This window comes from Ptychodera flava, chromosome 3, assembly GCF_041260155.1.
Source record: "Ptychodera flava strain L36383 chromosome 3, AS_Pfla_20210202, whole genome shotgun sequence".
Classification (NCBI taxonomy): domain Eukaryota; kingdom Metazoa; phylum Hemichordata; class Enteropneusta; family Ptychoderidae; genus Ptychodera; species Ptychodera flava.
This window is the reverse complement of record NC_091930.1, coordinates 29,291,058-29,352,005: the sequence shown is the minus strand read 5'-3', so window position 1 is coordinate 29,352,005 and position 60,948 is coordinate 29,291,058. Positions and strand designations below refer to the sequence as shown.

Here is a 60,948-nt window from a genome sequence, read left to right as displayed (position 1 = left end):
ATTTTGATATCAAATCTCAGAACTCCTCGAATCTATGGAATGGGCTTTTCAATATCACTTTTCTTTCAAGTTGCTCAAATACAGCAATGTTCTAAGCCTCGCTATAGTCATAACAGGAGCCACGAGAAATTCCCTGCAGTTCTGGTAACAGAGACTAGTCGTTCTATGTTCCCCAATACGGTCCTTAAACGTAGCTGGGCGTCACAAGACGATAACGTCACACTTGTGGAAAATTCTAGACTAAACGTCATGGTTAATTGCAAACGACGATCAGCTTCTCTGCCAACTCTATCAAATCATTGATAGCCACCAAAAAGCATATTTTACGTTCTGCGACAGTCATTGGACTTCTTCTCGCACTCTGTCAAACTGCAATATCGCTGTGCTTTCTTTTAGTTAATTGCTTTCACACATAACGTTTAGTGCTTATCATGTAAACATTTACCTTTTCATATCGAGTACAGCCAAAAAACGATGTTCTTTTCGTTCAGGACACGTTGCAAAGATACGGCTAAGATAAATAATATGAGGTCATATATGCAAAATAGATTCAATAGCTAGTTTTTCCTTTGACATGATAATTCAAAATGCGCATTGTTTACACCGTTTGTTCTGAAAAGGTATTTTTTATATCATATATTTTTAAATATAAACAAGGACGATTTAGATCAAATATCAAATATGTAAATATGCATGTAAATATATAATGACATAACAATATATAACAACATATGTAAATATTTAATTGGTCAAATTGAACCAAGTGACTGACAAAAAACACACGGTAAAGGTTTGTTTACATAGCGTGTATATGAATAACAATAGTGACAGCTCGCAGGATCGTATATCGTAACTTTACAGCTAAAACGTAAATTGTGATTTATACAAAGATCATAATCAATCACAAAATAAAATGGAGCACGTTTTGGCCCAAGTTTGGACACTTACTCCGGAAAGAAATCCCGATATGAACATTTTCTACAGCGCCAGCACAGCAGGTCACTCAGTAAATACAATAATCACCGTTGACTTTCGCTTGGGGAATTTCCGTTAATTTTGACGGTTTTTCCGAGCGAGGTTTGTTGATAATATAATGGGAAAAAAAGTCCGCCCTAACTATTAACGTTTTTTGTGGGCAAGGGCGAGAGGGAAGTCAAAAATTAACGGGCGAGGCTTGCCGAGACTTTTAAATTTTGCTTTCATTTTGCCGTCGTTTTCCCCTCGTCAGAGCGTCGCGCATTGTTTATATAATAGCCCTTAAAAAACTCATGGAGTTAAAAGCAGTGAATATCTGGATTTTCCAACAATTGCAATGTAGTGTTTCAAATTGCTCTTTCCTGATGCGTGGATGCTACTTTGTTAGCCTTCCTAATGGTGGCACATTGAAACAGAGACAAACTTTTTCCTGAAAAAGAACACCTTGTTCACCACTGACAGAATAGGCATTTGGTTTTCTATCACATTTGAATATGACAGAAGGTTTTTGGAACTGTTTACATGTAAAGTGTACCTGCGCAATATTACGGTCGTCTTTGCTCTGTAAGCTTGTATTGGTTGAGTGTAAGAGGGTCGCGTATGTTGGGTTATTACTGTCATTTGCAATCCATGGCTGCGCACGCCCGTTCAGATGCCTGACAATACTGTCCTACTCCCTCGGCGGTGTCCACATTTCCGAGGAAAAGTTGTAAACACTTTGCCAGTTTCTCGTGCTGGTGCAAAGAGGAAAAAATAAACCTGAAGTGACGTAGTATATACCCGATGTTTTGAAGATAGTCCTGGAAGAGTTGCATTGACTACAACCGACTTAATCGGATTCGGGCTGTATTGAACTAATTGGTCATAGACAGTAAAGGTGTTGTCTTGTGCCACCTTGGTAACCTCCGTTCCACTTCGCCGTTAAGATTAAAACCAAAAACAAAACCGAAAACAAAACAAAACAAAACAAAAAAACTGCAGGCATAAGCCTTGGCATTTATCTAGAACATCCTTGAAATCGACGTACAAGACATTGGCTGGGCTGTCGTGTTGTCGTTTATTTTCGACTTCCAGGTCCCTTCTAATATAATACTATTTATCGACATCATTATGACCATGTCTTCGCGCACAAAGTGATTTCAGCGAACTTGGTGTTAACAACCTTATGGTGATTATCATATTTCACTTTATGCATGCACTTGTTTCACGAGCTTTGGCATCAGACAGTACTATGGCTAAGGCCCTGGTGGTCGTGAAGAAAATGTTACGTAATGCTGACCCCATAGCTTGATTTCAGGAACTTCTTTCGTTCCAGAGCTAACATGTTCCACACGTGACACGTCTCCGGTGCCGGTATCACTGGTGCTATTAAACTTGTCACCCTGACGGGTATTTTGGATATTTCCCCATGTCGAGTGCATTCGGGTACTGATTTTGACAAAACGATCTTGCACTGAAGAATAATAAGGTAATGTAAGTCTTAGCTTTACCCCTATCATCAGCTGTAATATGTCTTTGATGACTTGAACTCAAAGTATAGACAAAGGATGTAGGCATAAACGACAAACTTTTGACCGATGACCTCAGAACGCGTGTGTACGACAAAGCAGCCGCTTGCTGAGAATACTCCCCCTTGCATACATCATACCTCACTCAAGTACAAGAAACACAACCCGACGTGAAGTCGGTTTAATCATTTGCATTATTGGTAATATTCTTTTCATGCGCGAGGAACACCTGGTGGCGTCAAGTGTTTTCACCTCATACGGTAAAGTTCACCTTGCGACATATTATAAGGCAATGCGTTGTAACGGCAAGGTAGGCTGAAGACAGAAAGATTTACGTTAATGTATATAACAATCAGATACAGCGGGAGTGTATGTCCACGGATTGTGTCTTCATGGGAGGGTATGAACCGTGACCAACCTAAAACCTTCCTTAGACTTGATTCTGTATATGCAGAGCATAACAGTGTAATTTTCACTCTTTATCCACTTGTTCCAAACTTCATGAGAACACGCTTTTGATTTCACACAGAGACCAGCGTATTAACGTTCGTGTGACTCAACCAAACACTCGGATTTAAATGATTTTTTAAAATAAATTTTGCTGGTCAAATACAAGATTTTTTTTGCAAGTGTGCTCAGTTAAAAGTGTGCAAAGTTAAGATTACAAACAGTATGTAAATTGATATGCCATAAATCTATGCTAAATTTGATGGATATATTTGCAATAGTAGTTCTACTCTTCTTCAGCACAAAAACAATGAGCAGAATAGCTTGCATATGCCTGAAGATGGTAACAAGGCCAAATAAGGTAGTATGCACCTCGAAAATGATAGACTTAAAGTTTTTCTTAAGTGTACCTTGACGTAACTTTCAACTATCTTCTTTCAAAATCACGAATAAATATTAGAGGTCACCGTGCAAATTTTGAAACTAGAGAAACAGATTACCAAAGATTTGCCGATATCTGAAAATGGCCGTCACTTCCGTGTCAACTCTATAAAGGAAAAAATAGTTTTCGATTTTGAAAAGTAAGACAACGACAAGTTTGTTTTTTTCCAGATCAAAAGATGAAAAATCAGCCTCCACATGTGATAAATAAGAAAATAGTTGAAAAGATTTGGGAGTCCGAATGTCTGACGCGAAGCGCATTCTACCTTGACAAGAAATGTTGGTAAATTCTTGACCGGATTCGAACACACTATGTACGGCACTCAGACAAGACAATCACTACCGTGGAGGAAAACGACAATTCTCCGCACTGTTTAAAATTTCTCTCTACTGTTTGGAATTTTTCTCTTATGTTTAAAATTCTCCGCACTGTTGGAAATTTCTCTCTACCCTTTAAAATTTCTCTCTACTGTTTAAAATTCTCCTCGCTGTTGGAAATGTCTCTCTACTGTTTGAAATTTCTCTCAACTGTTTAAAATTAATCTACTGTTTGAAATTGTTCTCTGACTTTTGAAGACCACAAGGTCAATGTATTGGATTTGTCGATATAGTGTTCAAATGTGAATTTGAATGTGGGGTGTTTGAAATTCACGTTTTGTTCTTGTGTAAACCATGCAAATGTCATCCCTGAAACGCGAATATACGGAATGAAGCTAGATGGAATTATTTATCACAGTGGAGATTAAAAATATGTTTCTCCTTTGCATGACTTTTATGTCAGCTATTTCTGGTATGGCTGACAAGCCTATGCTGCATCCATTAATTTTTTTGTCGTATTCTCCTTCGAATTCAAATATGTTGGGTTTCAGACTAAGCTGCAGAAGGGTTTTCATGTACCTTGTTGTTGGTTTTTGGATATCGCATGTGTTGCCTGGTACAATTTCAGAGTCAAGGCCAAGGATATTCCTTTTACGTTTTCATTTTGTGGCATGTTTGTGTACAAAAATACCACGTCTAGTGTTACTAGAATAGAGTTTTCTGGTATTTCTATTGATTCTAGCTTGTTATTGAAGCCTCTTGTGTCCTTGACGTATGTTGGTTGCCTTTGGACGATTGGATCATAACATAGTCTAGACTCCAAGATTTAGTTTGTAGGGCCGGAGCTACCAGCAATGATCGGGCGTCCGACAAACAATATTCCTTCTGGTGGGATTGTGTGTAATTTGGTAGGAGATACCATCGTGATGTGTGTTTATGTTTGATTTTAGGATTGCGGAAGCTGAAAGTCACCTCGTTAATGATTTCGTAAACTAAATTCGCAAACGGTTATGTCGCCTTTTGTTTTTTTACAGTAATAGTACGCCTTTAGTAGCCGTCGATTACTTTCTTTAATGTAATGTGTCGCATTCACAATATCGCTATGCCTTATCGAAGAACTTTATTGTGATTTGTTTGTTTTTGGACATTGTTCATAGCGGGGTTTTCAGCTCAAGTCATTTTGTTTCTGAAGTTGATTTCAAACGGCATTTCTGCTCTATCTTAGAGCGAAATTTCAAACGGTAGAGATAGAACATTTTTAACAGTAGAGAGAAATTTCCAATAGTGCGGAGAATTTTAAACAATTGAGAGAAATTTTAAACAGGAGATAGAAATTTTAAACAGTGCAGAGAATTTTCGTCCACGATACATCACAGTCAAAACTGCTCTGCTAAATCCCCATCCACATCAACAGTGTTTTAATAACCGGACTAATTTGTTACAATGTTTTCCGACTGCCGACCGTCCCCACACTGTAAAGTGCTTAAAGCACGTTCGTACTGTCTATCACAGTTTAAATCAGTTAAATTACCAAATTTACTAAAAATAGAAGCAAACGGTTTCTGTTAATATCACGGTTTTGATGACGATCATTTTACAATGTCCCGGACCTTTGACGAAATGGTGTCATTGGAGAAATCAGTGAGGATACAACAAAGGCTCATGATCAGGCAACCACAATACGAGATTTATGTTTTCGGGCCTCTAGGTATGTGTCTGTGCAGGAAAATATACTTACAAAACCACATTTGTTTGCATCGATACTTTTACTAAGACTATCGCTGCAGCATATTCAATGGGCTATAACATTGAAAAACCAACTATGCTGTAGGCTACTCAAATGAACTTTCTGGTAAATAACATGATCATTGCAATCATGAAAATGGAATATACTCGGAATGTGAATGTGATATTTTTGTATGTAACACGATTTGAACTAATTTGGGATAATAAGATTTTCATATTTTGCAAATTTCTCAAAAGTGTTAGGCGATATAGCTGAATGTTGCAATATCGCAAATTACTCATTAAAACAAGTGTGTAATACAAAAGAAAAGCACATGAGAAAAATTTGTTGATTAAATAGACGTTATGTAACCATCCAATTATCCCACATTAGTTCCAATCGTGTTATGTAAATAGTAATACTGCCGCCAGCGTAAATAAATTAATGCACATTCGTTTAGTATTGACTTTTTAAGGAAGTTGAACAAAGGTCAGGGAACAAGTAAACTCTGTCAACCAACATATGGGGCCAATGGAGGGTAATACCTGCTGACGATTAATAAGCTTTGGTGTTACTCTTTCATTTTACATTCATTAAAAGAATAAATTCATACGGAGAAATGGATCAGTGTCACAGAAATGTCTCGATTGAATGTTGATATTTTTAAATATCCAACGCGATTAGTTTCTTTTTATTTATATGGTTAATATCTTCAATTTTTGGAGCCCGAGAAAGGAGAGAGTTTTCGTTTTTACATCGTAGAGATTTGCTGTGAAATTTTGAACACAAATTACGTCATTTCTCAAAATACCATCTAATTCCGCATACATGTTATGTTAACCTGTTGTGTGAACAAAAGAGCACAGGATTATCTTGCAACTTTACGTAATTGTTATACTTTCAGTAAAAGTCTCATACTGTTTTGTCTATCTTTTTACGTTTATGAGAAACTATGGTCATTGAACTCGAATATATTGGTGAAGTTTGGAAAATAATGTCGTTAATGCAAGACATTTGTAAATTCGATTTTATTTTTAAAAGAGTGTTAAAGTGTACGCCCACTTCCTTCGAGAATTGATGAGCAAGTTTCACGGCTTTTTATACCTTTTCCGCGTTCCTTTCACGCTCAGACAGCGAACCGTACAATTATACTGGAGGGCAATATATTAATGTGTCGTACTCTCGTTGACCCTACCTTGAAGCTTGTACAAAAGCATTAAGCTAAAGGAGTCGTTCATAATTTGCGAGGGCGTCTTTTATGTCACTCATGCTCGGGAAAGCAAATAACTAATTTTTCAACAAGGCCTTATCAAATATTTGTCCTAAATCGAGGATTTACACCTTTCACATCGTGACATTAGAATGGGATGAATGCCAAAACACTGACACATAGACATATTGCCCGATGGTTAATATTTAAAGGTGTCCAGGGCTTGTGTTGTTTTTTCCTTCTTTTATTTTTTTGCTTTGTTTGTTTGCTTGTTTTTCGATAATAGGCACCAGATAGAACTTTAAAAAATTAAAAAAAATAAATATGTGTTATGTTAGCCCAAGCAACAGATGTTGCAAATCAAAGGGAGCTGCAAGGTGCACCCTGACCCAAAATGTAAGTTTATTTCATCTTTCAAAAACAGGCGTCGCATTTATCACTAACTGTTATCACAAAGATAAAATCAACCTGATATCGCAGCTTGCAATAGCTGGTGTCCAGACTTCTAAAGGCAGGTGCACATAAGTCGGTAAAGGCTCCTCTGAGCCAGTTAAAGGTGCCAGACTAGGTAAATTTAGCCAGTTAAACAGTAAATCAATGTTTTGCTTCAATGTACAGTCACTGAAGAAACACTGGAGGGCATCAAATGTATTTGTGCGCAATGAAATATATTGTAGAATATTGTTGTATTTTATAATTATAACATCTTAAAATAAATACCTACGCACGTTTCAACCACGAAGTTGTTAAAGTGATATATGAACTTTAAATCTAGCATGAATTTGGTAGTTTGTACGTCATATGTATTTACTGAAAACAGTTTCAATCAAAAGTAACATCACATTATGATATTATGATATTATCAGTTATCTGTCTTTGAACAGCTTATATATTTTATGTTACATCAAGACTAACACGGGCATGCAATTCAACTTGTCTGAAACGAGATAATTCGCTATGTCGCATCTAATATGTACGTGTCGTTATAGATTTTCAAAATTGAGTTTCTTTCTGTTTTTAGCAACTAGTAATGTCGCTTCTTCATCCTTGGTCAAGTAAGCACAATATGACTCATTTTATTTGCAAATATTTCATTATTTGGGGAAAATGTGTTATCTTTGCTTTGAGAAGTTCGGTCACATGGTTTTATAAAGGTGCAGTTCCATGTCATTCAAAGGATTGGAAAACACACATATTATCACAAAAACAGATCGCCTATTAAAAGAGAGTCATTTAGGAGTGAGTCATGGCTTATTTTTTGAACTATTTGTGGTGCTCCGGATACACACCTTGAAAAACATATTATTTGAGAGACAAATGCAAGAATTGCCGTGGAGTTGATTGAAATTGCCCTGTGTTAATAAATGCTTATCATGAAAAACGCATGTAATGTATGGCGGCGAAGAAAACCACGGAATTCTAGTAAAAATCATGAAATCATTAAATTAATAATCTTGTATGCAACTGTCGGAAAAATACAAGCTTATAATAACAAACTTACTAAAATAAGTTGTGCAAATCTTTCATTTAATTTAGCCACAGCAGGAGTTTTGATTACACCGCACGTCCTGTTGACCTACTTGCCAAGGGAAATTTTGATACTGATACATGTTACTCTGTTGTTGCTCATTGCATGGGTAGGAGTCTGTGGCCTTTTGATGACAGTGAATGACACTCAACGTAGCTGCATGCGGCAGGTAAATGTACTGGAGTGTAAACAGGTGTAAGCGACGCCTGAACGTACTAACGTTCCTTATAACGTGTTTGAAGTGATTTGAATTTTACTGACGGTGCACACCTTGTGTCCCAGTTTGCCAATAAACATTGTATTGTGATCGACATCCTGCCATCTTAGTAGAAAGCTGACGTTAACGCAGGATGTAAAATTACTATCGCTCACAATAGCTTGCCATCAGATAAATGCGAGGTACTATTCATGTATTGAATTCTGCCAAGAAGAACTACACACTTTACACTATAAGCAGACGGCGTTCAACACAGTAAAGTATCGAATGCCTGGTTTTGTAAGGCCTTGTTTACAAGACTCATTAATTTTAACAGAAACACATTGACCTAAAGGCGAAGATGTACACTAAAGTTTATATAGTATCCAAAGTCGAACGCATTCCAGCAAACACAATTTCAGCTTTTATCGATTTTTATACAACTCAACTCCGTGGGGAGCAAACAACAGCTCACAAGTGCTGCCAATCGAAATGAATTTCATTTTCAAGAATGAAAATGATTCTAACTTCAAAGCGAAAATCAAAATGTAAAGGAAATCAAAAGTCAAAATCGCAGTTGAAATAAAACTATCAAAAGTGATTTCTTGAGCCTCCTCGGTTGCCGTTCATAAGTCACTTTGCTTTGCAATGCCTTAATCTGCGGCATTCCGATTACTTCTCTTTTTAAAATAGAAAGAACACCGGTACTTATGCCTTTCGCAAACTTAAAAGACCTACACTAATAATGACATGAGTAAAATTTCAGTTCAAACGTGGCATTGGTTTATGAGGAGAAGTATTTTGAGCATTATTCCATGGTTAACAGTGATTTTTCGCAAAAAGCAATATGGTTGCCAAACGAAGTCTCGATTCACGTGCCTTTCATAAACTTAAAAGTCTTTACACTGATAATGATTTGAGTAGAAATTTCAGTTCAAATTGTGTGTTTGTTTTGGACGAATAGATGACTTCTAAAAAGTCAAACGTCAAACCATGCTCGATTGAACCAGTTAAAGGGGCCAGACTAGGGAACTCTAGTCAGTTGAACACTACCTGTTGTTATTTACCTTTCACAGTAATTACAGAAATACTGGAATTAAGCAGAAATAATGAAATATTATTATGCTAAAATGATCTTCTTATCTATCACAATATTGCCTGAAATAAACACGACGTAAGTTCAAACCTCAAAGCTGTTAATAACATCGTCGTGTTAAGTATGTCAGTATGTAAGGATTGGTGCTTTAATGTATTTCCTGAATGAATTTCAAGCAATAATGATATGTTTAAATGCATTGCGTAGCAAACAGTTCGTTACCTCTTAACAACTATTTTATATAAGCATAAGAAAGGGGATGCCCACTGTAAATTGAGAAATTCTTGCGTTGTATATACTCCATCAAATACGTACTTATTTGTTTTTATTACTTGCGAATATCCATGATTATGATGTTAATGTACATCTCAATCTTGTTTACTTTCTTTGTGACCTTGAACCAAATGGAGACTTGTGTTTTCTGTCTTTTCACAAAACATATATTGTAAAAAACACTTGCCTCCCAGTTCGAAATCAGCTGTTATGACAATGTTTGAAATGTCGGTTTTTTTAATTAATAAACTCTTATATTGGGCCTTTTTCCGGGTTCATGGAAAATACAGACGCCAATCGATGAACACGTGTTACTTAAATGTGCGCATATGAATAAAAGCAAAGGAAGGTGCAGGCAGCATTTAAATTTGTTGAGCTCTCTTGAATTTATTCCTTTATAGCCAGTTAGTGTGTATGACTCTCCTCGTCGGAATCTCTACGGAATTCGGACCTTCGTTACTTAACCGGGGCATCATTGATTAGAAAGAGTGATAGTTGACAAAATTATCAGTTTATGTAAGCACAAATTAGCCTTCAGCAATAGTTCAAAGCATTCATTCAAATCTTGAAGAGTCATCAAAATCGTGTATATGTTCGAACATTTGTATATAGTAGCCACATCAGTCTGTGAGACCGGACGCTCAAGGCCAAGGTTAGGATATTTAAGCCGTAATGGAGAACAGATAATATCAATCTGAGGATAACTTGATGTTAAGTTACAAGGGCAAACATTCAGCCTTCTTATATTGTTGGTGAGAGGGCATTTTTTCACCATTCAACTTAAAATTAGAGCGAATTTTGTCAAAGCTTATTTTTACTCCATTGACATCAGAGGCAATGTTGACATAATCTTTAGAGTCATTATGATCCTCACCGTCGCTTTCAGCCATCACTTTTCTGTGGCAATTTCTAGCCGACCTATTCCATCAGTAGTTGGGAACTGTAAGAAAAGTTCTGTCTCATAGCATACTTTGTCATTCCTTATAGACTTCGAAAGGTAGCCATACTGTTACATAGGTCAGAGTAAAGTCCAGTGAAGCAGTTCAAGGGGCCAGTAATGGGTAATTCAGGCGAATGAATTGTTAAACTTTACAGTCGATCGTTACAGAAATATTGACGCAGAAAGAAAAAAAACAACTTGATTGGAATAAAAGATGTACTTTTTATGTTATTTTGATAACTATAATAGCGTAATAAATAAACAGTCTAACTGGACTGTCCCATTTACATTGGTTGGTAACTTTGTCGAGTTAAAGTCATTGAAAACGGACAGACACGACGTTTTTCTCACTGGTATAAATTTCACACAAAAAGCATACACCCGAACGCCGCGTTGAAAATAGTTTTTCCTTACGCTATCTCACTGTTCCCTGAGCTAAAGTACGTCGAAATGCTTTCAAGGAAATATACGTCATAGGGCCAACAAGTGACGAGTACTCATTTTTACGTATTGAGAAAATTATTATATACGTTCAATCGTGAAAATTAATTATTGCAATTTTGTAATCTATAATTAACTTAGCACAATTGGTGTTTTTATGTTGCTTAATAACTTGACAACTATTTCTACTCATTTGCGAGATTACGTGAGTATCTGTCTAGAAGATCGTTACCAAACATTAACTAATTTTTTGGTCTGGTCTTTGTTAGATGAGGCTGCAAAGTTTTGTTTGAAAATCATATTTGTTTCGATTTTTTGCCAGTTTTCCGCGTTCCTCTCACTCGTACACAAACGGATAGCGATAAAAATGGGGAACAAACGCAAATGTTGACTTAAATTATATTTAAACATGTCATACTTTCCTTGACCCGTTTCTTTAAAGTGGGCGCAAAGGTTATCTTTACCTTGAGAGGTCCGATCAGGTGATTTTTAGGCGCTGTTTCATGTCATCCATAATCTCTCAAACAACAGCTCACATATTAAAACACAGCCGTTTTAGTGTGTATGATTCCTATTTTCAACTACTTAAAGCATAAAATGATATTGTTTCGTGGCATGCTATTCAGTTGGATAAATAATTTCATCATACGCCACGAAATGAATATCCGTGCGCTCAGTCTAAAGGTCATAGTTCTCGCATGTTTGTGTGTTTGAGTGATCTGAAATGAGTTGTGTATTCAGTATGTTTAAGTTAAGATCACCTGTTATCCAGGATTGCATAAATGTGCAATACCAGTCAGAATAAATGTCTCGGTCGTTATGAAACTGCCACATAGATATTTCAGACTGGAAAGCGATCACCATTATTTACTATTTCAATCTTCGACACGTACTTTTGCCCTGATGAAAACAGATATTTATCGACTAGAATGCAGTTGGTGTGACATCCTTAGACCGACATCAGTGAATATCTCTATTTTCAGAGAAATCGATCACTTGTATATGCATCAGATGCATCAGATGCTCTCAGCCGCTGTTACCAATTATTATATGCAAAAACATTCAATACATTAAACAAGAGAACATCAGGCCTATTTACTTCGACTTTCCTGACTTGTTTAAAGTTGAATTGAATTTGGCAAGGTCTTGTACAATATTGAAACTTTAAAATCTACCATACTCAAATATGACCCTGTTGACATAATATGGCTATGATCAAATACTATGTTTTCAGGTAGAATGTGACTAGAGGACAGAAATAGGACTATCAAACCTTTTCAATTTTTTTCTGATATATCACTTGTGGAGGTTATATTTAAAGATTGTGGTGTAAAACTTGCCGTCTTACTTTTTTTTTTTCGAAAACCGAACATGCTATTTTCTTCATAGAGTTAACACTGGGATGTAGGCCATTCCGATTTAAAAAATCGGAGAATCTTAGTAATTTGTTTTTTTAATACTAAAATTTGCACGGTGACCTCCAATTTTTATTCTTCATTATGAAAAAGAATGATCGACAGATTCCTTGAGGAAAGTTCGAGGAAAAACTTTGAGTTTTTTTTTTGTTTTGTGTTTTTTTTGTTTGTTGAATCAGTTCAGACAGGTCACGAAAGCTACAACAAATAATGTTGTTTATCAGTTTCATGTTCGACAATAATTTGACATTGTAAAAAGATTGTGTTCTCACTATGTTTTCGTGGTCATTGTCCATCATTATAATGTTGCGACCTGTGATTTCGAGCACCGTTACATTTCCATGTTAACATTTCATGGAATATGTTCCCATTATACGGCGGAGTTGGTTTAATTCATTTTAAGATGTAAATATTGACGCATGGATAGGTTTTGACTATATCATAAAAACGGCAGTTAAAATATATTATTTTTAGAAAAATATTGTGCTGATGAACTTGGTGAACTTTAATATAGATAGCAAGTTATGCACCTTTCTTTTATTTAATAAAATGATGAAATTTTGCTAATCGTCTCTTAATCAATGTAAAAAGTAACATGGAGAACATAGGGCCAACTCAGGAGATGTTTTCTGTGATGAGTCTGCATTTTGAAACTTTATGGCGTTAAATTCAGCAGCACCCAAGAACAACTAAAATTGGTAGAAACTGCACTCAAATTCGATCAAGCTGGAAAATTCAATTGGCCAAGGTGTTGTCGACGTGTATCGGCAATTTTTACAACATTAACACAGCAGGGCTTGAAGTGATCTTGTTTGCATCTTTAATCAGCTAATGTTTCAGTTACAAAACACATCAGGGCCATTCCACGCACGTCAGAGAAACATAATAAATCACTAAACTTTGCAATGTCGTGTATGTTTCTTCTTTATTCCCGATAAACAAGTAAGCGTGAAAGTTCCGGAAGGTTTTGAAATGTTCGCTTGTTCAGTCTCAAAAAACCTATAGATTACAATTTTGGGACTTCCTGATTGATAAATGATATATTTTCTGTTACCAACAAGAGTGTCATCATAGGAATCCTAGTTCGTACAAATGAAAAGAATGATTGGATACGGTGTAATAGGGAACATTCTTATCACAGTATACCCCAAACAAGAACGAAAGAAAAAGTGCTGTTACAACTTTAAAATTACCTTAAATCTACAAATAGAAACCATAGTAAATACATACTTACTTTATAAATACATGCAGAAACAATGTATCTAGACAGTATAAAGGAAATAAGCTAGAAATAATAGAACAAAACATAATTACATCATGGCTTCTGATCATTCATTCAAAGACGACCAAATTCATCGAAAATGGGGAAAAAATCCTAAGGAAGCAATCGTATTTGAAGTCTCATGAGATTAGACAACATACCTATCAATGACAGACTGACAGAAAAAAAAAGTGCCTAAAGAGTAAACAAGACTACCTTTAAATGTAAAAATTAAAATAGTAAACGTAAAATTTTACAAATGCACATAGATAAGTGCATAATTCAAACATTTGCGAGGGACAAGCTGGTATACATGTAGTGATACAGTAACTCTCGTTGGTCACACTAAGACGGCTGAAAGCACTGGCCGCTGAAAAGAAACCCAGCCATCCATCCCTCATTTCAAATTCTAAGATGTGTTTTCAAATGATACTTGGGAAAACTCTGCTGCAACTTGTCATTTACATTTACTGCAGCATTAGTCATTGTCAAGTTTTGAGAGGATTTAAGTCACTGTTTCATTCGAACAATTCATCACACGTTAGTACAAGATTTAACTGATAGAGTAGAAATAACTACGACTTGTCATAGTTCTCTAATACTTATAGGGCTTCTTGAGTGGTAAGTAAACAAAGATGTAGAAAACTACAGCATTCTGTTCACGTTTTCCCTGTATTTTTTGTTGTATTATACTTCAACAATAACTACTACGTGTCATAGTTCTTTAAAACTTTGATATAGGGCCTCGAGTTGTAAGTAAACAAAAGAGTAGAAAATTACTCCATTCTCTTCACGTTTGTTCTATTATACTTGAAACAATAAAATTTGAACTCAGTTAGTTAAATTGTTTACTGTTATATCTATATACATGAAATTTTTACAATTTCCTGTATCGTTGTTCCATTATGTTTGCGAGTGTAAAGGATACCTTGTAACAAATTATATTTTACTTTTTTAACGTTTATTAAATTAGGATTGCTGTGTTGAAAAGGTTATTGCAAAAAAAAAAAAACTTATACCGTTGAGTCAAATCAGGAACTTCACAAATATTTGAACATGTAAGGTTTATATGATACTGGTCTAGCAGGTCAATGCCCAAAGATACCTGAACTTTCACACTCACTTGCTCATCATGAATAAAGTACAAACATAAATAACATTGCAAAGAGTAGTGATTTGTTTATATTACTCTGTCTGACTTGTGTGGAGTGGCCCTGGTATGTTGTGTAACTGAGAGCAAGTAGCTGATTAAAGATGTAAACAAGACCACACCAATCCCTGCTTTGTTAATGTTTTAAAATCGCCGGCACAAGTCGATTAAAACAACACCTTGGTCAATTGAGTTGTGCAGCTTGATTGAATTTGAGTGTATATCTCATTTCGTCGATAGGGCTTTATGTCAACGTTTGCTGTGAGACTCACCTAGAGAAGCCTTCAGTATAAATTATAAAAGTGGCAATTAAGGAGTTTGAATGTAAATAAAGAGTAAAATCATTGTACCTCTGCTGACTGTCAAAACCAGATCGATTTTGTTTTATATTATTTCCTTGCATCAGTCGCAAACTGGCAGAAAAAAAAATACGCAGGTAGTAATTGCTAACGTCGATAGTTATCCTGCGGCTGTGAACATAAGCTAAAAAAGTAGTACCTAAACGTAAGCGATGAGAAATGTTAGATATTATTAATGTAATTGACGTCAAAAGACCGCGCTGTCTTACGAATTGACCGACTAGTCAGCTTATCACGAAAAACCTTACGTGATTTATGGCGTCGACAAAAATCACGTCATATCTGTAAAAATTCCGTAATATACTTGAAGTGATGTTCAGTTTACAGAAGTACAGAAGTACACCTGCAAACCAGTTACTTGTTCCGAAATAGATATACCATTCCATAACCTATTTTTTTCCTCAGTTCCATGAACCATCCCGATAATTTTGATTGCAATACATATCTTGTTTACCTTCTCACTTCGGGTAATTTTAATATTGACGCTCGTTACAGATAATTTGGCAAGATTTGGTTACCCGTATGTGATACAGTGGCCATAAATTACCTTTTATTTCTATATCGCAGCTTATTACATTGTTAGAGTTTAGTGCCCTTTCGATAACTCCTAATTGCACTCCGGATGTTTGTTGCAGGTAGATCTTAAGGACTGCAGCCAGTTTACAGTGGTTTGTATTGACCATTGGCAATAGGCAAACTAAACATACTGTCTAAATCGAGGTGTTGCAAACACTGTCAGGTAGCGGTTACATGAGTCGATCATAAAGGAATCAACTATGTAATCAAGATTGTCTAGCAGGAGTTCAGATGTTGTCAAAACAACACCACAACGTATGTCTGCGCACTGTAAAAGTCATATCACTTGCTTTCAGGTGTAGTTGTTTTGACTAAATCTGACCTCGTGCAGGAAAATGAATCAACTTTGGCATAGCTGATTTCTCCGTAATCGGCTGGAATTGCTGCTCAGCTGATAATTACCCAAGCAGTGTTGGCAACATCTCAAATTTAAACAATATGTCTAGTTCGGGTATGCCAATGCGTCAAAGCAAACCACTGTCAGTAATAACGCCGAAATTAACATAGTGATATGTTCAGATGAAAGCAACACAAGACACGCTAACTCGTTTTATCATGACTGAAAATCCGACAAAATGAATACAAACAAATTCTAAGATGTATACGTTCTCTCCCGAAGAATGAAGTTGTTGTCAATCTTAGTAAAGAATGAATGCTAACGCCGAACGAAGAATCACTATCTAATAGCAAGGCTCGCCATCAGGAAAACGAGAGGTACTGTACAAGCAATGAGTTCTGTCAAGAAGAACGGTAGACTCTATACTTCAAGCACTCGGCGAGCAACCAGTATGGCACCGTATACTTGGTACTGTAAGGCTGAGGTCCTTGAACGCGCTAATTTTGACTCAGATAACTAAATAAATTTGCATTTGGCGAAGACGAACACTTAATATAGTGATAAAAAACGAAACATTACACACCATTTTGTCGAAAGCTGCTCGATAACAATAAAAATAGTTTATCTTTTTTCATAATATAGACATCGGTTTATTATACATACTCTCAATCCTAAACAGAGTGCTATGGCTAAAATTGCAAACGTCATAACATGTAAACAACACCAATTAAGAAAAAGGGACGCCTGTACCAAAGCTTTTATTTAGTATCATTCAGTATCCAGTTGTTGTATCATCTGCGTATTTGTCACTCTGCTATCAAACCAAAAAGTTGCCGACTGAACTAGTACTTTTGATGGAGTGCAGCATGATTGCACAGCATCCTGAGAGTCAGTTAATAAATACCAACGTGCAAAATGAATCTTAATTGATTGTGCAACGTTGATTGGGGAAATATCACGTAACACATGAATCTATATAGTAAACACAGCTAAAAGGAAGCAAAACCAGTATTTGGTTAGTATCCTGTCAAAAATAACTCTCAGACACTTTTCGTTTAAAGGTGAGGTACTCTGACGTCATTCATCATTTGTAAAGTGTAATGAATAAAAATTAATGATTAAAATAAGCAAAGAAATATATGGTGTTTTATTCAAAATGTTCCGTGGTTGTGTTTGGTCGAAAATGATTACCTCGATCAACAATGAACCATGGTTAAAGTGATCGAGTTCGACATTGTACAGGAAAATAAGAAAACAAAGAAATAGCGAAAGCAGGAAAGAGCTATCGTAGACAAGAGGAAGTTATGAATTAAAATTATACAGAAGGACGGATTTATAACATCATTGTTTTCCGTCACATTTGATGTCCTAATATTGACTTGTTCTACAACAATACGTATATGGTACCTATTTTTTCAACTTCCGTGTTTTAATTGTAAAATTTACAACAAACGAGTTCTTCGATTGATTATTGTATGCGAGCTTTTATGGAAACTTCTGTGATTAAAACTTTACTATGCGCCTATATCGTTAAATGACATGATTCAAAAAATTATTTTAATTTCATCAAATCCTGATTTAATTTCAACAATGGCAAATGTCGTTGATGTAAGATCCGTGTAAATTAAATTCTATGACGAATCTACTGCCTGTCTTTATCAGCCGGAAACAAATCAAGACAACAATACCTATGCTCGTTCATTCTCTAAATAGAACATGTTTTTTTTTTAATTACTACGGTAATACTCACGTTTTACCAAACAAGCACAAGACAGTTTGATGAAGATATGTGATGTAAAAAAATCTGCACCATCATCTGACTGCAAAACTAAATTCGACTTTGTTACATAATTATCAGTCTGTTATATATGTGACACTGCTGCGAAGGTGAAATTAGCATGCTTCTTAACATGCCATGTTTAGATAAGGGGTCATGAGGTCAAAACTAAACAGACCCAGCTACTGCACTTTCAACAACATGAGATGATGTGAGGCATCTAGATGAATTGAATAGTCCTCACAATCCTTTGAAAATTGCACTTGCACGTGACACTGGGTGCGTTAAGCCCAGTCTCGTTCTTCACCTATAGCGATATGAAATATATCAGTATTATAAAAATGAAATATACAAATTCCTAGCCCTGAATACACGTGTTTTGAAATATATGCAAGTTTTACCCATTATATGATTAAAAAACTAGTATGTGTTTCATAATTTTTATATTTTGAGCTTAACACTTTACTTGAAGATTATAGAATATTCTCTACGTAAAACAAACTAAGTACTCTACTAAGGCTGTTTTTAGCAAAAATACTTGTCGATGCACAACGACTGCGAGTTACTTTCAATACATGCGTTTTTTGATCAATTAGAGTACTTATATATGCAGCTAACGTAGACAAGTATTAACATTAGTATAACAAATATCAGGCAAAGAACGAATTTCAGAACACTAAGCAGAACAAGTCTACATTTATTAGTAAAATTAAAACAAACAATACAAAAAAAAATCCGTTTTCTCCTGTTTTCTTTATACACAATGCCATTTACTTAATTGCCATGACAACCAACTTCCTGTTAAGTGAAGGAAGCTGTTTAAAATGCTTCTTCACACTCACGGTCTTAAACCTATTATAGTAAGTAGGAGTGTGATTCTAACTCGAAGGTAGTCGACTATAGTGAATGGACAAAAAAAACGAAGTATCAGATACTATTAGTGGTCAAAAACTATCACGAAAAGTCATTGGAGAAATGCTGACAAATATAACGGTTAATAAAAATGAATTTTGAATTTATAAAAGGATATACAGGGAATACAAGTCACAGAATTTACTTAAATACAGGAGGGTAAAATTATATGATACACATTCCATTGCCAGCTTGTGTAATATGAGAACTAGTTAATATAATTCACATCTTTGATTATATTCATTAGCATAAAATTAATTTTTTAAAAGATAAAGCTTGTATAAAATGCTTCCATTTAAACTGAATTATATTATATTATCGGTAAATTAGCACTGAGAGATTAGCCCCGAAAACAAGTTTAGGACCTGTTATAATTACACTGTACGATTTTGTTTTACGGCTTGCATTTTTCTTGTAAGAAATCCTTAGTTATGAAGTAAAACATTTCGAATCTTCATTCGGTTAACTGTGGATGAGTGTTTGAGTTTGAATTTTCTCGTTTCCTATCAGTTAAATCAAAGACATGATAATAAAGTGGCACGGAGTTTTAGTTATACAAAGTGGACAGTAACTGTCTTAAATTATTTTGAAATATTAATAAGAAATTATTGTTGTACATACAATATGTAAAGAGAAAACATATTGTTGAAGGGAATCTAAAGTAATATTATCGTCCTGCAGGGATGATAAGTAATTATATGTCACTACTATAATGAACTCTCCTGAATACAAACGTTGCTATTTAAAGGGTCAGTAATGCTAAATTCGATGATTTTTTTTCACTATTTTTGTTTAGAAAGTCAACGATTATTTTTTATTCTACTCCCATAAGCATATTGATATACAGAGCTTCAGCTTGTCAACTCAACCTTCACAAGTGTAAATTAAATTGTCATTGTTGATAAGTGAATTCTGGTCTGGACTTGACTTAAAATGTAAAAAGTACCAGTGCAGTATACACGAGGTATAAACCTGTTGTTGATAACTAAATAATGGGTGTTTCAACATTCTTTCGAGAGTAGAATAAGAATTTGCAATTGACATAAAAAATACAAATGAGGATAAGATCATGAAAGGTTGGATTACTGGCCCTTGAAATTGGCTTTAAAAATAAAGATTGCTTGCGATAAGATAAATTATATCTGTACTTATCGATATCCTACCATGTAACTCATTGCAATTTACGCCCCTTCCATGCTTGGTCATAGGAAAAGCTTTCTATGTACGTAACTTGGCAATATCGTTTCTATTGAGAACATTGAGTTTGCAATCCGTATATTGTTTTTCACCAAATCCTGATTTACCATACAAAGATAGCATTAGAAAGTCCTATCCAGCGAAATCAACCACTGTCATAGTGGACCCAAGTATAAATATTTCCTGCACTAATCCTGTACATATTAGCGGACTGATATTCCTGCCCTGTATCTTAGGTAACAATGATATATAGACTGAGGTACTACCATTTCTCAAAAACTAATTGACATTTTTTGAAAAAAAAGATGGGATACATTTTATTAGTTTAATGGAATAGCAGGCGCGATTAAACAAAACTGAATGAAGATTTGTTTGCAGAGTTGACCAAAATATCAGAGAACCATCAATTAACGATGCTCTCTCCAAAGGGTGAATTTTTTCAACTTCATTGATAGAATTAATGAATAATATTCACGTATGTCACAGGGGACTTAAAACGACTCGCCGTATAAGATAGAAGGCTTGTAATGTTCTGCTAAATCATGGAATCTCGTTGTTAAACTTTCACAGGTCGTATGTATGCATACACGGTCTTCTCTGTCGGGGAGAAAACAGCTTGCCAGCCACTCTCGCTGCTACTCAAATCCAACTCCGCATAGGTTAGATGACCCTAAATAGATATGATAATTATTCATTTCATAGAAATGTCCTTGTTTTCTAAGAATTGGCAACCTTATCATTAGACTTTCGAAATTTAATGGATGGGAACAGGGTAAGTGCCTTGCAAGTTTGACTTAATCTTCTCTGCAAGGGTAACATGAGTTATACGTTTGTATTCTTGAGAGATGTCAATGATTTTTGTTATTATTAATTGACACAGATGAGTGCGTAACATGCAGATGATCCACTATAGATTAAAAATTTTTTACCGGTCTACGCCCCTATTTGTACTAACCTGTTGCACTTTACGTGTTGTGTCCGGTATTGCATATAGTACCTTGGCGTCACCTGTATCATAAATTGGTTTGTTTACGTCTTTGGCTCTCTTCTGTTTACTAGACACTGCGTACAACGCTGAAAGATCCTGGGGTTTTGATTCATTCTCTCGGATATTAGTCACGTTGTCTACACCAGTCTTGGTCATGGCTGACATCGGAACCAGCAGATCAGCGGAATCTATTTATTGAAATTTTATATATAACTGATGAAAAACTCTGGCAACTGAACAAATGTCTGAATTGTCGTCATCACAAAGAGAACGCAGTAAACCGTAACAGAAAATGTACCTGCATATTGGTTTATGTCAACATTACGTGACAACCCTTCAGGTTCGGATCTTGGGTCCGAGTCCTCTCTATTCTTGCTACTGTGATTACTGTTGATAAAGCACACAGACAACTAGCATGAAAATGTAAATTGCCTTCTCATTCGAATTACACAAAATCAGTACTTACTATTTTATTGTAAATGCCTTTTCAGATGTACGTGTAGACTCACCTGCCGTTAATATTATCTGCAGGAATAAAGAAAAAGCAATCATTAAAATCAGTAATTTAACGCAGGCAATATCAAGCACAACAGCTACAAACGTTCAACTATGTGGTTTCATTTGTTACGTTTGTTATTTAAATGTGCCCTAGGGAACTTATTTTACATATCTTAAGAATATTAAAAAGCTGTCATCATCAAATGTTATCATTACAATAGAGACTGGCAGGATGATAGAGTGCATAATGAATTTCCTTTTTCGCTCTCTGTCATATTCATTATGTATTCAAAGCTAAAAGCGAGATACTTATAAATCTCTCAGGTTTGCAGAAAACCACGATTTTTTTTTCGTAGAATTCAAATATTCATTTTATTTCGGAAATAAAGCAATGTACACGATTCATACACCTGTTTTGCATGTATTAGAAAACATACATCAAAGTACACTGGATTTTAGTTTTTGATCCTTAAACAACTAAATTTCACTTGATATAGCTCACCCTTACTTATCTTGTTGCTTCTTAGTCTGTAACAACAAAAGATCAGCACAAAAAGCAGTATGACAAAAAGTCCACCTCCAGCTACACCAACAGCAATCGCGATTGTAGATGATGAAACTATAAAAAAAACCAGCAAGAAATAATGTTTTATTTCATCGAGTTAATGTAATGAGCTTTGACATACATGCATTTAAATTAGCACATTTTATAAACTTTGATTTACATTGTTATTGGATGTTGCTAGTAATACGTGCTGTTGTAGAATGTGATTTTGAGGGTAGTGTACGCCTCTAAGGTGAAACGTTTTTCACAAATTTTCCTTGAGAAATTTTTCAACCATTCGCTTTCAAAATTAACGACGAAATTCGGAGGTCACCGTGCAAATTCTGGTACTGGAGAAACAAATGGCGACCATTCATTTCTGACCTCGTTGGAGAAAAGTAAATGTCTATTTTCAAAAATAGGAGAGCAAAGGTTTAAACTCGAAGGTCACGGAGTATGTTACCCCGAGGAGCATTCTACTATAACCCAATACCATGTTAAAGATGTGTATCATCTGTCAATAATAGGTTAACAAGATTCGCAACAGCTGTGTCGCTCATAAATTACGGAAGATATCTTTTAGAAAGCAAATTAAAATGTTTAAAATACCTGATTTTGCTAACTCAATAGTTTGTCTTGCTATCGGCGGTATGCCATTGTCTGCTTGACATGTGTATATCCCGTAGTAAGACTCATCTTCGACGATGATGGCTACTCTACTCGTGACAGTGTCGTCTTCATTTCGATCTTCTTTGTTTGAAATGACATCATTGCCAGGGTCATACCATGATACCACTGATGGTGGAAGGCTATTCACTGAACACTCAAGTTCAACGGTGTCACCTATATCTGCTGTCACTCTGGTATTAGCTATAGTAATCGTTGGAGAATCTAAAAAAAGATTCGTCTTTTAAAGGAAATGCTACAATCACTGGGTTTGTTATTATATTATTTTGAGGTTATTTTATTTAAATATATGCAAAAAATGTCGTCAGAATAATTTCAGTTCGTATCTGTTACTAACAAAAAATAAAAATCAACAAACACTCGCACATGTATTATCATACTTAAGCTGACACAGAGACACAGTCGTTTTGGTATTACGACTTTAAAAGGCAAATAATGAGGATGGCTTTATAATATCTATTTAGAGTTGACTGCATAATTATATTGCTGCATTCAAAATCAGTATAGTTTATGTACTCACAACGTATAACGATCGTGTATTCAGACAAGGAATATTCTTCAACACCATTGTAGAATAGCGTAAAGGCTTGGCATTTATATGTACCGCTATCGTTTGCCTTAGCACTAGGAATCAGATATTGTAGACTTGGTCCAAAATCCTCAGCAATGATGTTTCCGTCTAGTGAAAACCTTAACTCATAGGGTTTCGGGTTACTATCAAGAACTGTGCAGTTAATGGTTATCTCGTCGTTTACAGTAGCGTTGATAAGGGGAGACACTGTCAGGGCAATTTTTGACAGATCTTCGAAAGATTATGAGAACATAACACAGAATAATCGATAAGAATTCGATTGTGGTTGGAGAAAGAAAGTCCCATGAAGTTTTCCTCTGTTTGATCTCATCATATACGAGTGTTTTTCGCGTAGCTGTTCAACTTCTGAACAGAAGATGAGAAGTTGTCCTGCTCCGAAAAACACACGAATATACGATGACGTCGAATAGAGAAAAATTCCATTGGATTATATTTTTATAATATGAACAGTCTTCTTATTTTTCTTTTGATATAGATGGTCAAAACTATAGTTAAGGATTGCAAACATATTGTTACGATCTGCGTTTCATTTCTCTGGATTACTTTCATTTAATGAGTAAAACGGCCCATCTCCTTGGAGATATGCAAACGTTCACTGGATACTGTCATTCATAAATCCAATCAAATTAAAAGTTTTATACACTCAATGCTATCTTAACTAATCAGATATACGGATTCGGTCCAGATAACTTGTCAATCATTGCCTCGCGCTGTGCCGACGCCAAAGGAAGTGTACCATTGGCTGGACAAGGGGTTTTCACCATGCTGGCGCCCGACAGCCATAGTACTATAACCAGAGTTATTACGAATATTTTCAAATATACTTTTGCAAAGAAGGCAACAACAAGATCCAAACAGTAGTTCTTATTCTAGGAGGTGTCTTGGCTTTCAAAATATCACGAGCTTACGATCTTTTTCAGTTCGATGGCACCCTCTGTGACCAAGACTAGGTACCTGGCCACAGAAACCGTCACCACCGATATCCGTCGGTGTCAATTCGTCAATCCCGATCCCAGTCGTCATTGTTTATGTCTTATGAACTTTGATGTTTGCAGTGACACATATCTCGCCCGTAGATACCATCGAATTTTGTTACATGAACTCTATTCTGTTGTCAGAGTCAACTTTCGATAACACATCAATAACGCTGCACTGTACTGCAGATTTCAGGCCATAGCTACTGAGCTATAGCTGACAGCTGATGTCTTCGCTACGGCGCTACGCTACAGGTTCGATTCCGATCGAGAAATTACGGAATTTCTATGTGATGACGGAACTTATCTCTGTTGATTTGATGATTCAATGCTTTTGCCTTCTACGTCGCCTTCCGAAGATCATACTGTACTCATTTATTCAGCTGAACTTACGATTAGGTGTAGCTTTTAGGTTATCGCCAGGTACAATTAAACGTCCACATCGACCGTCCTTAACTAGACTGTGCGCTGGCAGAGGCGGCACCCCATTCTATTCTTTGGAATAGCTACGAAGGTTTTAGCGACCAGAAATTTCGTTGGACCTCCTTCCATTTTTCCAAGCCTAAATATCGCATTACGGTATCCTTAAAACAGTCATGGGAGTACCCCGACAGATCAGTCTGTGCAAGAAAGCGTCACAGCGAAGTGCAGGAAAAACGTCCCGGTTGATGACGTAGAACAGTGTAATTTGGACTTCTTATCCATCCTAATCTACGTCTCAGGGGAGGCGATTCGAGGCAGTTCATGTGGTAAAGAATATCATTTATTTTGTAATATTTTTTATACAAATCACCTTGTCTTTGAAATCTCAAAGGAACATCCTGTTGATTGGTCCCAATTATTTTTGAGAGATTAAAATAATAATAATAAAAAAAAACTTTGGTGAAATGTTCTAATGTACATTAGTTCCATATGATTCCATTCGGATTTAATTCTGGTATTTAGAAAAATATTACAAAATTGTAATCAATATGAAGTTAACCTTACATTGTACATCCACCATGACAGACGCTGTACCGTTTCCTTGTTCACCGTTGTAAAATTCATTGACCATCACACAGGTGTAGTCACCGCGCTGGTCCCGCGTCACGTTCCAAAGCATTAACGTTGCATTGTCAGCAATTTTCCCGTGTGGTCCAATCCAATAGGTTAGCAATATTTCGTCAGGGTTGGCATCAATGACTTTACATCGAGCATTGTATGTATCTCCTTCCAAAATTTCAGTTTGACTCCCACTAACAGAAACGTGTGGGCTATCTATGAATATATAAAAGAGATCAGAGCTTATCGGAAATTCCATATACACACGACTTTATGCAATAATGTTTAGTCGCACTGCGATTTTGCTTATAAAATGCCATGCAAGACTGTCCCCATGATATTCAAATTACCGTCAGTAGAGGAGAAGCTAAAGTTATAATCGACATGAAAAAGAATATGGAAAATACACATAGCAATTGTACTGTGGAAGCGAAACAGTGAATGTGACTTGCATTGAACATTGAGGACAACCTCTTCTTCACACGATAACATGGACCATTTCCATCGCTGCAATGTCTTGTGTTGCAATTGGCAAACGAATACACCATTGTTATCTGCTTTTGTCAGGGTTTTTGTCCAAACATTTCTTGCACTATTTTCACGATGCATTTCTTGGCCGTCCTGGAACCATACAAGCTCACCTGGAGCACTAGGATTAAAGTCGACTGTACATTTTAACATAACTTCATCACCCTCAATATGAATACGATTGGGATGAACTGTACAAAATGGATTCTGATCTGTGAGATGAAAGGAAACCAACAAGTTATTTCCGATTGTTGCAAATAAAACTTGTCTATTTATTATATAATATCTCACAAGTGTCAGATTAATGTCATATTTTTCAAAGTGTCTACTTTTCACGTCTTTGATTTACCAAAAGATAACATTTCACAGGTCCTGAAGGCGTGTCTGTTTAATCTAATTTTGAAACCCAAAATACTAGATGGTGTAAAGCCGAAAACTAAATGACATTTTGTCAAAGTGAAAAACTGCAAGTAGTCGTGAAACACTAGTGTAGGCCTAATTGTCTATTGGTCATTTCTGAGCATGTCGTTTGAATGACATGTCTGCAATGGATCACATGCTTTTGACATTGGAGGCACGATTTTGCAAATTTGACAACTCATGGGTTAGATAATAAGTATTATGCAAGGTTAATACATGATAAGCAGGTAAAGGAAACGGCAGACTATGACCATAAATTAAGTGTCATCTTAAGCCACTGCAAAATTGTTATGCCTCTACCGAATTGCTACGAGTACACGCGGTGCTAGCAATGATACATGTATGCAGGTGATCAATTTAGTGCAATTTGTCAAAACTACCCAAATACTGCTGTTAGATAGATCTAGCAATGATGTCAGGTATCGTATCATAAAATAGAAGGGTTACTCACTCACAACATAAAGATGAGCCTCGGTGAAATCGGTAGGGACCAGTAAGTTACTACATTGATAAGCTCTTTCATCCTCGTTGGTCACATTCCAAATGTGAAGGTTGTACTCAAGTTCATCTTCATCTCCTACGATCTCATAATGAGAATCTCTGTCTACAGGTGCCCTTTTATGTGTTATCGCGCTCCTCCTAGTCCCATTAACTCTAAACCAGGCGGCATTTTCGATGAAAGTCTTGTAAGAACAATTTAGTTGAGCACTGTCACCTAATATAACCAATGTGTCGACCGGTGGACTTTAAAGAGAGCATGCGTAAAATCTGAAAAACAACATTGATACATTAGAAAAAGTTTAATTTTCTACCCTTTTAATTAAGAAAAACAGAATATTTCTATCGCATAGACAAAACTCAATGATGGTGCCAATCCCAAAAAGGTACATATCAAGCTATACAACGTTAATTTAGTGGAACCTAGTGTATAATGAAATGCTTAATATTACATCATACCCCGAATTCAATTTTTTTCTTTATGGCAGTTGACTGCTTATCCAATATCACGAGGGCGGGTTATCTACTTTGAACAGTAAAAAAATTCTCTTGTTTGCTGTGTCAGATTTTCGTTCCACACTATGTACTAACAAGGCAATTATGTTGATTTTAAATTTGATTTTAACAAACAACATGTTAATTTTACGGCAAGTTATGAATATTAAAAATATAATACAAATGTTGTGATGCATAGTTAACGACAATACATTGTGAGTTAAAAAATAAACACACTTGTCTGAAGAAATTTAAGATTGGGCGATAGGAGCAAGAAACTAGACCGAGACCCACCCAAAGTGAAATTTCACTGTTAAACTATTTGGATATATGTTGATTATGAGAAGAATACATTTTGTTGTTTAAACATAAGTTCTAATTTCATTGCACTGTTGTGCTGTCCGACAAATATCGACTCGGCAATAAAATCGTCATTTTTGTCTCACACCTTGTTAAATTGAACCATATGAAATATCGTAAATCTTACCCAACCTTACACATATCCACAATATACGTAAATTTTAATCCCGCGAGAGTTAAATGTGGCTTTTAGGAGATTAAAATGTGAACTTCAGAATCGGCTTTGTGCAGGTAATCGTTGCGCGGCCGACTGTGTCGTCATCGCCTCACTGACAAGAAAGGAGCGCTGTTCATTCGAAATATGTACGAGGCATATTATTATCGAATACTAACGACAAAGTGAAAATACTGGCACCATTATAATTTATGATTTGGTACACTTGTCCTTCGGTTGGCTAGACAAATTATCAATCACGTAATTTAAAGTGGAAAATAATCGTGGCTGTTGCTGTCCTATATTATCGTAGGACAATTGCAAGATTTACGAACATAAACGTACGGTGCTTAGTGTGTACTTACCCACAAAGCATAACAGTAAAATGAATACTTCTTTGACCATTTCAATAAAATTATTTTGGCGTATTCTTTGTTGGACAAAAGACAAAAATACAACAACTTTAAGGTCAGATGAACTCCTTGCTTTTGTCCGAGCATTCCGACTGAACTAAGTGCAGCACGGGATTTATCGAGATCACTTGAGCTAACCAATATCACTTGGAGGCGCTATTCGCAGGCAACACTAAAGCAAAGGTCCTGCTTCAAACTAATGCTCAGGCAGCCTAAACAACGTTAAAAAAACTATCAAAGTTTCGCAGTCAAATTTAAACATGGACAAATTCTAAAATTTTGTCCGAAACTTTATTTAAAGGGCCATTATTTGTAACTTTTGACCAGTTTTTACCTCGAAAAATTCCATGTTGGAGGCTCATATTTGTTGCAAAATGTTGTTTTACGAAGAAACAAACATGATTAGTGATGTTATAGCCACATAAAACTGCTAATTTTTGTTCAAACATGTTGCCCTTCCGAGCTCGTTTGTTGACGTCTGGCATGCTCAGCGTACTGGGGAGAACGCAGATATGGTGACGCCGCGATCACGCGAGATGTACAAGTTCATGTTTATTGCGGGATCAAAACAACATTGTGTCGTGGATTGCCAGACACTCATGAAAACTGGCTACGCAACGTGCTCGGACAATGGACTACTAAGTAAGTACCGGGCATAAGTAATGAATATTTATTTTGAAATTGCTGTTAATGGCTCGCGCAGGTGCAGAAGAATGCCTACGTTGAAATCCGCGTGTCAACAGAGTTTGTATTTCTGTCCGGACAGAAATTGAAATTTTCGTTGTAAAATCACATGTTATTTACTTGTAGGGCACGTAATGTTTCCGAATAATATGCGATTCTCTGTTATTTGACAGGCTTTTCACATGAGCCAGTGATTTTTTTTTCAAAATGTGTCTCTTTATTAGAACTATGATAACAAATAAGTTAAACAATACTGATAAATTCAAGACACATCTCATATTCTATGCTTGGAAAAGAAAAATCACAAAGATGTAATTAAATCCCCTACAACTGAATATTTTTTCTTCATCTGAGAAATTATTAGCTCCTCTTTAAGAAGCCGGTACATATGATTTACACCAATTATTTTTGTTTTATAAATTGTAAAAGCAGCAATAGAAAGTAGCAAGTTTACACCATCAAACTTGTGATAATAAATACAGTATCCGTGTATGATATGTTTCCAATGTAGCTGAATATTAGTTTTCATACTTCTGTTTATGGAATTATTTATAAATTCCCAGAAATGTCTTACAGATTTGCATGTGAATATAAAATGCTCGCATGAGTCTACTTGACCGCAAAAATTACAATTAGCAGTATCTATTATCTCCATTTACAAAGTTGTAATTATGAGGTATTTTGTTATGTAAGAGGAGATAATTAAACTGTGCCACCTTCTTGATATAAAGATATTTTACTCTAAAAGCCCAGGTCTTGCTCCAGCTTGTATGGTTTATATTTAAATCCCTCCAAATTAAAGGTGCATATGATATGTCGGTTTTTCTGCTTACAATGGCCCAATAGAAATCCTTACATGAAAATAAAGATATATCTTTTGTTTTACCGTCATAACCGTATCTGAAATTTTTCTTTTTCTCTGGACAATTATTCTTCCATGAACATCTTTCATGAGTGTCATCCAATCTCTAGGAATTGCCTTTTTAAGTATTAACAATTGCACAATCCAATTCCTTCTGGTTTTAAGGATATCTTTCAAAAGTATTGAAGATAGATATTGACCATTAAAAAATACATCAGTAAGATAAACTATACCACTGTCGATCCATTCTTTGAAAAATAGAGGCTTGTTTTTACATTGGATTAATTGGTTGCCCCAAATTATTTGTTCTGCAACGTCATTCGCTGTAACAACTTGTCGTACTTCATAACCCTTGACTTCATACCATGAAAGAAAGACCTCCTTATAGAAAGCTGGGAGGTGTCCTGTTACAAATTTAACCCCCTTTTTGTCTAAATTCAGAAACGGTATCAATTCGCTCCCTCCATACGTACTGAAATGAAACTGTGGTATTATCATCCAAGTATTTTCTCCACCTTTGATAAAACGTGAAACCCACTTGCATTTCAGGGCTTTTATCATAGCATCAACATCTATCATTTCTAGACCCCCATTCTCAAATTTGTTACTGATAATTGAACGCTTAATTTTTCCCCGTTTATAACCCCACAGGAAATCATGAAAAATATTTGTCAAACGTCGCGAGAAATCTGCAGGAGTTTCCATCATTGCTGCTATGTATGCCACCTTGGAAAAAGCTAAGCATTTCAGTATTGTGATCTTTCCAAAAAGTGAAAGGTGTCTTCTTTGCCATATTTTTAACATCGTCTGAATCTTCTCTATCTTATCATCCCAGTTCAATTTTTTCAAGTCTCCTTTATTGTGACCAAAGAAAACACCTAAAGCTTTTATTGGGGTGTTAGGCCATGAAATATACCCAAGATCAGCTTTATTTCTCCAAGTTCCAAGTTTTAGCCCTTCTGTCTTATTTCTATTCAATCTTAACCCAGCATACTTCCCATATTCATCAATAAGGTTAAGTACTCTGCACAGACACCTTGCTTTACTAACATAGATTTGCGTGTCATCGGCCATTTGCGTGATTTTTACTGCTTTTGAACTATTCCCATTCTTTATAACAAACCCCTCAAATTCAGGATCATTTCTTATAACCTCTGCCAGAATCTCTACAACCAATAAGAATAATAAAGCTGACAAAGGACAACCCTGCCGTACCCCTCTTTGTATTTTAAATAATCTTGAAATCCACCCATTACTGATGATAGCACTGTTACAGTCTTTGTAGATTACTTTTATCCAGTAATGAAGGAATTTCCCAAACCAAATTTGTTAAGAACAGCGAAAATAAAACTATGTTCAATAGAATTAAAGGCTTTGAAAAAATCTAAAAATAAAATCGCACCATTTTTCCCTTTTCTTTCTGCAAAATCAATTACGTCCTCAATAACACGCACATTTTGTCCAATAAAACGCCCCTTTATATATCCCACCTGATCACTATTAATCACATCTGGAAGAATTTGTTTCAATCTATGAGCTAGTACATACGATAGAATTTTATAATCATGATTCAAAAGCGAAATAGGCCGCCAATTTTGAATATCTAACCTAGGCTCTTTTTTGGGAATTAAAGTTATCAATCCTTTGTACTGTGATAGAGCAAACTGCCCTTCTGAGAAACCCTCATTCACCGAATTCAAGATCAAATCTTGTAATTCTTTCCAAAAAACTTTATAGATTTCCACTGGAATTCGTCCGAACCTGCCGTTTTAAATTTGTTAGTTTTCATCTTCCGTACGACCATTTTACATTCTTCCTTTTTTATTAACCCCTCACATCGTTTACGCTCACTCATACTAAATTTGTGAGTTATGTTAATATTATTCAAATAATTATGAATTTCATTACTCTGTCTGAATTTTATATAAAGATTGGTAAAAATGTATTGCAGCCCCAAGAATTTCACCCTGTTTAGTTCATCTACCTCCATCTACCTCAAGCATGTTCATATGTTTTGTTCTGTAACGTTTTTTTCTGCAAACCCAAAATAACTGGACGGGTATTTCTCTCTCCTTCCTCGTACCATTTTACCCTAGATCTAATTTGGGCACCCCTCAGTCTATCAATATAAAACTTATCATACTGCTTCTTCTTCTCCAAATATTCTGCTTCTATATCTTTGTTTCTCCCCTCTAGGTTATTCAATTGATTTTCTAATTGTTTTAAGTTCTCTGTCAGTAAAACTTGTTTCTTTTTTGTCCCCCTTTGTTTAACTTTTGCATATTTAATGGAAGCTTCTTTGATTCGTACTTTGACCATCTCTAGAGTACTTCTATTATCATAAATATCTTTGCAATCCAAAACCGTACTATTGATGACTTCACGAACTAAATCTTTGTAATTCTCATCAGATAACAAACTCGTATTTAATTTCCAGTAACCAGCCCCTCTAGTGTGTTGATTCAAATTTAATTTAAGAGAAACTGCGTTGTGGTCAGCTCTGACTGCAGGTCGAATATCTACAGACTGCACGCATGACAGTAAATCTTTCGCAATTAACCAAAAATCAAGTCTGCATGCGAGGCCCAAGGAAACTTGTCTCCAAGTAAACTGTCGCTCATTTGGATTCATTTCCCTCCATATCTCGCAAAGCTTCAAAGTGTTCACAACTCTACACAAAGATTTTGGCTTTTCTGTGTGGCATTTTGTACCACGTTTATCAATGGTTGGATCTATCACACAATTAAAGTCTCCCCCAATGACAATGCTTCCTTCTTCATGCGCATGTTTTTGAATCCAACATTTTAACTTAACAAAATAATTATCTCTCTCTTTCTTCTGATTTGGTGCATATACATTGACCAAGGTAAATATTTCGTCATCGTGTTTTAAAATAACAATCAATTTTCGGCCACCATCACATGTCTTTACACCCAAAACTTCACAAACAAAATTGTTATCAATCAAAATTGAAACGCCCTTGCTATGGAATGAACCAAAAGAGCTGAAAATTTTTCCTTTCCATTCTTTCTCAATATCTTGTTGTATTTGTTCGTCCCAATAAGTTTCTTGTACAAAAAGAATATTAACTTTTTGTTCTCTACTCCACTGAAATATTTGCTTTCTTTTGTCTCTACTGCGTAGACCTCTACAGTTTAGAGAAAGGAAATGCATAGATCAGTAAGCAAAAGGAAAAAAGATTGGCTAATGTCTATCTAGTGTCTACTTGCGCCTTTGTTTTCTTCTTCTTCTATTTTCACTTCTTCTGGTGTTTCCTGGTTTTTCCCAACCACTCGACCGTTCGAACTCTGAACAGGACAACCCTTCGTCAGACACTTGCGTTGCGATAGAGGTAGACATTTCTGTTGATGTGCTAATATGCTTCCTCTTCGCATCTGTCACGGTAGTCTTTGTCTGCTTGCGATGTAAAGCTGCAGCATAGTCCGTGATCTTCTGTTGGACTTTCTGTGCAGTTGCAGCAAAAGCCACATCGTCGATCGTCTCCTCTCGATCTCCTTCGTCGCCCTCGCTTTCTGTTTCTGAATGCGCGGAACTCCCTTTATCGGCCTTTTGATCAGCCTGTGCCCGATAACTTCTTAGCATCGACGCATAGCTCTCAGCCTGTGTGTCTCGTTCTTGTGAGGCACAGTTTGCTCTCACATGTCCGCTTTTCCTACATAAATGACACACAGTATCATTGACACAGTCTTTTCGAAGATGACATGAGCCAGTGATCATTTCAATCAAAACTAACGGAAAAATCGCCAGAAGATACTGCTAATGGAACTTTAAATGTACCATTTTTAATCATAATGTTAAATAAAGATTGCCATGTCGACAGTTGCATTCTCACAAGGTTTAATGTTGTTTTGACATATGGATGCTATACGCAGTTGTCTTCATAACTAGGTATGATGCATACAATGTACAAGATACTCACACGGGTGTTAATTTATTGATTTTGTTGCATACATAAGGATATAATGCTATTTTTAAACGAAAAATGTATTGCAAAAAGTTTAGCACTGGGTACAATGCTTTACATACGTTGTAGTATATTTAAAACGTATATTGACGTACATGAATCACAACATTAGTGGTATAATAAACGTATATCTTTGTACATGGAACATATGTTGATATACGTAGCGTATATATCTATGCAGAACAACAGTATATTGCAGATCTTTGCACACCAAGTGTACACTTGTGTATTGTATAAGTAAACATACGTGTATACTCAAGGTATTTGACAAATGTACAAAATCAATATATGAGTAAATATTGTTGTATATCGAGCATTTTTGCCAGGTGTAAGGTATGAAAAATCTGTGAACCAGTGTTTTGTATTAATTGGTGGGGAGGAGGTTAACGATCCAAATTCTGTTGTGTGCGTCAAAATCGCCGTAAGGATCAATTTTGAAACAAACAAATATAAAATTCGACGTTGAAACTATTACATATATAGGATATACGATATTTGAAGATGGATCGCAGTCAGACAAAATTATAACAACTTAGCACGGTAATTGATCCATTCGTTTTTTAGAATGGAGATTTTGCCAAGCGGTTTTGTCTGTTGCTTCTCCGCGAAGTGACCGGGTGCCGTTCTTTGTGAGTTCGAACCAGATCGAAAATTTACCGTACTTAATTGCAAAATATGAAGGCTGAACGAAAGACAGAAACCTGACAGCAAATAAAGAAAAAGAATACTGACACGGGACAGGTTCGTGTGTGAATTTTAAACATGTTGAAACAAATACTACATGGTTCGGATGGTGTACTATCTCCGCATAACAAATTTAAATAATTGCAACCCAAGTTGCGGCTGACAATGCTACACTTTTCTGCCACATATTAACAAATAACAAATACACAGACTAGAGTACAAATATGTCAGACGAGATACGTTTGGCAAACTTTCAATGGTAATTAATGTATTTTTGTATTTTTTTTTTTCATCAAGACGAATACATTTAAATTCAGTGTAGTGATCTACAGCTTCACGTTTTTGAGAGTATGAGATACGATTTCTATTTCTATTTCTATAAAATACCAATTGATTTTATGTACATATTTTTGTTTTAACTTGCTCATTTTGATATGATTTCATCGTAAAGTACTCGATGAACTGTATAGTAATCATACTATCAATTGGCTGTCTTTTATATTTTTCACTGCCTGATTTGAGTACTGATGAAAAAGCTGAACTCCTTGTGTATACAAGGAAGATGTTGCAGACTACTACGTGGCAAACGACAAACTCTGGTCCATCTACGATGGCTTTATCTTGATGGCAGTGCTCGTTAGCTCAGAAAAATGTCAAGGCTACGACTTATTAGCTATGTCGAGTCGTAGCCTTAAAATTGTTTCTAGCCTTCAGTTTATTAGGAATGTGATTCGCAAAACGTCACAATTGCACGGTATTGCACTTTTCCTCTTGCCTATCCTGATCGCTATTTTGTCAACCATGACTTAGCAGACAGATTTTCAAATATTTCGTAACACATTTTGTAATAAATTACATCGAAGTTACATAATATTTTGTGAATAAAAATATATTCATTTCATTTCAGCCTGCAGTAGTGTATGGATCTGAAGACTACGCAACTCCAAACTTAAGCATTCATTAAAAATAAATCGACGAACAGAAGGGACATCCGTGGCGTTCTGCTTTTTATCATATACCTACATTCACGTGCCTGTGTATAGCTATGGGAGAAAGCGCCCTCAGATCCGTGCATTTTTTTTACGTATCACGCCCCGGCCCGGTGCCCAAATATGGGCAATCGCGTGCATTTCTGAACTATCTCGATTCTGGTTACTACGCGCGTTGCTATCCGCAAACGTTCCATTTGTACACAAAGCCAGCGCGAGATTAGGAAAACGTCTGCTCGCTCAGATCATAGTTGCGCGTGGCGACAGTGGAGCCGCGCAGGTGACATCGGCTTTTATTTCTAAATTCTAGTGAAATCCTGTGTATCCTAAGTGCATGCCTGTTCAGTATAAATTACCAGAAACTGACATCACGCTTTTGTCCTTCTTACACCTCGATTTCAGCCTTGATCTGTGTTGGTCACGTACAGTACGGATGTTGCTTCGCGCGTTCTAGAATTCTGCAGGTAAACAAATGACGTCATTATGTATGTCAATCCGCGACGGGAAGCGGCCATCGTATTTCTGAAAAACTGACACAAATGGCGATGAATTTTTGATATCGCACGCATTTTTATCTCCTAAATAATGTTGAATATTATGTAAACTACATATTTATCATTCCATAAGGTATATGATAAAACCTTTACGGCCCTGATACGGCTTTTGCGGCCCTTGGTCGTACGGCGTACGGGCCCTCGCACGCTCGGGCCCTTCCGCCGTACGACCTCGGGCCGCAAAAGCCGTATCAGGGCCGTAAAGATTATGAACATCTGTTCCGTTATGGTTTTTGGTGGTCCTCGAGCGATGAGAAAGGTGCTGCTTATCCATTTTTTCAATGTCTGTGAGTATCGTGATCATTTAACGTTTCATGAAAGTTTATAACTTAAAGCTACAATTGCTAAAGCTACTATGCATGATATTGTAACGAAGAGGTAGTTAAGCTGGGGATCAGTGCAAATCTGTCATCGATACATGTACTATTATCCCACATTTCCGAAGTAGTACAGATAGATGCCGAATTAATCTCATATTGGTCCATGGCTTGTCGTGGAGGCAACCTTGATTGCCTTAAATTTAAAGAATCGCGGTTGAGGCACCCTAGCCCACCACAAAATACGGAATTTGGCGGAGGCCCCTTAAAATATCCCTGCCCCGGAAGTAACATCTTCTGAATTTAATTCCGTTGGTTGTGGTTGTGAGGTGCAGGATCCCGACGCTTTCTCCAAAAATCCTTTGATATTTCTTACGATCTGTGCTTCTTGTGAATGAATATTTGAACGTCGCAGGAGCTCACTAGCTTACCAGTAATTAATGTATGCATGTGGCTTCGTAACCATTTGTTGAATTTCCATAACAGTTAGGAATCTTGCGCACAACTCCTCTTCTGACTCTTTGTAGAAAATATTACTTTTTAAAGTGACGTGATTGAACTTCCTTGTTGCAAATGAATCCTACAGCTCCCTTTTAACAATTGTGACCGTGGCACTTGTAGCATTGGTCGTCCTAGCTTACAAAACATTTATACGACCGTGGATAATGGCCCTTGCTTACAAAAAAGTTGCCGTTTTGTTTTTCATTTAGCCAGACGTGACGTCATTCCCCAAAGTTACAACGGAAAATTTTGTTTTCTTCTTCTATTCTTAGTCCATGGCCTGACGTTTGTGGTGCACTATAGCGATACTTACCCACAAAGTCATAGAGTGTTTTCGATCATTAATTGCTTCTTGTTAAAGTTGAGCGTGGCACGAGGCTCCTCAGCTAACCAAGAAAGATTAATGAATAATTGATGTGGCTGTCGTGACCTTTTCTGGAATTTCATCAAATCAAGGAATATGCGCATAACGCCTCTTTTATTGTGAAATATCGCTATGGAGCATGGCACATTTTGACCACGAATTTGCTGCAGAAAAATCATATGACTTTCTTTATTAGTTTTTGATCAAGAAGCTTCATTCAGCCAGACTGTATTAGATGTAGTGTTAAATCATTATAAACCTGTACCTTCGACACGGGTTAAACCCAAACTAGCTCAAAAGAGGATCGTACGGTTCTGATTTTTGACACAGAAACCTAATTGATCTATATTAACATTTTAAGATTAGATAGATAAACTTAATTTGTCATTTGTCAAATTTGTACACATCCCTCTCTACACCGATCACTTAATAGGACAATACACTTTCTCATCTTAAAAAAAAAATCCCAGATATTATCAGCAACGCCCCCCCTTTCACTGGATTTCATTAGTAAATTAATGTTGAGATTAACTTATGTAGCTTCACTATCACACCAAATATGAGAACGTTTTGTCTCCTCCAGTACTGGCTTTGTCGACAAATGGCACATGTATGGATAGCAAAATCCGTAGTACTAGAATAAAGGCAGTTCAGAAATTCACGCAATTGCCTGTATTTGGACACACTGAGGCTGACAACAATGTGTTTAAATCTAGCGCGATGTTATTTACGTCCGGACTTTCTAAAAATGAATTAAGATCCCAAATCGTATATATCATCCGGCCGCGATACGTTAAACATACGCGGGTGTGAGGCCGCTTTTCCATAGCTTTACACAGGCATTTGAATCAAGGTAGCGTGAAATCATTAATTTTCACACGGCCTTATTTTGATGTCTCAGACTTACTAGTTTGCGTTCATTGTTTTTGCCCGTTGAACAACATATCATATTGTTATTTAACGTTTTGCACTGGAATCTAATTTAGAGGATTACGTTTCAGCAGAAATAATGAAATAAAAATCTGCTGAATCCTTCGGGCAAAACAATGTATGCATGTGACCACCAAAATCGTGTTAGTATCAGCAGTATCGCCCTTGTATGTCCTCTTTTCACCTATGCATTTGCTTTCCAGTGTAAGTTTGTGGTACAGCATCATCTTGAAGTCTTTTCCTAATCCAAATTTGATTGTGGATCGTCAAACTGCCGACGAAGTCCTTCTCTTGGAAACGGCCTTTGCATACCTAAAAACATGCACTGCACTTATAATTTTCAAAACTTATGTCAGTGGCAATCTTTACCGGCAATAATTTTTAGAGGCGGTGTTTTTACTTCGGGTTTCGAATCATTCAGAATGCCTTATCGAAATCTCGCCCACGATTATTGGTACATCCCTAATACTCAGGCAGGCATAAGCTATTTATGAGACTCCCTAGATCAGACCCCCTAGCCAATGCATCAAAACACGAAAACTTTACGTCATCATCCGGGCATTTCTCCCGACATGCTTTGCGAGGAAGAAGACAATATGGCTGCGCACAGTCGGCTAAAAAGGTCTCCATATTGCCTGATTTTGATATTTATTTTCATAGATAACTTCAATAAATCGCTGTTTCTGTGCAAAAAGTAATGATAAATGCTTTTATGACATACATAGAAACCTGTATAAGGCAGATTACATTTTGGGTGGACTATTCCTTTAAATTATTACTGTACAGTTCAGGTTTCGCAGGTATCACTGTATGAATGATATTTGTCAGATTTTACGAGAGCTGTCTTTAAAGTACACCCGGTCGACACATTGGTGATATTAGGCGATAGTACTCAACTAAATTGTTCTTACAAGACTTTCATCGAAAATGCAGTCTGGTTTAGAGTTAATGGGACTAAGAGGAGCGCGATAACACATAGAAGGGCACCTATAGAGAATGATTCACATTATGAGATTGTAGGAGATGAAGATGAACTTGAGTACAACCTTCGTATTTGGAATGTGACCATCGAGGATGAAAGAGCTTATCAATGTAGTGACTTACTGTCCCCTCTTGATTTCACTGAGGCCCATCTTTATGTTGTGAGTGAGTAACCCTTCTATTTTATAATACAATAGCTGACATCATCACTAAAACTACTTTTATCTCTAACTAAAATTAGTATTTTGGTGTTTTTGACAAAGTTCATATTCTAAATCAATCACCTTGTTTAACTTACCATGCTAGCACTGAGGGTACTTGTAACTATTCTGTACATCTTGTATGAATTATGTGCAGTGGTCAACATGACGCTTTAAAATCGTCATTTTCTGAGATTTTCCCCTTGACCTGCTTATTATGAATAATACTGATTATCGAACCCATAAGTTGGCAACTTTGGGAAAAAAATCGGGCCTCCCATCTGAAAACATGCAGTTCACTACAGACTTATTAACATATACAGAAAGAAAAGACACGCTCAAAAATGGCTAATCTGACATTCACATCTACGAATACATAATCTGTTTCACGACAATTTGCCGGTTTCCCTTTGTCATTAAGTTTTCACTCTTGCACTACGTAGAATATGAAGCGTTTTCAAATTAGATTAAAGAGACTCACCGTCGGTGACTGTGGAAGTTATCTTTTCTTAAATCGAAGACGACGAAAAGTAGAAAATATATGTCAACAATCTGACTCTTGCGGGCGATAATGCAACAAATAAACAAGTTATTTGCAACAATAGGAAATAACTTAATGGTTTTCTTTGATCTCACAGATCGGAATCCATTTTGTACAGTTCACCCCAATCGTATTCATATTGAGGGTGATAAAGTTATGTTAAGCTGTACAATCGTATTACATCCTAGTGCTCCAGGTGAGCTTGTATGGTTGCAGGACGGCCAAGAGATGCATCGTGAAAATGGCGCAAGAAATGTTTGGACAAAAACTCTGACAAAAGCAGATGACAAGGGCATCTTCGATTGCCAATTGCAACACAAGACATTGCAGAGATGGAAGATGTCCATGTTGTCGTGTGAGGAAGAGGTTATCCTCAATGTTCAATGTAAGTTGCATTTAATGTTTTGCTTCCACAGTTGCTGTGTGTTTTCCTATATTGATTTCCATATTGATTATAGCTTTTGCTCCTGCCCCACTGACGTAAATTGTATATGATTGTTGCACTCTTGCACACAATTTTATTAAAGCAAAAGTGCAGTATGACTCAACATTATTGAATAGAGTCGTGTGTATAGGGAATAGCTATACAGCTCTGATCAATTCAATTTATTCATAGATAGCCCACTCATTGCTATTTATGGAGGCAAAACCGCAATTATGGAAGGAGATACATACAACACTCGATGTAAAGTCATTGATGCCAACCCTGACGAAATATTGCTTACATATTGGATTGAACCACACGGGAAAATTATTGCTGACAATGCAACATTACTGCTTGCGAACGTAACAAGGGAACAGAGCGGTGACTACACCTGTGTGATGGTAAATGAATTCTACAACGGTGAAAATGGAAATGGTACAGCGTCTGTTATGGTGGATGTACAATGTAAGGTCGATTTTTATATTGCGAAAAAAGAACAATTTCGTCCTATTTTCTAAAAATAAAAAAGTAACCATACGGAATAGATTGAAATCGTATACCAAAGTACATATTTCAAATATCTTAAGAGTTAGTAGGACACTATCTCAAAAGATCCTCCTTTGAGTTCATGCATTTATTAAAGGCAGAGCATGATTGTATTAATATATGTACTTGCTCTTTTCCGAATTTAATTCAAGGGGGTTTTTTTGCAGATCTGCCAAAGATTGCCCTGACAGTGTCTCCCCGTTTCAACAACACTGAAAACGACGAGATAATCATTAGCTGCACAGTTCTTGATGGTAACCCCAAACCCGATTGATTAAGATTGTCACTAGAGGGAAAGGTCATTGCTGAGGATTCTGGACCAAGTTTACAACACCAGATTCCTGCTGCTAAAGCAAGCGATAGCGGTACATATAGATGCGAACCCTATACGTTATTCTACAATGGTGTTGAAAATATTCTTCGACTGAACACACAATCGCTGTACGTTGTGAGTACAATTGAGATCCTTTATTTCTATATTAGCATGTTTCTACGTAACCTACGTTTTCTGGAGTTTTTCTCAACCGTTTCCCCCTAACCTGTGAGCATTTTTATGTGTGTTTATTTACGGTCCGAAGAATAATACGTTACATGCCATCAAAGACAAGAATAAATACTAAGGAAGAAAGGGGTAAGTGGAGAATCGGGGCATTACTGATTGCTATTCTTACCTGAACCCAGTTACAATAAATTTTGGAAAAATCAAAGTATGCTGCAGAGGGGATAACTCAATGGCAAGAGAACAACAGTCACAGACGACTCATAACGGAAAACGCTGGTTCACAACAAATTCTCAACAACATAACAAAACGCATACATTTACGAGTCTTGCTAAATACTATTAAGATGGATCATCTGTTACCTCTTGTCGAAATGGTTTCTGGATATTTGTCAAAATTGATACAAAGAGTTAACGGACTTATTATTTATGGTGTTTGTCTTAAAATTCTTGCACATGACAAAGAATTGCAAACCTAAATACATTTGTCGTAGCATGGTATGGACGTCGGTTTTGATGACGGTAAATTACAGTATCGTACCAATGATTCTAGCATTGGTAGTACTCTAACAATTAATATCTTGAAAGCTAGTGAATCATGCCATAGATAGAACTACATTGCTGGGGTTTATAGAGTAGCATCATCAAGTTTATTAATCTGAATCATACTATGTCCTATTTGGTCAGTGGTTGAGGAATAACTCATAGTATTGACAATCATTTTTAGGCGGCTAGGTCACGTATGATACGTGTAGAGTAAGTACTTCCTCGTACGTCAAGGCTTTGGCTAATTCGGGGAAAAATATGAATGCATCGTAACATAAAACAGAATATAAGTCTGTACAAAAAAGTTTTATGAAAATCTTGTCGTTATGTTCAGGCAAAGAAGATATTTGTCTGGTAGAGCCCAGCAAAGGGAGACTTTTCTTGAAATAAAGAGAACCGAATGCAATCACTTTCTTTCGACACCCTCTGAAAATAATAAAAGTGATCCAAAAATATGAATCGCAGCATGTTGGCTGAACAAACAGACCAATGGTGAGAAATGTTAATATACAAATTATTTACAGTTACAATTAGGCTTAAGATAGGAACCTAAACCAAAATATAAACATCAATGTAAACACATGTTTATAATCTGTATGCCACTTAGGTCAAAACAGGAGCAAGTGCTCACGGGAAATTGGAATTTTTTGGTTCCGCAGAAAATAACCTTGTCCTGATACGTCTTTCGAAAGTGGAATGACGTTTTTTCTGAAACTGTCACTCTAACCCTTTATGGAATTCAGGCGAACTGTTGATTTCCACACTGGAATGGAAATAAATATTTGATTAATTCTGGACAACATGTAAGAAAAATATATCATTAAACGGCGAACAAACCAAAAACAAATATTTTACTGAAGAAGACACTTAAAAGTATGCGTTGTCATTTGTCGTGTATTTTATCACTGAAATAATTCGTCATTTTTTCCTGTTCTTCCGTTCTTTTACTTTCAGATCATTCTGATACGCGGTAAGTTTCCGGTTTTTTCATAATACCTGTGCTAAAGGTACGTAATATTTACGGATACGTCAAAGTAAGGTAACTAAAATAAATAAGAATGTTCACAAATGTAATGCTATCAGTAACTTCTAAATCAAATCGATTCCCTTCAAAATAAGACCAAGAGCTGGATATGGTGACCTCGGCAAATTTAAAGTGGCGAGTAATCCGTATCATTTTAGCCAAACGAGAACAAAATGGAATTGAATTAGTTGTATGAGTGGTCTGAGACTTGTATTAAGTACAACACACAGAAACTGATATGTTGCTATATTAACTCAGTGAAAAACCTAAAGTGACACACAGAGTTTTGTAAATAACAGTCATGTAGCAGTATATTGTCCCGTATGTGCCCTCATTTTAAGAGAGACTACAGGCAGAGGAGCTTTATGCTCACTGCCGACGGCCGACCACCAAAACAAAAGAAAACACTTTACCTGAACCACAGCCTGTTCTTAAGTATAGTGACATTAGGAAAATAACTGCAAGGGCCGTCAATCTAGAAATACACGCGATATTTCGATTATATCAAAGCCACAATGGTAATGGGGAAAGTAATGTTATTGACTGTCACACCAGAATTAAACTTCATTCAAACTTACATTCACTGTCCTGTTTAGCTCCCAACATATACACTATTGGAAATAAGAGTTGTCTCTTAAATTATAGGCAAGATACACTTATTTTACCGAAGGTATAATCTACAAGGTATGAAAGCGTCATACCAGTAAGTTCGGCACAACATTCCCTTTTTATGCAAATTCAGACAGGAAAAAATCCCACATGTAGACCATAGACAATTAATGACTTTATTATTTTCTGTATTTCTCGATATGGTGCGCTATCAAACTTGGATAACAATGACGCAATATAGCCTTGGAATAGATGAACTTTCAAATGAGCCCTACGTGGAACCATACGAAGGAAATAAACGGCACATTTGCCTGTATTCGATTTCACACAATGCAACTTTATGTCACGCGACACTGAACGTGTACTAATTCCTTTTGCCTTATTGTCGAACAGAGGTGGCATCTCTGAATACATCAAAGAAAACTTCGCAACGCCAAGAGAATACACCGAAAAAGGATACTCCCACCGGAAATCGAGCAACGGGACATGACGAACAACGGCCTAATGATACTGATCGAATGTATGAAGTATCGCCGGAAAATAATTCCAAACAAACGATGCACAACGTAAATATGTGTTCAGTGTTTCGTAAATTGTGGGTTATCGACAGAATGAGAAATGGATAACAAGGAAATAACAATTTTTACCTATTTCTGAATGCCTAATTTTCTATTTGACGTCATCTTGTTGCCAATTGCCAAACGAAAAATCTTGCTCCACTGTCACGGTGCCTGTAACAGCCTACTGATACAATGTCCCGTGTAAATAAGAAGTTTAAACTAACAGAAAATCCCTCAACAACGTCATTTACGACTCTCCTTTTATTTTGCTAATTTGCTCATGTCAATAAAACTTCTGCTGCCAGATCAAGTTATTATCTTGTTATCTACCGCAGGGCGGAGAAACAACATTATGCATCGCTAATGCCACATACAGCGAGACAGCCAGTTTATCTAGAATTGGGAAAGCTACATTGTCTTGAAATCTCGCGAGAATTTCTGAGTGTGCGAGAGGTACTTTATGAAGGGGCCTTTGGAAAAGTTGTCAAAGCGCAAGCCTGGAACATAGTTGGTAATGAAGGAATGACCATTGTTGCAGTAAAAACAATGAAAGGTATATTGTATGACGTAGTCATAACAGAGTTAAGATTCACAATTGATAAGAGCATTATTCATCGGTTAAGATTAGGCTCCTGTCAACAGGAAAAGCAGAACATTACCGAAAAATGATCAATGTAAACGAAAACATTCAATTTAACTATTTAAATTTGATTGTTAATAGGGCCAATTCGCATTTCTGATGATACTTTCAGAATATATTGTTCATAGGGGTAAATGTTGTAGGATTTCAAAGAGACATTTTGAATGGTATGCCTGAACATGTAAAGGAGACGCACGCAAGAAATGAGCTGATTTATTCAAGAAAGAGAACAAAATAAGAAATTACGTCATTTTGGTCATTTTAATACTATTAGAAGATGCTGTTGCAGCAGATAAGAAGAGTTTCCTGCGAGAAATAGATTTGATGAAGTCAATTGGCACCAATGAAAATGTTGTGTCGATGCTTGGTTGTTGTCGTGAGTCTGGTAATGAACCTGCCTTATATCTTTTTTATTTATTTATTTATTTATTTATTTATTTATTTATTTATTTATTTATTTATTTATTTATTTATTTATTTATTTATTTATTTATTTATTCATTTATTTATTCATTTATTTATTTAAATGATACAAATATTGTAACAGTAACTGGTTCATATTGATGTTTGATTATTTCAAGTGATCTTGAGGGTATTAATTACTCGTGTCAAAGGTTAGGTCTTCACTTTAAGAAGGTTGTCATCGCTTCCTATTTCATATGACTGTGAGTAATGATATATGGAGTCTCTTTTGTATGGCCATGAGAACATTTGGAGTGGCTTTTACACTATAATGTCCCTTTCTCTAAAACAATTAATAATATATGCTCTAAATTTCATGCAATACCCTTCATTTCAGAACCGTACTACATCATTTTAGAGTACATGGAGCTGGGGAATCTACAAACTTATCTTCGAGAGGTCGGAGATATGAAGAGCGCCACCAACGCCGATTTTAAATATGGCAACTTCTCACCTACAAGCACTGACCTCTCGAAATATTCTCACCAAATTGCCAGTGGAATGGATTTTATTTCATCCAAGGTAATTGGGATTCTTTCTTCCCAGAGAATGAAGTAACTTAACACTTGAATGTAACTTTTCAAGTCGAAGTATGACGGAATTTTTATCATATTTGTAGGTTTTAACATAATTATGTATTTTTTCAGCAGTGCATACACCGAGATCTTGCAACTCGCAATGTTCTGGTGAACGAACTCGGCGTTTGCAAAATCTCAGGCTTTGGACTAGCAAGTGGCGTTGTTGATGAACTCAATATAGGCGAAAGACGAAGGTAATACTGAACACCCTTTGTATCATTCTGAATATATTCCAGCCAGCGATTGATGCCTTGCACGGTATATTGATAACATATACACTTTACGATTGATACTTCTACTTGTTGTATTGTCTTAAAAAGCGTAAGTGTCGATGGTTTCCGTGAACCGTCAACGCTGGTGTCTTTCTCATGTCATTAGGTTGCCGCATTTCCTATTTGAATCTACGTAATCACTATGAGTCAATTCATGTTGTCGCGTTATTCAAAGTATCACATTTCTTTCAACTCATGAAGTAAATCTACTTAAGTTTCACAATGTCGAAGGAAAAAATGTAGTTAGGACATGCGATTCTAACGTCTTCTGTGCTATATATTTACATTGTGCCGTAATACTATCAATTTTACATAAGCTGCTGGTGTTAGTTAAAGAGCCCATAAACGGCTCTGTATTTTCAGTTAAACCGTGTAAGACGACAGCATTGACATATCCGTGGAGTTATGGCTCTCTATCAATCCTCACCCAAATGTGTTATGATTGATTTGAATGTATAGATGTGTTTTTCTTCATCACTTTATAATCATCATATATTTTGTTGGTTTCAATACAACTAAAAGACTGAGTGATACCGAAACTGTTCAATATCTTCGTTTCAACACTATATCTTTTCTTGTCTTTCCAGGGTCGATTACCGATTCGATGGTTAGCTCTCGAAACAATTGATGGAACTAACTTTACAACGAAGAGTGACGTCTGGTCATTTGGTATCTTACTTTGGGAAATTGTTACTATGGGTATGAATATTTTGCAAGTTTTTCATAGATTCATTAATTCCACACTGTTCTCCGTACTTCTTCATTTTAATGTAGGTTTGCCTTGTATCATTTACGATACGATTTCTTTTTAAAAATTCCTATATTTAGAACTCAGTAGATACAACGAGTATAACATTATTAATGAACCGATTGTCTATTTCTCACATTGGTACGTTATTTGATTTTGTTTGATTTTGTTTTCACGTCAATCAACTGTCTTTACCCTTATCAGGAAACAAACCGTATCCCGATTTGTCCGATATGGAAGTGAAATCATCATTGAGAAAAGGATATCGAATGCCGAAACCACTGCACTGCGACAAAGAACCTGTAAATTAGATAATCAATCTCCTGCTTGGTACGTGATTTGTGTGATTGGCCTTACCGAAATATCAGATTCTTGGTTCCTATCGACTTTAACTAAACTTAACATTGGACACTGTATCGCTATGTTGAAAGTATTAACAAAAATAATAATATTGTATGCTATAATCCCTCTTCTCTGTTGACAGAAATGATGTGGCTGACTCACTTGACAGCAATATATGATCGATTTGTTGTCTCATAAAATAACGACAAATCAAAAGTTGTTTCGTTACATAGATTACACATAGAATTAGCGCTAAATGCGAGTTCATGCCGATTGCTTTGCATGTGTTGCCCCTTACAACAATTAGCAACTGACATTTACAGATACACTATCAAGCTGAGTTGCTGAAGCGCTGATCCAAATGTCAGACCAAGCTTTTGAGAATTGAAGTCAATCTTGGACAAACTTGTCAAAGACGAACAGGTGAATACCAAACTAAAATTAACTTGAATATTTCTTAAGTAAATATGTAAAATGGACAGGGGAATATGACGCCGTCGGAACAAGTACGCAACTCAGACGATCATTGATATGTAATATCGTGTACAAATTATATGACATTGTGCATTTGACTGATCAGTCATTATTATTGGCCGCATTTTTAAAATCTTAAGTCTGAAGACTGTGATATTACAATGCTTTGTCTCTGTGTATAATTTGCTCAAATGCCTTATATATAAAGTTTGAATCGCCTATCCCTCTCTTCGTTTTTGGACTAAATGCTAGAAAACGCAGGTTTTCCGGTTACATTGAGTTACCATGCATATATTTTCTCCCTTCTCGTAGATTCACATCGACTTGAAAACCGTTGGGACAATTGAGATCAGCGAGCTTCTAAACCAAAATGGAGAAAGGTGTTAATTATTACGGAGGAATAATTCCGTTTCTTGTACACGCCAGGGCAGAAGAATCAGCTATAAAATCAACGTTTTCAAAGAGCAAATGATACATTTGCTGGAAAAAGTCAGTTTCCTTTATCGATCACCAATTAAAATAAATTAATTTTTGTATCTTTCAAGATGTACCGACGCATGTTTATACCTTTATGTCAGTAATTGTGGGTATTATAAGTACCCCGTACTCACATCTTAAACAAAGTTTTCGAGCAAAATATCATTTACATATTTTACTTACAGCATTTTGATACAATACCAATGCTACCTACCTACGGTGTAAATTTAATAGAGTTCTTAATAATAATGTTTTTGTGTTTGATACAGGCATGTTTAAAGCTAGTGTTTGTGCAAGACCCAATTTACTCACAGCTATTTTACGAAATTTCACGGTTAAAGTGAAATATTCCATTACCACCTCTCAGACTGAGTCTAAAAATATTTACACAAGTACCTATTTGTAAAGTGTCGACTTTAGTCAAGTTTCTTCTTTTTCTTCAATATATTATATTTACACAGGATCTTTTTTACACATAATACGACAACGTTGATGTATTTGTTAGTGTCTTTACTTTAAGTGTTTGATCAATTCGTGAGAAAAGAGTGTCACATATGATTAAAGTGAAAAAAGTGTGTCCGACATGATGGAAGTAAATTCACAAAAGTCAACAATAAATTGCTTACTATCAAAATACAAAACCTAGCGGTAATACTGTACATAGTAATGCCAACGATTGTTTTACATTGTACAAGCAAGACTATATACATGCAGGGTAACATGATAAATGCAAATTACAAGGCTTCCTCATTTTAGATTTCCTGTCATATTTTAAAAATCACCAATCAGAACCCTCAGATGACCTTACTTGAACTTGATAAGAAAATATTACAGTACATATATCTCATTCACTGCATTTCAAAAATATTTTGTATTCAACTTCTTTCTTGATGCACAATATTGATAAGGTTGGCTTTAAGAGTTACTGTACTGTGAAAATATGTTACAGCAACACATTTATTTGCTCAGAAATAAAGAAATAATGGTGGATAAATTGCTACTTGTCGACACTTTTATTTACATATTGAAGTTATTTTAGCAGCCGCGACCCCCTTTCTATTTCGAGTAATATGCAACGGTACTTGCTTTTGATGTGATTATATATGAAAGCTTGTTATGCCCTAGTTCCTGATGCCGTTATGTTATTATTAAGCCCCGCAGTGAATAGGATTAATTTGCTATGTAAGCCATACATTCGTAGAGGGCGCATTGCTGAACGATTCGTTCAAGGCGATAGTGAGCAAACATGGAAGCGGCGATGCAGGGAGGATTTAAATAATACAACAATTCTTTCTCACCAAGCATGATTTGTGGTGCTTGAGTGCTGTATCGATGGTGAACTGAAAAGTTGTCATCGTATGATACAATGATATTCCTTAACATGTGTAAAATCAGTGTGCAACCTCATGCAAAATCTCTTCTTGCCAAGTGTGGTCCCCATAAAATCCTGCGATGTACCAAAATACAATGCATTTTTTAAACTGCGCATAGTAAAGGGGCCCAAACATTGACTGAATATATGAAGACACCACTTAACCATCCTAACATCAAAGTATTTATGTCTCTTAATTCTTTTAAAGGCAATACAAGCAAATGAAGATGACTATCATTAGGCGATTTATCTCAGTGCCAAATCACATATGAAATCAGCATAGGTTAACAAAGGAAACATATAAAGCGTTATATCTATTTAAAACGGCCTTGCATAAACATTCTTCTTACATTTATCAAAATCATTGGCTTGAAATATGCGCAAGCACAGAAAAATCAAGCGTCAAGAATTCCGATCAGGGAAGGGTATAGTAGGTTTTTGCACCACAAACACCGGATCACACACAAATGCAGTCAACTACAGTTGGCTCTTTCAAGAATAATTTTGGAGTTTCATCTTTGAGGGAAAACAACTATAATCAAATAAAAACAAGAGAATTCAAGAGATTAGAGCATCCAATGAAGTGAAAAAATACTGAAGTCATGGACTTGAAAAGAGGAATAAAAAATATTATCTTTACAGGTGACAAAGGCAAATGGTGATCAAGGTCAAATCTCTATGAATGCACAACTTAAAACAATTTTTAAATATCGGATATTTACTGTTTAGTATGGAAGTGTTGATGTCGAACATGTCTCTGCCATACATTAAAATCTGTATGTTGAGTCAAATATCGAAACTGATGATTCTAGAATGACTTACATTGTGTCTTGGTACGTTGGGTCTGCGAAATGACCTATAGGTTACCCGATAGTGTACGTATCAGCTATTTAGTACTCTGATTTCGATACTTGACGATACTAGAATAACTTGCCTTGGTCCCCGCATGATTGGTCTTTGAAATCGCAGATATGTACCCGATATTTATCGACGATTTTGAGACTCTCCTAGTACGATACTAGAATGACTTGGCCTGTATCTCGGGTCGTCATGTCTTAGAAATCGCCGATATTTATCAGCGACTCGGGTACTCTAATATCGGTACTAGACTTATCAAATTGCGAGTAAATGTCCGATAATAATGCACGTTTGACCTCAAAGATTTTGCCAAGTCCGACGTATTTAATATGACTTTAACATCGATTCTAGGCGATAGTATAGTTATCAAATCGCGGGTATTTATATACGGTATAGATTGGAGATTTCACTACTACCTTACAGATCTGGCAAAGCCCGACTCCCGAAGTCTCGATTCTAACTTCGAGTAGGGGTCGGGTTGGCAATAGCCATAACGGGAAGCTCTTGGCTATTGACACCCGGGTGTCGATAGACACTCCCATGGAGGCTTCCGCCACGTTTTGGTGTTGTAGATTTTTTTCGGGGTCATTGTGAAGGAAAACTATGGACCTACTTATAGTTTTGTTAAATCACAGTCCCGTGTGTGGAGGAACAGTGGTCAAATACCGAGTACGCGCTATTGTCATAGGCATTCACCAAATGATGTGGAAGTCATAGGGAGTAGTTGTATTCAATATCTCCCATTGCCTTGCATAACTTAAGTTCATTCATATTCAATGTGTCAATTTGCATTGTTGCATTTTCTTTCGTTTTCACTTCTCAGATTATTCATCTTTTATTGATACAATTTATTTTTTTATTCTTTCATTCATTCATTAATACTTTCATTCATCTAGTTATTTAAATGATTTTTGTGAACAGTTTACCCAATTACGCCGCTCCATGCTCGAGATTAATACTGTGATGGAATTGTCCATACAGACATCCACACGTATCCCCATTACCTATTACAGTTATTAGAAATAATATATTATGTTATATAATTATAACATACTATAATACACTTTCTAAGTGTTATTTAGTAATCTATTACTAATTTAGTAACCTAATTGATTAGGTGACCTGACATGCAAGCATGTATCCAGGACTTTTCACAAGCAACCCTTACCTTGTTGAGGTGGACGAATGCTGGGTTCGAATAGAGTAAATCATTATAGTAAATCATCGAAATTCAGTATTTGCTGTTTCTATATTCACATTTTATAGTCCCTAAAATACCGTCGTGTTTCAGTTCTTGAACTAGTTAAGGCAGATTGAATATCAAAAACAAATGTTTCATATTCGGTATGGAAAGGCATTATCAAGTAGATTCACAATGTCCAAATTTGGGTCGATTGAGTAGCACAGAAACATTACACGCCTTTAAATACAATGTAAATGCTAAATGCATTATTTCACTGAAACGGCTCATGTTAAAAGAATACAGAACACATGTAGAAATTTGAACACGTAATGGGTTATCCCAATTCGTAATAAATTGTTTCTTTTTATCTGTTTTATTGCGCTGTGGTAGAAAATACGGCACTGGTTCTGCTTTTATATACTGGTTTTATAAGAAATAGGGATTTTAACAAAACTGAATGTATGTCTGTGTATTATCCATGCAATTCATGTACTTCTAACCTCTCGTGACCTTCTTTCATCATTTCAATTTGCAAGTCAATGCAAGGTCCTATTCAAAACATTAGAACGTCCACTATTTAGCTTGTCTACATAGCGTCTATATTGCATACACTGATATCCTTAATATTTTACCCTTCGTCTGGATCAGAATACTCCTATTGACAATAACAACGCAGTCTGTATACAGATACAGTTGATATGTTGAGTAATGTGCTTACCAACATTCTTTTGAGGAGTAAAACAAGAAACTGTAGTTGACGTTAACATCAAAGGCACAAAAATTTCATCAAAAGTTAGAATGTATTGCCATCTATCAAAACAAAGAAACCAAACCAAACGTTTTCTATCACACCAATAATTGTTAGAGCCTTATCGTTAAATATTTAGATATTGGTATGATGGCCTACGTTAAATTTTTTAATTATATCTGCCTCAAAAAATTAAATACCGAGGAGGACATTAGTAAATATTTTCCCTGTTAAGACAATCCTAATGTTGCTCCTTAGGTGACGCAAAAATCGAAATACATACTCGAGAAACAAAAGGTATATAATACCGCCCCTGTCGTTTGGTTTCAGCTATTTCTTTCGTTTTGCAACTATCACGACCTACGCATGACTTTGCTCCATGTATATGTGTTAACTACTAGCCTGGTGGGTATCCTTGGTACTACCTTCAGTGCACTTTGATTCTTACATTGGCAAACCTAACTTTAATTGATAGACAGTAAGGTGATGAAAATCTTTATCCTCGGTTGTGACGTGTCTTTAATGGTTTGAATTCAAAGGACCAAACAAAGAAATGACCTTCGGTTGCTTGATAATGATCTTAACACTAACATGCACAAAGAAACACTTGCTAATTTGGTCAGTATTGGCTTTCAAAGGAAATTACCCCTGAATTAAAAAGAAAGACCTCTATTTCCCTTATATGTATCAATCCTGCTGCCATCACTAAAATCCCTTACACAGTCAAACTGAGGTCAGACACATGTACACTCCATAAACGTAATCTGGGTCGTATCGAGGGTTATGTCACCTGCCATTTGACGACATTAATCCTTTTTACGACAACCTAGGTGCACTTAGCACCATAGCCTATCTTAAACCATTGTCGGAATTTCTAGGTTGCTACTATTGACATCGCGATCTAATTTAACTGCTGAACACGGTAACTGTTGATGCCTGTGAATTAAGAAAAGTCCAAAGTAGTTTTTTATTTGTATGTGGTGCAGGAGCTAATGATCGTTTATTAATTTATTATTTTTTTTCTTTTTTTTTGCGAAGATCCTTAACCTCTATAACGTCTTTGATTTTGACATTTTTTTCCTCCAGCCGGTTGCCATCTACTGTTCTACACTAATGTCCTGAGCCTCTCTTATAAAATGAAGACATAGCTAAAATGTTTGTTTCGAAGGCACAGCTGACTTGGTGGTTAATGGGTGTTTGTTCTACATTTCAAGAGGGGTCATCGACAGCGTATGAAAAAAAATGGTTGGTACTGATGAATGTTTGTTTTGTCTTTCACACGCTTGGAGTTGAGTCGATGATGCAAATGTAACTGTATTGACACATTGTCATAAATTTGCAACTTATGGCATTACATTGCTTGGGGTTAGGCATGATAAGCTGTATCTTTGGTATCCTCCATTTGTCGCTGATTGTAATACCTATATACGGTTCTACTGCTACAAGCCCAAAGCTGTCAACAAGTCTTCACTGAACTTTTAAACGCAGTTCTTGTAGAATTTTTTTGGATATCATGTAACATATATTTTACTGTAAGAACTAGTCCATCTTTTTGCATTACATTAATTACGATATCTTCGCTCCATACACATTGATGCAAACTTAACCAGAAAGGAGCGATACATTGAGCCATGCGCAGAAATGAATTCAAATAAGATTTTGTCATTAGACAGAGCAAGTAGTACATTAACATCTACATGTAGTTAGTAGGAAATAAATTGTTATATTTAAAATTTAGGGGTTTTTTTACGTTGATCTACATATTAAAACTTGAGCTTCATCAAATTCACTTTGTGAACTTAGAGCATGCACATCACTGGTGACTTCGGGGAGGGATACACCGACAGACGAGTTTTAGCATTTTACATCCACGGAACTCGGAAGACGGACAGACAAAAAAAAAGATATTCCAGAGGGAAGACCCGGGGAAAATTATACGAAGTACATCCGAACAAGCAGTGCATGGTAGTAAGAATTATTTTCGTGATAATGGAATGTTCTTAGTTCTATCAGTGAACATAACCCAATACATTGAACGTGGTAGCTTATGTATCGATTGTCTATCAAGAATGCATTCGCAATTTTTAATAACAAAATTTGTGACACTATGTAATCTGGGCCATGGTAGGAATAGAGGTAAGGTATTCAACAAAAGGTAAGAGGAAATGACATACAATTTTATTTACAGAGAAGTATTGTTTTAATGAGTAGCCTTCCAACTACATCTGGATCAAGTCGTTGATGTGTAAAATAAAGTCACTTTTGAGTTTTTAACGAAATGATAACACTTTTTTGTGTGAAACGCTTTGAGTGAGATGCTTGCATTACGATCAGAAGTACGCAGTCTTCGCATCTGCTTTGGCCAGGACAGCTTTTCCCCACACAGCTTTAGACATGGTTGGTATGGCCTATTCCATAATCGGCCATATCAACCACGTTTATTAAAATTCGTGAGTCAACTTTTCTTATTTACGCAAACACTTTATCGATTTGAAATCTAGGGAATCGCTATTTCATCAGGTTGACAACCTCCACATTTTTCCAGCGAATTAAGATTACTCTTTGCAAAGAGCTAGCTCCCTGCTCTTTTAAGTGAGTTGCGATTCCGAATAAAGCAAGACAAATTTGTTTGTTTCACTAATTTTCCTACAACTACAACACAAAATGTCTGAGCGTTTGATCTAAATCCACCCATATGCTAGAACCCATTGAGAAGAAACTCGGATGGCGTTTCAATCGAAACTTTATAGTAGTGTAACATGTTTTTGTTGTTTAGAATACTATAGGCAACAGGGTGTCTGTCCAGTACATAGGCCTAGGGGTATTTACAAATACTCTGAGTAGCCATTTTATCCAAACACATACGCGCTTCGTAAAATGTATCAAAATATTGGGCTGATCTAACATTTGTAGATAAACATCGAGAACAGTAGTATTAGTGCATTTGCTATAATCCCGAGCAGGCCAGTTTTTGTATGGGGAAAGGCTGGAATGGCGGTGCACTTGCGCGTGCGCTAAGTGAAGGCAATATGAAATAAGTTACCCCGGGATCACTAGCGATAATCCAACTTTGTGGTTTTTTTTACAAACAGAAGTCCTCTAGTATTGCCATCATTACATTTACCAAATTATTTTTTATACAAAGACTTAGAGCGAGTCTACTTTACTAATATTAACTCAAACAAAAAATAATTTTGCCCATTGTTCTTCAGTTCGGAAAATGCTGTAAAGGAATATATGTTCCTCAGTTTAAAATTTCTGAGTCTTTAACATAAGAAATGTATAACATATTTTCTTAATGTTTGAAGGTAGTTTACAAAGGGCATACGCCTCTGCCTCTAAAAATCTTGAGACAGCTCTGACTCTCGCTTTCTTGTTTATTGCATAAAACATCATAACTTCAACAAAGTGCGATTAATAATTTACGCTTCTACTTAAAGTCTCAATCAAAAACTTCGGCTGTGAGACGTGCATTGCTGAAGACAATGACAATTACCATTCAAGTTAGTATACGTTTCGAAAGTAAAAATTTTAACCCTTGCTTAAAATTGCACATCGATTTTGAAATTAAAAAAAAATCGCTTACTTAATCACTGAGAACAATTGGGGATCACTGTGACTAGTTTGCTACTAGAGAACAAATTTTCAAAAATGTAGCAATTTAAAATTAAAAATTGCAGCCACCTCTGTTTTTCATCCGATTGAAAAATACAGTTTTTGGGGTTTTTTTTGAAAACCTAAGACACTCTTTTCTAACCCTATTTTTCTAAGCTTCAAAATAAGTCCCAGAATAGTGCAGTTATGTTAGTCTATGAAAATAGCCCCTGTTTATAGACAAAGTAAAATTATAACGAACTCAATGTTCGATACTTTCCTTCGACATGAAAACTGAGTCATTTAGCTTTGAATTAGTGTCTTTTTTTTTTTTTTTTTTTTTTTTTTTGGGGGGGGGGGTTGTCCGCATACCAGGTCTTCTATTCCGGAATGAGCATTTCCTCCTGACATCCGGATTGAACGTTCCAGATAGGGAGAAAGAAAAATTGTTAGTGAGACAACGACTAAAATTACTGTAATTTCAAGACATTTTCGAGTTAGATTACGGTACAGGAGACGAGGTAGATGGAAAGCAAGAAGTTAGCCAGCTACAAAAAGGAAATTTCCTCCAAACACTGTATACATAGTGTAGTTTTGCATGAACTTCGTGATGAACCGACTTGCAATACGGCTAAATTTTATGAACGTTATATTTCTAATTATTACATATTTAAAACTTGACATCTCTACAAAGCTACATTGTCTAAGAGTTTACAAAATGTGTTGCCTCACACTTACTTTATGATTGCTTAATGCATGGAGCGTCCAGTACAGTGAGAAACAAAGTGAGCGTTATACATGTATTGGTTTTCGAATTGCAATGTATACAGTATGAGTCACTGCATTTATCTCTAAGACCACTTGACGAATATTAATATCAACAATATCTAAATATTTGAATTACTTACTCCGTTTATTGGATTCATCAGTAATCCTACCTGGACAACCATACAAATTCCTAAACCAAACTGTATAAAGATTGCAACGATAGCACTTGCAACTACTATCAATGGCATCCAATCTAGAACAGTAAATGAAAGTAAAACTATCATGGCAATATACAGTTCCACCACAAACTGATATGAAAAAAGTGCATACATTTTTTATTGAATTGATGTTGTGACATTTCCATAATTTTAACTAAGACTTATTTATACAGCTATATGTTGTGTAACATATAAATTAACACGAATCGAGGAGCAAATAGGTGGCACTTTTTAATACAATCAATGTAATTCACAAATGTCTCTAATTGCATACATCAAAATAGTCTCAGCCATATAAACTTTGATGGTAGCTCATATCAGAGAACAGTGAAATGCAATGAATTCGTATACGTCTAACAGCCACTTATACATATGTTTTAAACTGTCAATATTTTCAAATCAACATCAATTTGAATTGAAAATCGACAAACATCCATTTGTTAACGCAAAACAAGACTGCGCTTACTCAAGATGTCGCTAAATAGTTTGTCAGGTCACAAAATCTTTAAGAAGCACATGTAATTTGAGCTGCGACGGAAACGCAATGGTTGATACATATTCTCCATCAGTTCATCAGCCACAATTATTCCAGACACGAACACAAGTCTTGAACAAATTACTATTTCAAAGTCAGGCATTTTCCAGCATACAGACGCTTGGTTGCGAAATCAAATATCGCAATGGCAGCCCCATAATATTGTAACATACTGCGATCATAAGTGACGTCAAACAGTGCAATGTAGATCTGGACTTTGTTGAAGTCGTTGATTATATTAGTTAAAGTAATTTCAGCAGTGCGTAAGGCATTGATTGTACTTTTTTTGGCAAACTCATTTAAATGAATTTGGTCGCAGTAAAATAAGAACTACGCTGTCTTCACATCTGCACTTGCGGCGCATTTGCGCATGCGTGAAGTAAAGGCCTTCTGTAGTAAGTTTTTCCCGGAACCACTGGCACCTAATCCAGCGAATATCCCCACATCTCGTGATCAGAAAAACCCACGATTTATCTCGTACATTGCATAATCCACAGACTTAGACAAAATTTCAGTGCATTGGTACTTTTGGCCATTGCTAACCGCAAGAAATACGCGTGCCTGCGGTCTCTTGCGTCATTTTCTAGTGGCATTCCAGGGTGGAAAAAAACAATACTTATGAAAGAGTAAATAAAACACCTAAGTTCGGATTTCTCACTGCATCATTGCTCTCAGTTTAATTAGCGCTAAACCTGATTGCCATAACCGTTATTGAAATGTTGTTTGTCCCGTGAACTGTAACGCTGGCTCAAAATGCAATTTAATTTGCAAGGCAAAGAAAATTCGTTTTAAACATTTCTCCTAACAATAACTTCCATTTCGCAAAAGAAAGGTTCATTTTTAAATACTTTTTCCTGAATTACTTCAAATTTATCCATACTTTTTTGACAACTGAAAGGTACAAGATTGCCCATCTAACGTGAGAGCCAATTTGTAACTTTTTCAGGTCATTGTATCATGAGTTTGATAGTCAGACGTAGTGAAAACTTATGAATATTGATAGACCTGGCAAGTTTGGTCTCTTTGCTGTGATAGCGACATATGACGATGTGTCGGGCTCACCGTGTTTCCTGACATTTCAAATAATAAAGTAAATTGTCTTAGCTTAATTTCATCCACCTCAACAGCCATTCTCAAAAAGGTGACGTGAAACAGTGGTAATGTTTTTATTTCTATAACACTCATGGAATCTTGACAGCATGAAGCAAACATGTTAATTGAAGTTATTGAGTTGAATTCAGAACTTACCTTTAACGAAAAGACCTTCTCGAATGATCTCCAAGCTTTGGATACTATTTGGCAATATGCCATTTGCAGCTTCACAAGAGTATGTTCCGCAGTAAGACGAATCAAAAACAGTAACTGATAGCGTACTGGTAATAATATTGCCGTATATCATTACAAAAATTCTTCTGTTGCCGCTGTTACCTGAAACGATACCTCCTAGTTGATTGTACCAAGTAAGTGTTGGCATGGGGAAACCATGTGCCTGGCATATCATTTTGACAACATCATCTTCGGCCGCTGTATATGTAGCGTTGACACTGACATGCTTCGGGGCATCTGAAGATAACACCAAGTGTAAGGGATTTAGTATCTTAAGGATCAAAAAAGACAAATCTAAATGATTAGGACAGCAAATAAATGTGTCCAGTAACCCGAGCAAACCTTTATAAACCCGCCGACCCAATACATTTTTGTCGCATTTTCAAGATTTCTTTATAGTATTTTACGAGTTTTAGACAACAAAAAGAAAAATGAACAATACATTTCCTCCATGCTACCCACGTTTCTGGGGCACCTTTGCAGGAAACACAAACATTTTAATTTTCTTTTGCCTGATAATTTTTCTGAACATTATGACTGTCAATTATCGTATATGTTTCCGTCGATCAAATATATGTTCTAAGAAAAAAAAGAATGATGCAACTTTGTCCACGTATTCGATAGACTGTTGGATTTAAGTTTTCTCTGACAAGTAAAATTGTACAACAATAGAAATATGATTCATAGGGAACTTTCGTTCATAAATATTACTACATTGAAATCTGCTGCATTGAATACCATCCTCATGAGTATCACATACGGACTTTGACACGCTAATTTTTCAATCACAGTTTTTGGGTTTGTCCAGACGTCTAAGCATCGGGTTTGTCCTGGCTTTTGAAAAGACAGCAGCTTAAAATGTGAGGTAGGGCTCAAAAGGGTGGATCATTTGGTAGTACGAAAGCGGACAGATGTGGTAACTATGTTTTGAACAAGTCCTAGGTGACAGCAACCATAAGGAGGCGAAATGTTTTGTGTTTTCTCGGATAAATAAAAATGTATCGTTGTTTGATAAATAAATTCAAGTTTACGTAATTATGAAACTCTTGACATTTCGACAATTGAAGTAAACAAAATACATTATCATTACATATGTAACACAGTTTACCCGCATCGAAGCGCGCGCGTACTACCTGTATTTGCACTGCAGTGCAATACCAAAAACATTATGCCATTCCTTTATGTTAATGAGTATTTACCAATTTTGACCCGGAACTATTTTGTTTGTAAACACAAAAAAGTTGTCTATAAGATTTCATTTCACTTTGGTTAAATGCTAGTTATAGTAAAATGCATGACATTACCTATAAAAACTACGACAAAGAAAATTGCATGTACTTATTATAGTGTGTGGATGATTTTATTATCTGGAAGATCAGTTTGTTTGTCAGCGAAGCAAAACCATTGACACCGGGCGGCGTCCGTTTCTAGCTCCATGGATACACGGTGGCCGCCGTACCACGGCGGCCATCATACATCGAAACACACGTAATTTTGGGCGCGGCGGAGCCAACTGCATGCAGTGTATTCTGTTATTATATGTCCTACACGCTATTGATAACAGTGAGCGCTTGTGTGCCACGGTGAACACTGAAATTTGATCGTTCGACAAGTAACGTTTGCCGTATCTTACTCTTAAATTTCCGATAAAAAGCTTCCTACTGTTATTTGTATCGATCATCTAGAAGAATTTCAAGCTCAAAATGTGAAAAAATCAAAAGCGTTCCATGTTCAAAGTTCTCTTCGTTTGGCTATCTGTGCCATGTTGCTACGTATGTGTGACCGATCGCAAGCAGAGTTCGAGCCCTCGAGGCCTCCTACGTTCCTCTTACGTCATCCTTGATAAACAAGTTAACAATAGTTTAGCCAATCAAAATAGAGGGTGTGGCGGCGTTGACCAATGAAAAGTGAAAGCTGATTCGATGCCTCATTACAGTGATATCAAAGTTATATAACTCCGCAGTGTCGCCCTGAAGCTTAACAGACCAGTAGTACGCACGACTAATCGTCGATTCTCTCTATAAATGATGCAAATAAAGATAGAACATATGTAATAATAACAGAACCCATGGCCTGTGAGTGCAAAGCGCGGTGTATTCGTGCTGTGGTGTATTCGGCCGTCCTTTCACGAGCGAACTGCCGCCGAATACACCGCAGCACTCGTGCAAATACCGCTTGTACGGCGCGCTTGCACTCACCGGCCATGGGGTTCTGTCATATTCTCCTGTTAACATTACATATGGAAAATTTATAATAACTAGACAATCTTTATTTCAGC

General features: G+C 36.1%; 1 protein-coding gene and 1 long non-coding RNA gene across 2 annotated transcripts; one reads left to right on the top strand and one right to left on the bottom strand.

Moving 5' to 3' along the window:
* Nucleotides 1-19,076: 19,076 nt before the first annotated feature.
* Nucleotides 19,077-28,364, bottom strand: LOC139129813 (cell adhesion molecule CEACAM6-like). The gene is made up of 11 exons (XM_070695493.1): nt 28,228-28,364; nt 26,807-27,123; nt 25,860-26,147; nt 25,354-25,623; nt 23,321-23,602; nt 22,723-23,004; nt 22,072-22,188; nt 21,370-21,458; nt 21,039-21,259; nt 19,265-20,753; nt 19,077-19,218 (listed from the first exon to the last, which is right to left on the bottom strand). Exons 3-8 carry the CDS (start codon nt 26,086-26,088, stop codon nt 21,382-21,384), a joined length of 1,257 nt encoding a protein of 418 aa, XP_070551594.1. The 5' UTR covers nt 26,089-26,147; nt 26,807-27,123; nt 28,228-28,364; the 3' UTR covers nt 19,077-19,218; nt 19,265-20,753; nt 21,039-21,259; nt 21,370-21,381.
* An 11,669-nt stretch (nt 28,365-40,033) lies between these two features.
* On the top strand, nt 40,034-41,268 carry LOC139126079 (uncharacterized). The gene is made up of 3 exons (XR_011550458.1): nt 40,034-40,252; nt 40,484-40,756; nt 41,005-41,268. It is a non-coding gene; the product is annotated as an uncharacterized lncRNA (long non-coding RNA).
* The last annotated feature ends 19,680 nt before the right edge of the window (nt 41,269-60,948 follow it).

Bases quoted from the DNA above. Each gene is read 5' to 3' on its own strand.
- LOC139129813 (XM_070695493.1), bottom strand. From the start codon at position 26,088: ATGTTAAAATGTACAGTCGACTTTAATCCTAGTGCTCCAGGTGAGCTT. The intron at 25,624-25,859 runs GCAAGTCACATT...ATATATTCATAG, and splicing joins GGTTGTCCTCAATGTTCAAT to ATAGCCCACACGTTTCTGTT. The intron at 22,189-22,722 runs GTATTTTAAACA...TTTTTTTTATAG, and splicing joins TATTGAGTTAGCAAAATCAG to TTTCATCATCTACAATCGCG.